This window comes from Chrysochloris asiatica, unplaced genomic scaffold, assembly GCF_000296735.1.
Source record: "Chrysochloris asiatica unplaced genomic scaffold, ChrAsi1.0 scaffold00257, whole genome shotgun sequence".
Taxonomy (NCBI): Eukaryota; Metazoa; Chordata; class Mammalia; order Afrosoricida; family Chrysochloridae; genus Chrysochloris; species Chrysochloris asiatica.
Genome location: NW_006408775.1, coordinates 2508375 through 2570753, shown reverse-complemented (window position 1 = coordinate 2570753; position 62379 = coordinate 2508375). Strand labels below are relative to the sequence as shown.

General features: G+C 53.6%; 7 protein-coding genes across 9 annotated transcripts; 3 read left to right on the top strand and 4 right to left on the bottom strand.

The window, feature by feature from the left end:
- Positions 1 to 2274: 2274 nt before the first annotated feature.
- On the bottom strand, positions 2275 to 17329 carry MMP25 (matrix metallopeptidase 25). Its single transcript, XM_006873977.1, has 12 exons — positions 17216 to 17329; positions 16642 to 16774; positions 14202 to 14346; positions 13803 to 14092; positions 5165 to 5341; positions 4988 to 5072; positions 4793 to 4875; positions 3783 to 3935; positions 3441 to 3698; positions 3086 to 3318; positions 2637 to 2921; positions 2275 to 2310 (listed from the first exon to the last, which is right to left on the bottom strand). The coding sequence occupies exons 1-12, from the start codon at positions 17327 to 17329 to the stop codon at positions 2275 to 2277; spliced, it is 1992 nt and encodes a 663-aa protein (XP_006874039.1).
- Positions 17330 to 26092: 8763 nt separating this feature from the next.
- CCDC64B (coiled-coil domain containing 64B) lies at positions 26093 to 31967 on the top strand. The gene is made up of 9 exons (XM_006873897.1): positions 26093 to 26377; positions 29131 to 29346; positions 29434 to 29550; positions 29651 to 29797; positions 30517 to 30708; positions 30807 to 30956; positions 31311 to 31438; positions 31607 to 31727; positions 31806 to 31967. The coding sequence occupies exons 1-9, from the start codon at positions 26093 to 26095 to the stop codon at positions 31965 to 31967; spliced, it is 1518 nt and encodes a 505-aa protein (XP_006873959.1).
- Positions 31968 to 32310: 343 nt separating this feature from the next.
- Positions 32311 to 35149, bottom strand: THOC6 (THO complex 6 homolog (Drosophila)). 2 transcript variants are annotated; one of them, XM_006873895.1, is made up of 13 exons: positions 35111 to 35149; positions 34211 to 34326; positions 34066 to 34130; positions 33873 to 33976; positions 33750 to 33787; positions 33617 to 33665; positions 33441 to 33512; positions 33259 to 33361; positions 33121 to 33170; positions 32984 to 33046; positions 32774 to 32884; positions 32547 to 32681; positions 32311 to 32468 (listed from the first exon to the last, which is right to left on the bottom strand). In XM_006873895.1, the coding sequence occupies exons 1-13, from the start codon at positions 35147 to 35149 to the stop codon at positions 32388 to 32390; spliced, it is 1026 nt and encodes a 341-aa protein (XP_006873957.1). In that variant the 3' UTR covers positions 32311 to 32387. The 2 variants fall into 2 exon arrangements, with proteins under 2 accessions (XP_006873957.1, XP_006873958.1); XM_006873896.1 differs by lacking the exon at positions 32547 to 32681 and having other exon boundaries at positions 32388 to 32468.
- Positions 35150 to 35551: 402 nt separating this feature from the next.
- Positions 35552 to 36567, top strand: HCFC1R1 (host cell factor C1 regulator 1 (XPO1 dependent)). Of its 2 annotated transcripts, XM_006873893.1 has the most exons (4): positions 35552 to 35646; positions 35919 to 35972; positions 36080 to 36208; positions 36432 to 36567. In XM_006873893.1, exons 1-4 carry the CDS (start codon positions 35552 to 35554, stop codon positions 36565 to 36567), a joined length of 414 nt encoding a protein of 137 aa, XP_006873955.1. The 2 variants fall into 2 exon arrangements, with proteins under 2 accessions (XP_006873955.1, XP_006873956.1); XM_006873894.1 differs by lacking the exon at positions 35919 to 35972.
- A 987-nt stretch (positions 36568 to 37554) lies between these two features.
- TNFRSF12A (tumor necrosis factor receptor superfamily, member 12A) lies at positions 37555 to 38836 on the bottom strand. Its single transcript, XM_006873892.1, has 4 exons — positions 38743 to 38836; positions 37987 to 38091; positions 37689 to 37823; positions 37555 to 37610 (listed from the first exon to the last, which is right to left on the bottom strand). Exons 1-4 carry the CDS (start codon positions 38834 to 38836, stop codon positions 37555 to 37557), a joined length of 390 nt encoding a protein of 129 aa, XP_006873954.1.
- Positions 38837 to 41544: 2708 nt separating this feature from the next.
- CLDN6 (claudin 6) lies at positions 41545 to 42210 on the top strand. Its single transcript, XM_006873891.1, has one exon. The coding sequence runs from the start codon at positions 41545 to 41547 to the stop codon at positions 42208 to 42210; it is 666 nt and encodes a 221-aa protein (XP_006873953.1).
- Positions 42211 to 43326: 1116 nt separating this feature from the next.
- Positions 43327 to 43994, bottom strand: CLDN9 (claudin 9). Its single transcript, XM_006873890.1, has one exon. The coding sequence runs from the start codon at positions 43981 to 43983 to the stop codon at positions 43330 to 43332; it is 654 nt and encodes a 217-aa protein (XP_006873952.1). The 5' UTR covers positions 43984 to 43994; the 3' UTR covers positions 43327 to 43329.
- Positions 43995 to 62379: the final 18385 nt, after the last annotated feature.

The following is a 62379-nucleotide window of genomic DNA, read 5'->3' as shown; positions in this document are numbered from 1 at the left end:
CAATTTCTTCCCTTTCGGAAGAACTCATTACAATACTCAGGATTATGGGGTTTATTCGGGACATGGACAGGGTACAATTCAGGATCAGGAACAACTCAGGATATAGCAGCTTTGTAGGGGGATGGCCTCTTGTCTGCCCTGCTGCAGGCACACCTTGTTTTCTGCATCTGTCTCTGCTGTGGTCATTATTTCTAGGTAGGCATCTCATGCTCCTCCTTCCTGATGAACCTGGGATCCTCTGTTCTTGCTTCTGAGATGGCGCCTTTTAAACGTAGCTGGATAGCAAAACTAACCAATCCCAATCTTAGAGACCTAGGTACCCTATTTGGAGTCCTGGTGTGGTGCCTGTGGGTTAAAGCGCTGGACTGCAATGTCTGTTTGAACTGCAAGGTCAGTGGTTCAACTCACCAGCTGCTGGCTGGAAATCCTATACAAGGTCACTATGGGTTAGAACCGACCCAATGGCACTTAACAACAACAACCCTGGTGGGAATTAAGACATTAGAAAAGTCTTATCAAGTAAACTCAAGATACCACATGGGGCCCTTTGAAGTGGGAGGGGAGAGGGAGTACAAGAGTAGGCACCCATGTAGAAGGTGTCTTGTCACCTATAGAAGTAAACAGATACTTCAAGGATGTGGTTCAAGCCCACCCCTCACCCAAATGCTCCAAGGGTGCCTCTGTCTCCCCAGCTCTTCTCATGTCCAGTGGTAGTGTGGGCCATCTTTCAGACTGACCACTTAGTTTCTGGTGGAGAAATAGAGTCCAAAGAAAACCTGCCATCCCCAGAGACGGATTACTCAATAAATGTGCCTCAGCTTCAACAAAATAGGGGCAGCATTACCCAAAGCAAAGACCCAAAAATGCCAAGCAGACAAAACTATGGAGTCAAACTGCCCTCATAGGGTTTCCAAGGCAGTAAGTTTTTACAGGATTCTCTCTTGAGGCCGCTGGTGGGTTCCAACCACCATCCCTGAAAGTAGCAGCCCAATCTTTAACCTTGGTTGACATCTGTTTCCTAGTTTCCTCCCTGTAATTGAATCTCCTTATCTCAGCAGATGTCTTGTTAATTGCTGTCAATTCGATTCCAACTCATAGGGACCCTGTATAGGGTTTCTGAGGACTACCAACCTTTTAGTTAGCAGTCCAGTACCTGTCCAACAGTGCGACCCCAGGACCCCACAGGTGTCTTGGATGTATACTATTTCTTTCTAGTAAACAGATGTGGGTCAGTTCTGACCCATAGCGACCTTGTATAGGATTTCTAAGCAGTAGCTGGTGAGTTGAACCACTGACCTTGCTGTCCACACAAACACCACACCAGGACTCCAAATAGGGTACATAAGGACTCTTAAGACTGGGATTGGTTAGTTTTGCCAAAAACCCTGTATAGGGTTTTTGAGGAGCAGTTGGTGGGTTTGAACTGCTGACCTTGTGGTTGGCAGTCCAATGCTGATCCACAGTGCCAAACCAGAAGTCCACTAATACTATAGCCGCATTTTAAAAGAATTTAAATCATGGAGAGTTACACACATACATGGCACCACACTGGGACTTGCATGTATTACTTTTGTTTATAGGACTCCCCTATAGGCCTATGTTGTTAAATGCCATCAAGTTGGTTCAGACTCAGCAACCCTGAATAGGGGTTCCAAGGAGTGGCTGATGAACTTGAACTGCTGACCTTATGGTTCAAACTGACTTTGCAGTCCAGTGCACTAACCCACAGTGCCACACCAGGAATCTTACAGAATTATGTTGTCTTGTGAAGTGCCATCGAGTTGGTTCCGACCCATAGTGACCCTATATATGGTTTCTGAGGAGCAGCTGGTGAGCTTGAACCCCTGACCTTGCAGTTCAAACAGCTTTGAATAATGCGCCACACCAGGACTCCTATAGGCCTATAGGTTGGCTGAAAGTTAAGCCATGGGTATCTTTACTTCCTCCATGGTCTCCTTTGAAACACAAAACTTAATTTGGTGTGTGAAATGATACCATTTGTAAAATAATTTGATACAGAATTTTTGAGTAGTCAACTTAACAAAAAAATTTTTTTACATTTTATTGTGAATTGAGTGAAAATTTACAGAACACATTCTCAGTCCCACATTCAGCAAATCATACACTTCATGCCAGCGACTTAGTAAATTCTTAAAGGCTGGAAAAGAAGATGACTTGTAGCAATAAAAAGAATCTCAAATTTCACATTGGACACTCGCCTCTCTGCCCCTCCCCCTATGCATCACTAGTCTCAGGACTGGTCCCAGGGCTGGCTCAGGGGTCCATCACCACCAGCATGGGGGTGGGATGCTGAAAGGCTCAGAGCAGTGAGTGAGGACAGGGGCTGAGGCTGGGAGTTTCCACATCTTGCCTTTCTTTATCTTGATCCAAACAAGTGCCAGCTGATGGTGCCCGGCAGGCAGGGGTAAAGAGGACTTGGCCAAGCCCCAGGAAAAGCTAGCTTTTCTGGGAAAAGGAAGCATCTACTGAGGTCAGTGTCCCGCCTGCCAGCGAAGGGTACTCAGATGACTAGTCCCCCAACCTACAAATTCCCCCACTTCAGCCCTGCCTTCTCCTTTGATAACTCCCTACAAAGGGGTTGGAGTCCTGAGCCTCCATCTGGTCTTCAGTGTCACCTGGCAGCTGCCCATCGCTGACACTTGCGGTGCTTTTGGGGGGCTACCACTGGAGGCGATACAGTGCAGCCATTTGGACCCCATGGGGCGGGGAGAGTCTGGGTCCGCCACGACCCTCTCCTTGGCAAAGTGCCAGTAGTAGGCAACCTTGAACCTGTGGGAGCGTTCGCTGAGCGGAGTCGCTCCTTGGCAGCGGGCTCCGGAGAAGGAGCGGCTGCAGCCAGGAAAGCCTCGGGAGGGACCGCTGGGGAGGTTATCTGTGTGTGCAGCGCGGGGCGCGCAGTCCTAGAGAGGTACACCTGCGCGGGGAGTCCGCCCAGCTTTGGGCCGGTGAAGACCCCTACTCCAAGCCCAGAAAAGACTGTGGGGAACCAGGCGACTTTCAACCCCCCACCATATCCATCGTGGGAGGTCGTTTCCCAGTCTTAGCAAGCGGTGACGCTCCCCACCAGCAGGGACAGGAGAAGCAGAAGAAGTGGCAGGGGGGGAGGTCCAGTGGCCTGATTGATCTCACACTGACAGTCGCAGGTTCCAGGCTTAGATGGCGCTTTTGGGGGGCTACCGCTGGGGGCGGGGCAGTCTAGCCATTTAGGCCCTATGGGGTGGGGCGAGTCTGGATCGGCCACGACGCTCCCCTTGGCAAAACGCCAGTAGTAGGCGCCCTTGAAGAAGTAGGTGTCACCTGTAAGGGTGAAGAGAAACTTAAGGGCTTAGTCCAGGCCCTCTCCAAGCCCCCAACGAGTGCCTCTGTCTCCCCAGCTCCAGGAAACCGCAGCCCTTCCCCCTGCGCTGCGCACGCCCCACCTGTGTTGCTGACGGTGACATCGTCGGGGGCAGAAGGCGCCCCTTCCCAGAGACTTAGGGCGCGCGGGTAGCCGGGGTCCGGGCTGGCCGCTGCTTCATCGTACCGCCAGTACTGCTGGCCCCGGACCAGGTAGGTCTTCCCGTTCAGCGGCCACGAGAACACGGCGTCCACCTGCTCACCAGGGGGCAGCCCCAGCTCCGTCAGCGGCAAGGCTGAGCCCTCTAGCTGCCGATCCTTGAACACCCAGAACTGGGGGCCTGGTGGATGGGAGGAGGCATCAGTGGGTCAGGGTGAGCTCTCCCTACACCCCCAGCCCTCCCCCCAGGGCGGATCCTGCCCACCGCTGAAAAGGAGGATGCGGCCATCTCTGTGTCGGGCGTAGGCGGCCTGGATGACCTTCACCTGGGTGGGCAGCCCCTCCCAAAAACGATGCAACCGGGCGGGCCGGGGAGATACCAGCTGGCCTGAGGGCTGGAGTCGCCAAAACCAGGAGCCTGGGGAGATGAAGTGGGCATAGGGCCTGTTACAAGTACGTCCGCATCACCGAAGTCTGCCGTCAGATGTTCCTATGTGGTGGAAACGGCTAAGAACTGTCTAAGAGACAAGATTGGAGGTGGGAATCTACCCAGAGACATCCTGGAAAGAAGTTCTGGCAATTTCTGAAAAACCAATCATTGAAAACCTTGTTGTTGTTGTTGTTAAGTGCCGTCGAGTTGCTTCCGACCCATAGCGACCCTGAACAGGGTTTCCGAGCCTGTAAATCTTTACGGGTGCAAAAGCCTCGTCTTTCTCCGGCGGAACAGCTGGTAGTTTCGAACTGCTGACCTTGCGGTTCACAGCTCAATTCGTAACCATTATGCTACCAGCACTGGAGCGTAGTGGTTACGAATCGGGCTGCGAACCTTAAGGTCAGCAGTTCGAAACTACCAGCCGCTTCGCGGGAGAAAGATGAGGCTTTCTACTCCTGAAAAGATTTACACCCTCGGAAACCCTGTACAGGGTCGCTATGGGTCGGAACCGACTCGACGGCACTTAACAACAACAACAACAATGCTACCGGCACAAATAAATCAGCTGATCTGGTTTTGGGTTCCTGTCTAATCCCATCCACTCCCCACAAGCAATGTATAACTGAAGGGTGTTAGCTGCCCTACTCCCCCCATGAGCAACGTGTGGGGGGGAAGGGCGGGAGGTAGGAAAGGGGGAAAGATGCAGCTGAAGTCAAAGCCACCTTGTCCTAGTTTGCCTGGACCCTTTACCAGTTTTGGCACCAAAAGTCCCATGGTCCCGGAAAGTTCCATAACCACCCGAAGTGGATAAGGCAACAATTGGAAACAACAAAATGACTCACCCTTAAAAAAGAAAGTTTCACCTCTGATGTTGGCGATGGCATCAAAATTGCTCTCACATCGATCAGGGATGGGGGCCGACGGGCTGTAGAGGCAAGGACAGATGAGCCTAGAGGGGCTGGGGGCTCCTCACTTTCCCTCCACCCAGAGTCCCAGGAGGTACTCTGACATCACACAGTGGGCGGAGGGGTGCTCACCTGTCAGGGGGCAGCGCTGGGGGTGGGGGAGGAGGTGCCAAAGGTTTCCTTGTGGGCTCATCCCGTGGATTTGGGGGCCCTTTCCCTGCAAGGAGAGAGTAGGGGGGCATGGGTTCCCCTGGCTCTGCTGCCAAGAGCCCTGGGTGGCTGGTTGGGGCACCCCTCCCTCACTGATACCGTAGAGCTGCTGCAAACCATCGCGGTCATCCTGAGGCAGGCGGTACTTGCTGGGGTGACCCACTGGACCCTGATAGAAAGGCCTCATGATGGAATCCCGAGCTGAGGAGTGGCCCAGGCCCAGGGCGTGGCCGAACTCATGAACAGCCACTGCAAACAGGTCCGTCCCCTCACCATCTGGGAAGGGAGGAAGAGTAGGCTGAGAAAGGGGCGGCCCCTTGGCATCTGGTAACCCTTCACCACCAGGAGACCCTCGGGAGTGGCAATAACACTAGGCCGTTCCACCGGTCCCGCATATGTTCGTTCATTTTGTCTGTAGACTTGGAGAATTGTCCAGATGGGGGCGCTGCAGGATAATGCACTGGCCCTCAAGTCGGTTTGAACCGCAAGGTCGGCAGTTCAAACCCACCAGTCGCTCCATGGAACTTTAGACAGGGTCTCTATGAGTTGGAACGGACTCTACAGTACTTAATAACATAACAGCAAGCAGCGGGGCCTGGGGTCCTGACGTAGCGCTGTAGGATAAGCACCAGACATTGAGGTTAGCGGTTTAAACCCACCAGCCACTCCACTCACACAGGGTCACTATGAATTGGAATCGACTGGAAGGCACTGAACAACAGACACCAGCCAGAACTGAAGAGACCCAGTTGCTGATCATGGGGAAGGGGACAGACAGGGAGGAAGGGCCTGGCCAGAGGAAGGGCTGACCTTCACAGATGTAGCCCCGCCCCCCAGGAAGGATGGAGGATGTAGGAACACTGTAGGAGGAAGTGGTTTGGCCAAGGGGTGCAGTAAGTCTCTGGAGGAACACACTCCTCCCTGCTCCCCTTCCTTCCCACTCGCCTTCAGCCTTAGCTCCTCAGACTTCTCCCACCCCCGTCAGTTCCCCCCTCTTCCTCTTTCTTCTTAGCCCTCCCCTAATGCAATCATTATCGGCCACCTCAGCAGCCTCTCTCAGACCACAGCCTCCTGGCCCCGGCTGGGGAGCCTCGCCAACCACAGTGGCCTCTTCCCTGAGGACCCAGCCTGGGCGCCGAAATCCGGCCCGCAGTGATCCTGCGGGCTCCTGCTGGAAGAGACCCAGACGGCAGCAGAGCCCAGAGGCCCCCGGGAGACACACGGGCTTCTCCCATATTGCGTTCCTTAATGGAAATCTCTAACCCGGGTTAGCAGAGCTGAAAGTGGAATTCAAGGAAATGAGCTGCAAGTTGCCAAGCTTGTTTCCCTCAGCTCCTCACAGCAGCTATGAGGGGACATGTCAAGAACGATTTAGTGAACTAAGTCAAGCTACCCGGGTCTTTCGTCCTAATTTTCTCTCTGCTTCATGTCCCCATTTTACAGATGAGGAAACAGAGGCAAAGAGAGGCCAAGTTGGGTGGCAGCCCTGGGAAGGAGGCCAGGACTTCACATATTCTTGGGCACATTGCGTTCGTTCGTTATCTATTGATTTTCTGGGTTTTCTTGCTACTCTGGGGCCTTTTTCTGAGAAATCAGAGGAAGTTGAATCCTCTCAGGTTGACTCCCTCTCTGTCAGCTGCACTGGCCCAGCTGGGCTTCCAGGCCATATCCAGTTGTCTTTGTACACTCTCACGCTATGCACCGGGAGGAAATGACCCAGCTGTGCAGACCAGCCTGTGAGATTGCTAAGGAAGTCTGCGGGGGGCCTTCAGTGCCTCCTCTAGTCTTTCCAGATCACCCAGCAGGTCTCAACTTTGCTCTGTCCTCTCTCTCGGCCTTGATTCCAGGCTCATACAACCCCAGCCCCCCACTTTCAGACAGCAGATGCTACCAAATGCATTTCCTATTTCATCAGTCAGAGAGATGAGATGCAATTTTTAACCTCCGGCCCATGTGCTTCTGCCTTCATGTCCTAGTCTGTGCCAACACCCTGTCTCCTGTCTCCCTCACCTCCTCTGAGACAATACCCCATCCATCCATCCACTTACCCTCTCACCTAGTCATCCAATCCATCTTCCACCCTTCCACCAATCTACTCATCCATCCATCTACACACACACACATACATCTAATCCATTCATTCATCTACCCATCAATCAATTCATCTACCATGTATCTACTCATTTGTCCTCTCGCTTTTCCATCCATCCACCAATCTACCTATCCATCTACCCATCAATCATCCACCAACCTATTTACTGTCTCATCTTTTCCATCCACTCATCCACCACCCACCCATTGAGGTATCCAGTTCACCAAGCAACCCATCCATCCATCTCTCACCCATCCACCACTCTTTCCTTCTATTGGCTCATCCAGCATTCCAGAGTGCTCAAGACTTCCTCATCCTCAGACCCTACTTGGACCTGTTTTCTCCTTCCCCTGACACTTCTATCTTTCCCTTCCCTCCACTGCCAAGTTCTTGGATCCTCTAAACTCAGTCTTCACTTCCTCAGCTTCTCTCATGCCTAACCCCATTGTGGTCTGGATTCTTTCCCACCCACCATGTCTGCAGGCACTAAGGTCACCAAGTCTCCTGATGACCAAATCCAGGCTTGTGTCACTAACTGGACTTGTTTGCTACTCTGGCCTTTGCTGACCACTTCCTCCTTCCGTCTTTGTTTTTGATCGCCTTTGAGGCGGTTCTTTCCCCATCTTCATTCCGCCACTGCCCACCCCTTAACTGTGGGGTTCTCCACGACTCTGTACTTGACCTTCTGCTCATCACATTCTACACTCTCCTCCCGGGAACCTTGGGAAACCCCAGAGACCACTGAGTTTCAAATCAGGTCCAGCTCTAATAGTCACTGCCTATAAAGACTACATTGCTTCATATTAGGCCCTGTGCTGTATGTGAATGACTCATTTTATCTGAAAACCCAGGCTGCCAACAGGTACTGTTACTATCCTATTTCTCAGTGAAGAAATTGAGGCCATTTGGGATAAGTAACTTACACATAGCAAGTTGGGGGACTCTGCCTTGGAGGAGAGCTTCCAAGCTCACATTCTCACTGCTGTGGATGACTGTTGGTACCTTGTCCAAATGTTTCAACAGAGTCTGGGCACCCATGCCATGATGATCCCTTCACCAAAAAGTTTTCCCCCTTCTTACCTAGGCTGTCCCCTTCACACAACACCACCCCCAACACACACACAGCCCACAGCCAATGACGGATTAACATGGGGCTGGCCCACTTGTCTCCAACCAAATGAATCCAATCCCACTGCCATTGACTTGGCTTTGACTCCTGGTGATTCCAGAGGTTACAGAGTAGAAGTGTGCTCTGTAGGGTTTAATTGGCTGTCATCTTTATGAAAGCAGATCACCAAGTCTTTCTTCCAAAGTGATGTTTTCGAATCGCCAGCCTTTATGTCAGTAACCCTTGCACCATGTAAGGTCCAGGCCCCCTTGCCTCTGACGAGATTAACTCCAGTTCCCCCCTCTGCTGAGACCACAGTTTTATTGGTTTCCCTCTCCCCTCTGCTTCCTTGGCTCTGAGAACATGCTTCTAAGAAATCACGTGCATGAGGATTTCCAGTCTGAGCTCTGCTTTTGGAGAACCTGACCTAAGACAGAGAGTCTGAGTTCTAGACCCAGATCCTCACTGCCTACATACCACCTACAGTGACCACCCCACAAAGCAAACCTGAACTCATCACTCTGCCTAACCCAGTGAATCTACCATGCACTACCGCCACACCATCCTCTAGGGACGGAGCTGGAAACCAGGACATCAGCACCTCCCCCCATCTCTCTTGGCACCAGAATCGAGACAAATTCCAGTCTGTGCTCATCCTAACTTCCCTCAGCTTCATAGTCGGTTCCTCCCTAGACCACTAACAGCATCTCTTATCTGGATCCTGCAGTAGCTGCCCTGCCTCGCTGCCTCTGCCTGGTCCCTACTACAGCCAGGGATATTTCTAGAATGCAGGACCCTGTGAGGGCTCACCATTGCCCTCAGAACCTCATGGTGCAGACTCCTCTACACAGTCTCCAGAGGCCTTCGTGATACGGAACCTGCTGTGATCTAGAGGTGTCCTTAGGTGGTGCCAGCAGTTAAATGCTTGACTACGAACTGAAAGCAGAGATGCTTCAGAAGACTAGCCTGGCAATTTACTTCCAAAAGATCACAGCCTTGAAAGCTCTGTGGAGCACAGCTGTACTCTGACACACATGAGAGGCCATCAGCTCAACAAGTAGTAACAATAACATTCTCTGTGGTCTCCCTCTCAACACCAGCTAAATATTAAATTCATTTCATTTGCTGTTGAGACTACACACAGCAGAACATACATCAGTTCAACAGTTTGTCCAAGTACAATCCAGTGACATGGATGACATTCTTTGAGTTCATTTACTCACTCTCCTTTTATGAATTTTCCTCCCCCATTAACAAAAACTCACTGCCCCCTAAGGTTCCTATCTAACCCGTTCCAACTCCCAGTGACCCTGTAGGGCCCCAGGGCACCCTGGGACAGCACTGGCGCTCAGTCCAGATTTGCTGAGCAAATGGAGTGGCCCCTCCAGGAAGCTGCTTCTCACCTGGGAGCCTTGAACACCCACAAGCTTAACCACTTCCTCTGTCATGATTCCTGTGGCCCGGTGTGGTTACTGAAATCACTCATCTGACTCAGCCGCTGACAGTTGTCAAAGGGTGTGTACCTTTGTAAGTCCTTAGCCCCCAGCTCAGAGCCAGGCACAGGATAACCAAGAAACACGAGCAAAACACATGAACTAGATGCATCCTGCTGCCGACCGCTCTGAAAAGGATCACAATGGGAGGTCCTGGACAGAGTGGGACAAAACTCAAAGTCATCAAAAAGACCAAGCTTACTGACCAAAGAGAGACCAGTGGGACCCCCAAGAGTCTAGGCTTTACCACTCTTGAGGTCTGGAAATGAACCCAACCCCAACCATAGCTCAATTTTCAACCAAACAATAGACACAGGTCTATAAGGAGTCCTGGTGTGGAGCTGTAGATAAGCACTGAACTGCTAACTGCAAGGTCACAGTTTCAAACTCACCAGCCGCACCTTGGAAACCCTACACCAGTCGCTATGAGTCGGAACCAACTGGACACCATTTAACAAAAACAAGGTAAGGAAAATAGGTAACACGAGGGAAGTATGCAATGCACACCTTAGAACCATCAACCCCCTGAGAGCAAAAGGGTAGCATTGCGCCAAGGCCAACGTTGTTCAGAAGGGTTAGGGAAGACAGAGGACCGGAAGCCAGAAGCCCAGGAAGGAAATGGGATGAGTGAGGTTACATTGTGAGGACTGAAATCAATTAGATGACTTGTTGGATGGAAAGTTGATCTGCGCTGTAAACCTTCACTCAACTCATAATAAAAAGTTTAAAAAATAAAGAAAATTTAAAAACAAAACCCAAACCCATCGTGGTCAAGTTGAATAGGACGCGTGGTGATCCCGCGTGTTGCTGAGCAGGACTGTGCTCTGTGGGTTTCCTCGGCGGTCACCTTGACAAAATTAGATGGCCAGACCTTCTCTCTGAGGCACTGGTGGACAGGTTTGAACCATCAACCTTTAGGTTAATTGTTGATGCTGTTGTTAAGTGCCAACAAGTAGGTTCCAACCCATAGCGGCCCTGTATGGGGTTTCCGATGAGCAGCTGGTGGGTTTAAACCATTGACCTTGTGGCTCAAACTGACCTTGCAGTCCAGCACATTATCCTGCAGTGTGCCACACCAGGCCTTCTCTAAGTTAATGTTGTTGTTAAATGCTGTCGAGTCGGTTCTGATTCACAGTGACCCTGTATAGAGTTTCTGAGGAGCAGATGGTGAGCTTGAACTGCCAGCCTTGTGGTTCAAACTGACTTTGCAGTCCAGCGTCATCACCCACAGCGCCACACCAGGACTCCCGTTTAATAACCAAGCACAAACGATTCACAGCACCCAGGGACATTAATCAGATGATATCAGCAAAGCTCACACCATCGCACCAATTCTGACTCAGAACAATCCTGTACGGGATTTCTGAGACTGGAAATCTCATCTTTCTCTTGCAAAATGGTTGCAAGTTTTGAACTACCAACCATATGCGTAGCAGTTCAATCTTACCCTACAGTCCCACCAAGTTTCCTTAGGCACATGCTCCTGTTGTTTAGTGTTTTCAAGTCTGTTCCGACTCATTTGTTGTTGTTAAGTGCTGTCGAGTCAATTCCGACCCACAGTGACCCTGTATAGGGTTTCTGAGGAGCAGCTGGTGAGCTTGAACCACCAACCTAGCAGTTCAAACAGCTTTGCAGTCTGGCGCATTAACCCACAGCGCCACACCAGGACTCCACGTTCTGGCTCATAGTGACCCTGTAAAGGGTTTCCAAGGAGCGGCAGCTGATGGGTTTATACCACTGACCTTGTGGTTAGCAGTCCAGTGCTTATCCTACAGTGCCACACCGGACACATGATAGGCCTCTATTAAGAACTGCGTGATTGAATTCTTTCCCAAAGACATGTTGAAATCTCAAACCCTTACCCCACCTGTGAATGTGACCTTGTTTGGAAAGAGGGTCTTTGAAGATGTCATCAGTCACGCTAACATGAAGTCATACTGGAGCATACTGGAGTCAGGTGGGCCCTAAGCCTATTCTGAGTGTTCTTATGAAAGAGAAGAGACACCAGAGACGAGTGATATGTGTCCACAGCACGAAGGCTGCAGCTAAAAGCCATGGAATGCCGGGGCCTGCCACAAGCTCTGGTGGCATAGTGGTTATGAATTGGGCTGCTAATCACGCCAGCAGTTCAAAACGACCAGTAGTTCCATGGGAGAAAGATGAGGCTTTCTGTTCCCATAAAGGTTTTACTATGCAGGGTTGCTATGAGTCGCAAGAGACTCCGTGGCACACAACCACCACTCCCACAAACTTATTCCTTCAGCTGTGCATAAGGTCGCTAAGGGTCTGTACCGACCCACTCAATGGTACCTCACAACAAACAACCACAAGCTGGGAGAGAAGCAAGGAAGGAAAAAGTCCTAAAGTCCTAGAGCCTTTGGGAATAGCGTGGCCCTGCTGGCAATCTGAATGCAGACTTCTAGCCTCCAGAGACAAGACATTTCTCTTCCATCTTGTTCAAAGATTCTATAGAAGAAATGTAGAACAGAATTTCAAATTCTCATAGAATCCAGACTTCTGGAGTTATGAAATCTGAGGGAGCCCTTGAAACTATTGTCCTGAAACCATTTTAAAACCTTGAACTAAAAATCTTTCTTGAGACTGGCTTATGCGTTTTTAAGAGGGAGTTTAGTTTAAGAGTGTGGAGGGAAAGATAGAGTTCCCATTGAATAGTTTTTGTCTTGTCTAGATGGGTCTGGTGAAAAAAGATGGGGATAAGATTCTTATGTTTCAATAGTGAGTAATTGTTATCATGACTAATTGTGATTGTCACAACTATAAAGGTAGAAGTTTTATAACAAAAACAGGAGAGTAGTAAATCTTACAGTCCAGAAACAGAGTATCCTAGGACCATCAAGGGAGAAGAGCACGTGCGGAACATGGGACCCTATCCAGAGAAGCAGGGACACCAGAGATGAAGGCAGAGATGGGGACATGGAGAGAGGGAGCAGCTGAGGACTCTAGATTCACGGAAAGAGAGGGACTGAGAGCTGGTGGCCAGGAGGCAGGCTTGGTGGTTTAAATTATTAAATATTCCTGAGTGGTTGGTTTTTTTTTTTAAACAAAAGAGATAAAATGAATAGAGAGAAATACTGTTAACTGATGGTACATGGAGGGGATTATAACCATTGTAATGAAACAAAGTATATGATTTGTTGAATGTAAAACTGCTGATTTGTCCTGTAAATGTTCACAGACTTCACAACAAAAACTTTTAAAACAAAAAAAAAATCTCTCTTGAAGTCTTAAAATCTAACTTCTGTTGTTGCTAAGCGCCATTGAGTTGGTTCTGACTCATAGCAACCGTGCACAGTGTTTCCGAGGAGCGACTGATGTGTTTGAACCACTGACCGTTTTGGTTAGCAGTCCAGTGCTTACCCTACAGCACCACACCAGGATGTCAAAACCTGACATAGTTTAGTTTCACTAGTAAGCAATGTTTGCCTTGAGCATTACGCTTCTTGAAACTGAAATGGAATCCAGATCGTGCAATTGGTTAAGTGTTGGGCTGCTGATGGTTGGAAAGCCTGCTCCCATAAATACTGACAGTCTCAGAAACCCCGTGGAGCAGCTCTGTTCTGTCCCATACAGTCACTATGAACTGGAATCAACTCCGGGGCAGTAGGTTTGTTTTTTGGTATAAGGGATCAAATTGACAACATCGATTCAAAGGATTAGCTAGGAGGCTTAGGGAGCTGTGAACCTTCTCTGAATGAGGCCGGAGCGACTCAGAAGAGGAGGGTGAGAATGGCTGTACAATTTGAAGAACGTAACCAAGGTCACCGTACTCACTGTCCATGTAGAAGCTGTTGGGTCAGTGATGCCTTTCTGTGCAGATTCTCAATGGTGACAACAACAAATCATACACATTTAAAAAAAAGAAAAAGAAGTGTCTGTTCCTATTAGCCACAAGGTGGAACAGTTATGATAGCGCTATCCCGCTATCCCCAGGAAGCAAACATAATTACATGAATGAGAGTCTTTGAAATTTACCTCTTCAGGACACACACACCTGGGAACAGAATCTCTGAGTGGAGCTTGTACCTTTTGAGTCAAAAGTCCAGGCCTCCTCGTCATCAAAGTGGGTGTCCCCGGAGATAGGATGCTCCCCAGGGAAGAAAGCATGGGCCAGGGTGCCTCCCAGTCCATCAAAGGGGTAACTATCCTGGTGGTAGGCTCGGGCAAAGTCGATGAGAATGTCTGGGTCAGCGTCCTGAGACCCCAGCTCCTGGAAACTGAGGCCGGACTCGATGCCCCAGGCGTCCAGGGCATACTGCATGAGGACTCGAACAGTGTCCTGGCTCAGCTGGGCCCTCTGGGGGAAGGAACGAACTCTGAAGAGAGAGGAAGGGTCTTGGAGCAAAGAGACTAGAAAAAGGCAACCCTTCCAAGCCAGGGACCCCCACAGGCAGGCCCACGTGGGTCACAGGCACCAGGACCTACCTCCACGTCAGAGTCCGCTTCTTCCACATGCTGCCACTCAGAGCATAGCGCCGGCGTCTCCGGCGTCGCCTGACCAGCCCTGCCACTCCCAGCAAGTCAGGCAAGGAGCAGCGGGGCTTGCGCATGGTGGCCATTGTCTTTGCATCTATGAGAGGGGTTGGGGGAGCAGGGTCAGCAGTGTGACAGCCTGCTCAAATAATGGGCCCAGCTAACTCCCCACAGGAGTCCTGGTGTGGTGCTATGAGCTAACGCACCAGACTGCAAAGTCGTTTGAACTGCAAGGTCAGTGGTTCAAGCTCACCAGCTGCTCCTTGGAAATCCTATACAGGGTCAATATGAGTCGATATCGACTCGATGGCACTTTACAGCAACAACTTCCCACATGGGGAAACTGAGGCTCAGAGAGAATTAGAATCTTGCCCAGGAAGGTCATACAACCAGGATTTGAACCCAGGCAGTGTTAGTTTAGGGAGACCTGGTGGCACACTGGTTAAGTGCTCAGCTGTTAAACAAAGGGTTGGTGGTTCGAAGGAAGGAAGACCTGGAGATCTGTTCCCATAAAGACAGCCCAGAAAACCCTATGGGGTACTTCTACTTTGTCACATGGGATCCTGAGGAGTCAGAATTGACTTTTGAATCTGGAACCATCTCATACAATCAAGCTGCAGTCTCAGGCCAGGATCTTGGGGTCTCACTCTCCTGGACCACACAGGTGGACTCAGTAAAGATCTGGGGGTTCAGTCAGTAACCCAGGACCCCTCTCTTAGTTGCTAGAAGCTTCTGAGAGGTGGCTGGTACCTCACACCCTAGCTTCCAAGTCCTCATCACATCCAGATAAAGTCCCCAGGTCTCCTGTGGCAAATCACCTCCTCCCATAAAGACTTGTAATTCAGAAACCCTAAGGAGCAGTTCCTATAGGGTCCATACAACAGTACGGTTGTGGCTTTGGCCCTATATACCACTGGTGTTTTATTTTCTTTAAAACTTGATGTTGTTGTTGTTAGGTGCTGTGGAGTCGATGTTCCGTTCATAACAACCCCGTGTTTCTCTTGAGAGAAAGATGAGGCTTTCAGCTGCCACACAGATTTATAGCCTTGGAAACCCTATTCAGGGGTCTATGAGTCAAAATCAACTCCATGGCAGTGGTTTTAATTTTTATAGCATTAAATTGCCAGGTCTTTCCCCATGAAAACACTGGGCGATGGGGAGAGTCCAACTGCCAACCATGACACCACCAGCATTTCTTTGAAACACTCCCTACTACCTGGAAATGGTATTGCATTTTTAAGTTCTTGATTTCTGGTTTCCTCTTCTGCTTTAGTGGAGTACTGGTGTGGGGCTGAGGACTAATGCGTCAGACTGCAAAGTCATTTGAACTGCAAGGTAGGTGCTTCTAGCTCACCAGCTGCCTGTACAGGGTTGGAAGCCCTATACAGGGTTGCTATGTGTCGGAACTGACTGGACATGACTTCACAACAACAATTTCTGCTTTAGTAGCAGAGTTGTTAAAGCTGTTAGTTACTAAGCCATTGATTCTTGCAGGAGAAAGGTGAGGCAGTCAACTTCTTTACAGAAATCCTACAGGCAGTTCTATGCTGTCATGTAGGGTCATTGTGAGTGGGAATCAAACGGGCTTGGGCTGTTTTGGGGTTTTGCCTTCCTCTCCCAAGCTGAATTTCAGGAAAACTGGTTTCTAGTTCTCTTTGAGCCCCTCCCCATCTTTTACAAGGACTAACCTTCTCCTTCTTCTCAAGGATGAGAGTCACAAAAGCATTTCAAAATGCCAAAAAGTGCCATAGTGATATTCTTTGATCAGCATCCATGGTGTCAGCATTCACCAGACAAAGAACATTTGAATTATTATAGGGAAGGGTGGAAGAGGCAAGCAGGGCTGGAAATTAAGAACTCTAGGAATTCCAGTGTGGCGCTGTAGGATGAAAACTGGACCACGGGGTCGGTGGTTCAAACTCACCAGCCGTTCTTTGGAAATCCTAATCAGGGTCGCTATGCACCGGAACTAACTCAAAGGCACTTATCAACAACAAGCTAACCAAAAGGTCCCCAGTTCAAACCCACCAACCATTCCTTGTTAACTGTATTGCTATGAGTCAGAATCAGCTCAAGGACAACACTTAAGAACACAACTAGAAGGTTAACTCCACTAGGACTTGGTCCTGATCTATTCATCACTTATCAGGCCGGTCTCTCAAGAATTACCCCAGCTCTCACAGGTTTTCCTCCTTTGACAAGGTGCAGTCTCATGGTTTTTCTATGGCTCGTTTTCCTTCTGACAGGATTCCAGCCTTCGCAGGGTTTACTGATGCCTAGGAATCTCCAGAGTTCGAGCCTATACCATCATTTTCATAACTTCCTGGATTCATGGTCCTAGCTGGGAAAGGGTTGGGGAAGAGGGTGTGGGGGCAGGGGGCTGGTTACCTACCCAGGAGGCCCGTCTCAGGCAGCCCAGCAAAGCGCTGCATGACCTTGATCGCATCCCGTAACTGCGTGGGGCTCTGAAGTTGGGCCTGGGCGGGGTGGGGCGGCGGCAGGTAGCCATAGCGGGTCAGCCAGTCCTAGATGGCAGACGGGTTGAGTAAGGCAGGACCACAGGAAGGATGGGATTCACTCCACCCAACCACCCACCCACACACACACACACACTCCCTACCCCCGCAATGCTTGCCCATCGCCTGGCCCCAGGAGCTCAGGATGGCTAGCCCTAGCTTCCTCCTTCTCTCCTGCCCAAGCTACCCTCATCCAGCCCTGAGTCTCCCAGCCTCTAACTGTATCCAAGAGTCCTGGTCCCCAGATCCCCTCACAGTTCCTCCTCCAATTTTTGGATCCAAGAAACCAGGTCTCCGGATTTCTTCCCCAGAATCCAGTTCCCCGGACTCAATAGTCCTGGACCCCAGCCTCTCTGTGGTCACCCAAGAACTCAGACCTCCTATCCCCGAACTCTTGACTCCCCTTCCCAGCCGCCCTCGAACCCCGGAGGCCAGCGACCCTTTACTCACCACACCTAGGCTCACGTCCTGCGCCGCGGGCTCCGGAGCGCGCGCGAACCGCGGTAGCAGGGATAGCAGCAGCGCCTGGAGACTGAGCCCGGGCCCGAGCACGCCTGGCCACATGATCTACTGCAGTCTGGGCAGCCGCCCTGGGCAGCTGGGGAAGGACGCGGCCAGAAGGCCCAGCACAAGGCTACGGGGGTGGACGCGAGGAGAGATCTTGGGGATCCCGATGAGTGGAGAGGGCGCAAGGCGGCGTCGGTGGAGCGTTCAAGGGGCTGGGATACACGGCGAAGTGGGGTCCTGGCGGTGGTTAGGAGTCCCTGGAGGATCAAGAACATGAGAAAGCGACGGAGGTTCGGATTCCGGGCGGCTGTGGCGGTTTGTCGGGTCTCGGGCTGGGTCCTATCGTGGCCAGGGCGCGTCCGGGAGGTCCCTCTCCTCCCAGTGGGGCGTGGCGGGCGCACCCCGAAAACCCGCCGCTGTGCTTCAAGAGAAAATGAATGAATCTTCCAGGTCCTTCTCACGTCAGGAACCTTCGTGGTCCCCGCTTCTCCTCCCGCGCCCGCCCCTGGTTTCTCTTCCCCGCTTCCAGCTCCGAGGTCTCACCCCTCAGGGTGCGCTTCTGTTTTCCGACGACCGAGACGGCGAGGGCTCGGCTCTCCCGGCGCCTCCTCCTCGGTACTCCAGGACCTCAGGAGTCTGGGAAGCGGGCGCAGCAGGGCAGGGGCGCGGAAGCCGGATCCTTGGCCCGGCTTCCCTTCACGGTGGGGGTCTCCGGGCGCCTCGCCTGCGCCCCCTGCGGCCTCGTGAACTGCTCCGCCTCGTACCTGAGCCTCTCAGCATCTCCAGGGCCCGCTGCGGACCGCGCAGTCTTCTTGTCAATTCCTAGATATTTAAAGTCCAATAAAATGCTCACAGAAGCCGAGCGTCAGCCGCCCGAGGGTAAACGAGGGCGAGAGAGGCGGGGAAGGAGGGCGTCACACCTAGCTGGTCTCCGAGGGCTCAGGGGGTGGGGGGAGATCCGGGAGGCAGAGATCTGCGGACCTGGGCGCTGTCAGGGGGCTGGTCTGTCGGAGAAGGATGCGAGGGAGGAGTCGGAGGAGAGGCCCTTCCTGGCGGCGTGGTGAACCCTCACTAAGTACAAGTAAAACAGCTGACTTTAAAAACAAAACAAACAAAAACTTTTCATTGTAAATTGAAGTTTAACAGACAGAATCATCAGTTTTACAGTCAACAAATCCTAGGCTTTGTTTCATCTCAGTGATTACAATCCCCTCCTTGCAACAACAGTTAGCCTGCTTCCACCTTGTGGCTTCCCTTTCACATCTTCTATTTGGCAAATGAACAAAACAAGAATGTCCAATGTACACGTGGTTGTTTTTGTTGTCAAGTGCCCTGTGTAAGGCTTCTGAGGAGCAGCCAGTGGGGTTTGACCTATGGACCTTGGGTTCACAGTCCAGTGTTGATTCCACAGCGGCACACCAGTAATTTTATGTATACAAAACAAAAAATATATAGGTCGTTACTGTTAGGTGCCATCGAGTTGGTACCAACTGGCTAGCGACCCTATGTGCAGCAAAACTAAACACTGCCCAGTCCTGTGCCAACCTCACAATCATTGCTACACTTGAGCCCATTGCTGCTGTCACTGTGCCAATCCATCTCATTGGGGGTCTTCCTCTTTTTCTCTGACCCTCCACTTTAGCAAACATAATAGCCTCCTCCAGGCACTAGTCCCTCCTGATAATATGTCTGAAATACGAGAGACAAAGTCTGGCCATCCTGTCTTCCAAGAAGCATTCTGGCTGTATTTTTTCCAACACAAATTGGTGAGTTCTTTTGACAGTCCACGGTATTTAAATATTCTCCTTCAATACCATAATTCAAGTACATCAATTCTTCTATTGCCTTCCTTATTCATTGTCTAACTTTCACATGCATCTGAGGCTACTGAAAATACTGGGGCTAGGGTCAAGTGCACCTTAGTCCTCAAACTGACATTTTTACTCTTGAGCACTTTAAAGAGGTCTTGTGCAGCAGTAATATTTGTCATTTGATTCCTTGACAGCTGCTTCTATGAGTGTTGATGGTTGATCCAAGCAAAATGAAGTCTTTGACAACTTCAGTCTTGGAGAAATTGATATGGATGTCGTTAATTGGTCCAGTGGTGAGGATTTTTGTTTTATTTTTTTACATTGAAGAGCAACCCATACTGAAGGCTACCTCTTGAAACAATTGAACATTAACCATTTCCTTTTGGTACAGTGACTCTGTGTATTCCTTCCATCTTCTTTTGATGCTTTCTGCATCATTCAATAATTTGCCCAGTGAATCCTTCAATAACAGAAGTCGAGGCTTGAATTTTTTCTTTAGTTCCCCCAGCTTGAGAAATGCTGACCATGTTCTTCCTTTTGGGTTTCTGACTCCAGATCTTTGTACATTTTGTTGTAATATTTGGCTTTATCTTCTTGAGCTGACCTTTGAAATTTTCCATGCTGCTCTTGGACCTCCTCATATCTTCCATTTGCTTTAGCGTCTCTACGCTGGAGAGCAAGTTTCAGTGTCTCTTCTGACATCCATTTTGACCTTTCCCTTCTTTCTTGTCTTCTCAATGACTTTTTGCTTTCTTCATATATGATGTTCTTGATGTCATCTCACAACTCTTCTGGTCTTCAGTCTTTAGTGTTTAATGTATCAGATCTGTAATTCAGATGACCCTAAATTCAGGTGGGATATAGTCAAGGTCATATTTTGTTCTTGTGGACTTGTTTTCATTTTCTTCAGCTACAGTTTGAATTTGCATATCAGTAATTGATGGTCTGTTCCACAGTCTGCTCCTGGCCTTGTTTTCACTGATGATATGGAGTGTTTCCATCATCTCTTTCTGCAGATGTAGTCAATTTGATTTCTATGTAGTCCATCTGGTGAGGTTCATGTGTATAGTCGTCTCTTATGCTGTCTAAAGAAGGTATTTGAAATGGACAACAGACCATTGGTTTTGCAGTTCTATTATGTGTTCATCATTTATATCACCAAGGCCATATTTTCCAACTATTGACCCTTCCTCTTTATTCCCAACCTTTGCATTCCAATCAGCAGAGTTGACTATGATAACGCGAATGGAGTAATGTCCATGGTAGAAAAACAGGCAGGACCTTCATTTGCTGATGGGGCACAACTCAAAATGAAGAGAAACAGCTGTAAACATCCATTGAAAATTGGAACATGGAATGTATGAAGTATGAATCTGGAAAATCAGAAGTTGTGAAAAATGAAGTGCAATGCATAAACATTGATATCTTAGGCATTAATGAGCTGAAATGGACCGGTATTGGCCATTTTGAATCTGATGATCACATGGTTTACTATGCAGGAAATCACGTATTGAAGAAGAATGGTGTTGCATTCATTCTCAAAAAGAACATATCCAGATCAGTCATGAGGTACATCCAGGCGCCTACAGGGAAGCCCAGTTAATATCACTATTATTCAAATTTACGCACCAACCACTAAAGCTAGTGAGGGTGAAATAGAAGAATTCTACCAACTTCTTCAATCTGAAATCAATCAAACATGCAATCAAGATGTATTGCTCATTACTGGTGATTGGAATGCAATCACTCTATATGGGGTTGTTTATAAGTCAGCACCAACTCCATTGTAACTCTTTCTTTCTGTCTACTTTTTGTTTTGTTTTTGTTAACAGAAGGTGTACTGTAATAAAGAGTGTTTTATTACCTTTAGCCATAAATATATCTGATGACAAATTGTTGCCTAAGTTATTTTTAATATTTATTCTATCCTAATTTTATTGTGTTTTAATGTAAGAATATGTTTTTAGAGGTAAAAAGTGAATATAATAGAATATGCCAAGGCTATCATTTTCACATAAAGTTTATTAATTAAAAAAAAGAAGAAGAAATGAGAAAAGAATGGGGGGAAAAACCACCTATTGCAGAACAAACCTTTTATAGGAGAACTGTAAATATTCCAAACAATACTGCTAGTTGTCCAGAGCTTTTACGTCGTCATCGTAAAGGCCTCCAGGCATCTTGGTCTTGGAATCTTGCCCTTTCCAACAGGGCTGCCTCTGTCTGGGGAGCCGGGAGGGGACGGCAGCCAGGGGGTCAGCAACTGTCATGTTATTAAGATCACTGTCAAATCAGATAACACATTCGCCTTTGCTAATTCTTGCTGTCAAGAACTTGGGTGTTTCTTCTGTTAGTCTCTGTACTTTGCTGGCTGAATTTTCAGATGAAAATCATAGGTCTCTGAGACCAGGTGAGGAAGAGGGATAAGAAGGGGCAGAATGGCCTCAGGGAGGCCCAGAGAAGGTTAGGGACAAGTACAGACAAGAAAGGGTCACCTGCCTTCCACCCCATTCTGGACAGGAGCCATCTTCCTGGAAGTTCCTAACCTGAGAGCACTCTTCCTTTACACAACTACCTTGTATACCTTCCCATCTTCCTGGGGAAGCTCTGGGGTTCCAGGTCCTGGCTCAGGTGTCTTTTGCCCAGAAAGCCCACTTGGTCTCGAGATGTTTTGTGCAGATCATGCTGAAACATCTGGAGAGAAGCCAAACACAGCTGTGTCCACAGGCAAATCATGTCACATACACACAGAGCTGGTTTCCTGGTCCCTGAACCGGAAAAGGGACGACTCATAGGTTGCTGTGAGCATGAAATTCGATGTAGCAAGTACAGGTGAGTCACTACTTGTGCTCACCACACTGAGTGAGGATCACAACCTAGAACTGTGTGCTAGCCCCTCATGTTTATTACCTCATTTAATCTTCAACTCTTTAAACTGGAACTCTCGTTGTCCCGTTCTACAGACAGAACTGAAGCCTGCAGAGCTTAATAGCTGAGCCACCCAAACAAACATGGCTGGTAAGCAGCCAAGCTGGGATCTGTAACTGACGCTGTGTAATGCCAGCACCCATGGCCAAGCTCCTTTGCCCAATTGTTTTATTGGTTCATTTCTTCTTTATGGGTCACAGTGGACTGTGACCCTCCTGGGAGCAGGCAGGAAGAAACGCAGGGGACCTGTGTTAAATGTGGATGCGACCTGAGTGAGGCACAGTGTGACCCTGAGCTCAAGTCTGCCACTTCCAGGTGCGTTGGGAGAAAAACGTGGGCTTGCTAGGCAATGCGGTATCAACATAAGTCTTCAGCATCCCCTTGCAAAGGAACACCGAAGAATTGATGCCTTTGAATGATGGTGTTGGTGAAGAATGCTGGATATACTAAAGACTGCCGGAAGAATAAACAAGTCTGTCTTGGAAGACGCACAATCAGAATGCTTCTTAGAAGGAAGGGAGGCGAGACTTGGTCTTACGTACTTTAGCTATGTTATCAGCAAGGACTAGACCCTTGATAGGTAGGAAGACCATCATGCTTGGAAGAGTAGAGGGCTAGTGAAAAAGAGAAAGACCTTCAACCAGATGGACTAACACAGTGAACTCAACTGTAACCGTGATTGTGTAGGTGACGAAGACCAGGAAGTGTTATGTTCTATGGTACAAGGGGTCACTATGAGTCAGAATGGACTGAACAGCGGACTGAACAGCACCTCACAGCACTGTCCTGGTGGGCTGCTAACTGCAAGATTAGTGACTGGAAGCCACCCAGCACTTCTACAGAAGAAAAGACCTGGCGATCCTGGTAAAGATTGTTGTTGTTGTTGTCAAGTGCCGTCAAGTCGATTCCAACCCATAGCGACCCTGTATAGGATTTCCAAGGAACAGCTGGTGAGCTTGAACCGCCGACCTTGCAGTTCAAATGGCTTTGCAGTCTGACACGTTAACCCACAGTGCCACACCAGGACTCCTACAAGATGTCTTGGACCCTTCTGCTCTGTCCTGGTGTGGCACTGTGGGCTAATGCATCAGACAGCGAAGTCGCTTGAACTGCAAGGTCGGTGGTTCAAGCTCACCAGCTGCTCCTTGGAAACCCTATACAGGGTCACTATGGGTCAGAATCGACTCAATGGCACTTCACAACAACAACTCTGTTGCTAAAAGAGCTCTGGTAGCGTAGTGTTTATGAATCGGGCTGCGAACTGCAAGGTCAGCAGTTCGAAACTACCAGCTGCTCTGTGGGAGAAAGATGAGGCTTTCTGCTCCTGTAAAGATTTACAGCCTCAGGAACCCTGTTCAAGGTCACTATGGGTTGGAACCAAGTCGATGGCACTTAACAACAACAACTCTGTTGCATAGGGTCCCTATGAGTTGGAATTGACTTGATGGCGTACAACAACAATGACAACTATCTGGCGGCTGGATATTGTTCTAGCTTCAAGACTTAGGATTCCCGGTACCAACCACACTTCCAAGGAGTTGCTGCACCCAGGGATGGATTACACAATAAATAAGATAAGCATGGATTCCTTGTGCTTACTCACTCATCTGTAGTGAACAGCTTCTGATGAGAATCCCATATGAAACTGTTCACTACAGATGAGTAAGGAAGTTTGTGTTTACCTTGCTCAGTGGGAACTCCATCCCTGTCAGGGACTGCACAGTTGTAAAAAGGCTTGATTAGGTAGGAAGATGTGTGGGGTTGAGAAACAGATATTAGCCCTGCCTAGACGCAGAATCTTTGATGGAGTGAGAGGAAAAATAAAAAGTGAAATTGTTCACTACAGATTAGTAAGTAAACACACGAAATCCCATGCTTATCTTGCTTATTGGGATGTGACTCTATCTGTACCCATTTCCCCCACCGCTCAGGAGTCCCGGCTCCCACCAGGAGTCCTGACCCCCAGGCAGATGTGTGCTGCAGTCCCCTGATGCCAGCTGGCGAAAGCTGCTTACATGAATCTCCTCCCAACTTTTAATGCAGCGACTTTATGTCTGTGGCCTGAAAGACTATTTACACCATGGAAATAGGCAAAGGCTGGGATTCAGGCTGCCCCAGTCCTGAGAGCCAGGTGTTAAATGTTTACCAGCACCCCACACTCAGTGTTCTCAAGGTTCAGCTTACAGTAGGGGTAAAACTCCCAACCCCCAGCCCCCAGGCCTGGTTCCTCCCAGACTCCACCTCTAATATTCTGTGGCTCATGCTCATCCCAGGAGCCTAATCAGTGGGCCAAAGTGAACTGTGACCAACTCGTTTTAACTGTCTGAGTCTCTGGATCCAGGATCTGAGTTCACATTCAAGCTCACCGTGGTGGGCACGTTAGATGACTTCTCTGAGCCTTCATTTCCTCATCTGTGAAATGGGGATAAACATCGCACCTGCTTCATTATTAGGTTGTCCTGAGCATAAATGAACTCTGCCTATAGAAAGCTTCCTTAGCAGTGAGCTCATTTATCAAATTTGTTGCTATTATTATCATTGTTACTAATTTCCTACCCCACAGGGCAATTCTGAGGGGAAAGGCGCCAACATCTAGGTTCAACCATAGCATCTGCACACAGTAGGTGCTCACTTAATGGGCCTGGTCACTTGACCATTTCATAAGCTTTCAAGATGCTTCCTCAGGGTGGAGGTGAATTTTCTTCGACCCCTCCTGGCCATTCCGGCCACCAGGAGGCGCCCCAGCCCCGCCCTCAGCCCCACCCCCTCACCTGTGCGGACAGCGCACCTGGCGCCGCCTCCGGAAGAGGGGACCAGGGACTGTGGGCACCTTGGCGGTAGCCCGGCAGACGACGACGGGTAAGAGCCTAGTGGGCGCAGTGGGCAGGGTCTTCACGCCTTGGGCAGAATGGGAGTGGAGAGGAAGAAGAGGAGGGATGTGGGAGCTGGGCGGGCGACATGACTTCTACAGCGGAGAAGCCAAGGGCGGCCAGGGGCAAGGAAGACTAACTAGGCTTGGGACCCCGGGGTCGAGGGTCGGGGCCCTGGGAGCCCAGATGCCTTCGGCTGATCTGGGACCACCGCGACAGTGTGTGATGTCCTATGGGAAGGTGTAGGCTCCCGCACCTGGCACGGGGGGAGGGGAGAAACAGGTGTGTAAGTGTGCGCATTGGGTGAAGGGACAGGGGGCTTTCGGAGGCGGACGGGGAGCTCCCTGGGAAACCCCGTACGTCGGGCCCTCCGGAGCCCCAGAGCAGTCTGACCTGGACACCCCGGGGAACTGCGGGCTCTGGGTCCCAGGGGCGGGCCGGGAAGTAAACAGAAACCCGGAGTCGTGCCTACATGACGGCCGGCACAACCTGTTACCTCGCCCTGCCTGCACCTGACGCCCGGGCCCTGGGAAACGGGCTGGGGCCGCGCACTGCAGAAGGGAAAGCTGAGGGACAGGACGCTTGATCCCTAGGGATGGGGGCAAGAAGGCCTGGGGCCTGAAAAAATTGAGGCCTGGGGTGGAAATCCCAGGAGGGGTAGATGCTGGGACTGGAGCGGTTGAGCCCAGAACACCTGAGTCCTGAGAAACCAGGATGGGGAGGGGACTGGGCTCCTGGGGGTCAGGCTCCTTGAGTCCCTAAACAGTATAGAGTCCTGGATTCCTGGCAGCAGAGGGCTGGAGTCTGGGTTCTAGGAACTGTAGCTGACAGTCCCTGATGGTCTGGGACAGGGAGCTGGAAAGATGGGAGCAGGGACCCCTTGGTGGACAGACCTGTGGTCCCCAAACCCTGGAACAAGGTTTCCTAAGACACAGAATGTTTGGCACAGGCAAAGGCAAGTGGCACATTTCCCTCTGCTCCCTGCCTCAGTTTACCCTGGGGACATTAACGGAGCTGGGAGGCAAAGACACAGGTCATTAGCATTTCTTGGCCCAGGGAGGCCCTGGCTGTAGGGTTGGGAGGGACAGGTGGACAGGTGGGGACTTGTATGAAGGCCAGGTCTTGGTCCTAGGGGCGGGGGTGGGGACAAGCCTTGTTGGGCTGCAGGGTGGCGTGTCCTGCATCCACCTGTTTTCACAGATGCTGCAGGTACCATGAGCTCCCCGGATGGAGCTCCCCGGATGGGGCTGCTCTCAGGGGGCACCTCCCCCAGTGGCGATGAGGGATTCTTCCCTTTTGTGCTGGAGCGGCGGGACTCGTTCCTGGGAGGGGCCCCCGGACCTGGACCTGAGGAGCCCGAGGACCTGGCCGTGCAGCTGCAAAGGAAAGAGAAAGACCTACTGCTGGCCGCAGAGCTGGGCAAGATGCTTCTGGAGCGGAATGAGGAGCTGAGGCGGCAGCTGGAGACGCTGAGCAGCCAGCACTCGGAGCAGGAGGAAGTGAGTAGCCCTGTGGAGACCTGGGCCAGGGGGCAGGCAGCTCTGCAGGTGCATGGAGGAGCATTGCTGGGGAGGGGAAGACAGGCAGGCAGGGGTGGCAGGTGAACAGGTAGCAGGTGGGAAAGGGGAGGACAGCTGGAGAGGGGAAGATAACAGAAGAAGAACGGGCCGACAGAGGTGAGGAGATAGAGGGACCAGGACAGACTGGCAGGGTGGGCAGGTGGGCAGGTGCACAAAGGGATGACAGAGGAACAGCCAAGTGTGCACCAGTACCCACCTGGGCCCTGTCCCCCTGGCAGTGTGACCCAATGGTCCAGGCCTGAGTTCAAAGTCCTACCTGGCTGTGTGACCCGGGCAAACCAATGGTCCTCTGTGGATCTTGGGACCTCAGTTACTGGGCACGCACATCCTGCTGGCCCAGATTCAGTAGTGGTCAGGTCCCATCTTGGTTCATTCTCTCCCAGCTTCTGAGACAAGTGGTGTTCTTCCCCTACTAGGCCTTCCTTGGTCCTTGAAGATACTCTCTCAACCTGAGGGGCACATCTGACCCTTTAAGGATATCCCTCCCATGTCTGCCTCATGGGCCTAAGCCCCAGGCCTGGGTAGCTAGCCACATCCCTCCATATCCCCCAAATATAATCAACCCTAATCCTATCCCTGCTGCCCCCGGCTAAGTTCCCACCTCAGGGCACACATCTCCATGAATGTTCTCTCTCTGTCCCTCTCCCCTACAGCCCGGTCAGTTCCCCTTTGACACTAAATTCCAAGTCCACTCCTTGCCATCAGCTCTGGACCCTCCACAAGATGCTGCAGTCACTGCCTTCTCTCAACTCACAGCTTCCACACATGCCCCGTGAGGCGGCCACGGGAAGATTCCAAATTTACAATCAAACCCTTTCACTCCTTGCCCCACAGCTTCCAACACTGGTTCTCTACATAGAGATGCTGACAGTGCCCTGGGGCTCTAGCCCTCTGGCCTCCCTGACTTCATCTGGCTCCCACCGCCCACAGCTCTCTCTCTGGGAGCTTTCAGTTCAGTGAACAACTCAGACTTGAGCTGCAGCCTTCACAGGTGCTGTGCTCGGCTCCTTCTTGCCCCGCTGGAGCCAATTCAGACAGCACTCTCTGGAGGATGGATCTTCCACCTGGCCTGGCTCCTTCCTCACCCTTCATCCTTCCCAGGGTTGCTTTCAGCCCTGAATTCCCTCTTCCCTGGTGATGCTATAGGATAAGCACTAACTACTCACTCCACAAGAGAAAGATGAGACTTTTTTCAGCTTCCATGAAGCTGGATCACGAATGAATCTGAATCAGTTCCATGGCAGTGATATTTTGGTTTGGTGTGCCCTACTGGCAGATTGAGACAAGCATTGGGCTGTTAACCAAAAGGTTGGTGGTTCAAAGCTACCAGCTGCTCCGTGGGAGGAGGATGAGACAGTCTGCTTCCATAAAGATTTACAGTCTGGGAAGCCCTGTGGAGCAGTTCTACTGTGTCCTACAGGGCCCCTGTGACTCAGAACCGACTTGATGGCAGTGGCTTTCATCTCCCTCTATGCTCTGCATCTAAGCTGCTTGAGGGCAGTTGGACTTGGTGGTCTCATCTGAGCCTTTAAGGATGTCCCTTAAAGAACACAGATCTGACAGGTGCTCAGGAACACAGATCTCGACAGGTACTCAGGAAATACTTGCTGCACAGATACATGGATGGCTGGGGCTCAGAGAAATTGAGGGGCTTGCCTGACCAATGGTAGCAGAGTCAGGAACACAGGACAGTTGGATCCCTGAACGTGCCAGTTGAGTCCTTGGCCTGTATGTACCCCCAGTATGTGGTTAAGAGCTTGACTACCTGGATTGGAACCCTTGCTCCACTAACTCACTGTGTGTCCTTGGACAAAGCATTTAATCTCCCTGAGCCTCAACTTCCTCATCTGTAAAATGGTGAACCAACCCTTCAAGTTTGGAAGGATTCAATTAGATAGTGCGAAGCAGAGCACTAGCTGATTATAAAATTCAACCCGAGTCCACTGTCGATTCTGACTCTTAACAACTAAACAGGGTTTCCAAGGCTGCCAGGCTTTAGAGGAGCAGACTGCCTCATCTTTCTCCCTCGGAGTGGCTGGTAGGTTTGAACTACCAGCTTTGCAGTTAGCAGTCTAACAGCTGACTCACAGAGCCACCAAGGCTCCTTGGATGATAAGAAACTGGTAATTAGTATTTGTGGCCTTGCCTAGGTCCAGATCCTTCCCATTCTGAAGATTCGAGATTGTGGGGACCCAGGGCTGCCCCCCCCCACCTGCCTTCTCATTCTGGGCCTCTGGGTGTGCCCAGAGCATCCCCCTTCCGCTAGTCAGACAGGTTTGAGGGGACAGGCGGAGGTGGAGGCCAGGGCGGGGCTATGCAGGGTTAATTAGAGGGAGCTGGTGCAGAGAAGCTAGGGAACAGGGGTTGGCAGGTACTGAGCCTCCAGAGTCCACCGCACGGTGAGTGTGAGGCCATGGGTCGGGGCTTGAATTCCACCCGACTCCGGCGCCAAAAACGGCGCCTGCGACCACGGGTGCAGAAGTCCAGGCAGCAGCCAGAGGTGAGCGAACGTCCGGGAGCCTTCCCTGCAGCATGCTTCCCCACCACCTCTCCTCCTCCTCCTGGACTCCTCTCTCTCATGCACTGAGTAACCATCCCTCTGTCCAACCTTCCTGTGTCTGCCCCACTTCACTTCCCCTGGCTGACTCTGGCCTTCGTCCCTGTCCCTACAGCGACTCCAGCAGGAGAACCATGAGCTTCGCCGGGGTCTGGCAGCCCGAGGAGCCGAGTGGGAGGCCCGGGCCGTGGAGCTCGAGGGGGACGTGGAGGCCCTGCGGGCCCAGCTGGGGGAGCAGCGCTCAGAGCAGCGGGACAGTGGGCGTGAAAGGGCACAGGCCCTGGATGAGCTGGGAGAACAGAACCTCCGTCTCAGCCAACAGCTGGCTCAGGTGGGTGGTGCAGACCCAACACCTCTGGTCCCGGAGCGGGCTGCATGTACAGAGCTTTGAGTTGAGGGTTCCACCCCATCCCCCTAGGCATCCCAGACAGAACAGGAGCTTCAGAGAGAACTGGATGCCCTTCGAGAACAGTGCCAGGCACAGGCTCTGGCCGGAGCTGAAATGAGGACAAGGTTAGAGAGTCTGCAAGGGGAGGTAAGTTATGACGGCTCGGCCCCGGGCCTCTGAATAGAAGGCTGACCTGCGGCTTTGGGGGACTGGTGCTGCCCCCTCCCAGCTGAGCCTCTTCCTCCAGAACAAGATGCTGCAGGGTCGCCGACAGGACCTGGAGGCCCAGATCCGGGGCCTGCGTGATGAGGCAGAGAAGGGTCAGGGCCGGCTGCAGACCACCCATGAGGAGCTGCTGGTGCTACGGAGGGAGAGGCGGGAACACAGCCTGGAGGTGATCGTATAACTGGGGGGTGCCCAGCTCCACCCTTAACCACTGGGAGATGAGGCCACAGAGGGGTCCCTGAGAGCCCCAATATCTGGCCACCAAGCATGGGCATCAGCAGGAGGGCAAGTGGGAGCCATAGAAAAGTTTAGAGTTGGAGGGGAGGGTGCACTTTTGCATTTGAGTCTCTTCCCACCTGTCTGGAATGGGTCAGAGCTGGGAATCTGGAGGTCTGGGATCAGGCCAGTGATGGGCTGTGGAGAAAAGTGAATGAAAAGAGGTCCCAGGGACTGTCATTGGAAGTCTCCTGACCTTGAGCTGGTTTCTTATCGCAGTGGCCCTATTTACTCAGTTTCTTCATCTGTGAGATGAAATGGTAATTGTACCTACTTCACAGGGCTGTGGTTGAGCCTGGTTGAGAAAAAAGGTTCCATAAATGTGGTTTGGGAGGGGGCGGGTGGGGCTTTTGCCAGGTGATCTGACTGGGATGGGGTAGTGATGGGAGACTAGCAGCGCTGTGACGCCCAGCCGCACCCCGCTTTATTGGTAGGAAATTGACCCAAGGACGCGTAACGATGCTGCAGGGGCGGGAGTGGGCGTGTCCCGGTAGTGCGGGGACGCGGGGTTGCCCAGCACTCTGGCGCCTCCTTGCGGGCAGGATGCAGGATGCGGCGCAGCGTATGGGGCTGTTCGCCCCAGCAGCTGCCTGTCTTTTCTTGGATTCACAGCTAGAACGAGCGCGCTTCGAGGCGGAGGAGGCTCTCAGCGCGCTAAGGAGGCTGCAGCGGCGGGTGTCGGAGCTAGAGGAGGAGTCTCGCTTCCAGGACGCCGATGTGTCCGTCACTTCCCTACAGTCCGAGCTTGCACATAGCCTCGACGGAGACCAGGACCATGACACAGTCAGACACGAAGATGCCTCGGTGAGCTACAGACCCAACAACTCTTCAGATTCAGGGTCCACCCCTCCAACTACTCCCAAGAGGTCAGGATCCTCGCTGACTTTATTTTTTACCCACAGAGGACACTGTCCCTGGAGCCCCTAGAGGCTTCCAGTGCACACCCTTCACCCCTGGAGGAGAGCTTGGAGCCCCCCAAGAAGCGAGCGACGAGGAGCTCTGCGGAAATGCTGGAAGAGAGGGAGGCAGAAGTGACCAGACTACAGAATGAGGTGGGGAGGGGAGACTAGTGCTGGACTCCTAGCCCTCCCCGTTGTCACTTTCTCCCTTCCATCTCCACCGCCAGGTATTTGCGTACTCAAGCCCCTGTACCTGGATCACCTTTCCCCCAAAAACAAATCATACTTCTAGGGACAGCTCTATGCTGCCTCCTCCAGGAAGACTTCCTCAGCAGCACACACCCCTACTCCGTTAGCTCACTCCCTCCACCTCTCCCTGCGTACCTCCTATAGCTCTGCCCTCACCCTCCACCTCAGCCTGGGGGACTCCGAGGACTCCACTGAGTGTCCAGCATGGGTTGGGAGACCCAGGAGCTCACCTGCCTAACCACCTCCCCCTTCCGGCAGATGGCGCTGCAGAGGACAGAGTTGCAGTCCCTGAGGGAGGAACTGCAGAGGCAGAAGGAGCTGCAGGCGCAGGACCCTGAGGCCGCTTTGAGAGGCGCCCTCTCTGATAGGGACGAGGCTGTGAACAAGTGAGACCTCATACCACTCACTAAAACCCCTGCTCGGGTCCTCCTTCCCACCGAGGGGTGCGGTCTTGATCTCCATGTTAGCAGCCTCCCTCTGGCCTGGGTCCAGACAGCCCGCTTGCCAGGGCCCCAGCACCCCTCGGACCAGCTCCCCGTTCCTCCCATCCGCAGGGCCCTGGAACTGTCCCTGGAGTTGAGCCGTGTCTCGCTGGAGCGGGACTCTCTATCCCGGGAGCTGCTGCGCACCATCCGCCAGAAGGTGGCGCTAACACAGGAGCTGGAGGCCTGGCAGGTGAGGGGCGGTGCCCGGGATGGGCGGTGCCTGAGAGGCGAGGTCCTTCTGACTTTCCCTGATTTCGGTTCCTTTCAGGATGACATGCAGGTGGTGATTGGGCAGCAGCTGCACTCCCAGCGCCAGAAGGAGCTGAACGCCACCAGGCCCTCTCCGCGCCGTGCCTCACCCCGCTTCTCGCTGCGCCTGGGCACTGGACCCGCCGCTGGCTTCCTCAGCAACCTCTTCCGAAGGACCTGAGTGCAGATGTGGGTGCCACCCTTACCCTTTCTTGGACTCGGTTTTCTCTTTGGGCAAATGGAACCACAGAACCCGGATTGTGTTCCAGGGGACGCTGGTGCCCTCCCACTCAGGGAAAGCCGGGCAGAGGCTCATCTTTGGGAGCAGGGGCCAGCTTTGGGAGTCAGCAGCCTGAAGTGGGTGGTGGGGCAGAGCTGTATTATAAATCTATAGGTCTATCTTTTCTAAGCCCTAGGCACCCTCTAGAGTGGGTGAGAGTGGGTATTTATGTATCAAGAACAGAAAGAGTAATATATAAATCACCACACCAGCTTGGTCTCCATTTTTGGGAAAGAAGCACACGAAACAAACATTGGAAACTTTATTTGTAAAAAAAAGAAAAAGCTTTCCCAACGCCTGGGGTGCTGGGGTGTGAAGAGGTCAGAAGGACAGGGAGAAAGCGCGATAGCCCAGGTTGGTGAAGACATCTACGCGGCAGCTATTGCCTGCAGCTGTCAGGACCTAGAGACAAGAGGAGTGTGAGGGTCCTGCCACCCCACCCCCCGGCTTCCCAGGGACCCCAGGCCCTCTGGGACTCACCTTGCATTCGGGAGCTGCTGGTTGTTGGTTGAGGCTGAGGCTGAGCAGCCCCGGCGAAGAGCCTGGGACCTGGGCCTTAAGCTCCCCACTCAGCTGCCAGTGGTTGACATACGGGCCCTGGCCAGCAGACAAGATCTGGAGGACAGGAGGGGCTTGGGGATCAGAGCAGAAGCGGGTGGCAGAAGGTGGGGATCAGGCAGGGGTGGCAGAAGGTGACAGGATCTCACCAGGTCCTGGTAGAAGGTGACATGCTTCTGTGGTGCCCGCATAGGGAAGATGGTGGTCGGTGTGGAGGACCGTAAGTGCCAGAGGGTGAGGGCTGGTCCCCCTCCGCAGACCTGGCCAGAACGGCAGGTTCCCAGGTGCCATGAGCCACGGAGTCCCAAAAGCAGGACCTAGAACAGTCACTAACCCATCCCACCCTCTGCCCAACTTACCATCCAGTCGGAGTCGGTGGCTAAGCATCCGATCCAGCGCCCATTGTGGGGTCTGGAACACTCCTAGAGGGAGGATGATGAGAGAAAGGCTGCGGGAGAGGAGGAGGGGGGCAGCCCGGAGCTGGGCATGGCCTCACCTCATGCTTGTACACCTCGATCGTCTGCACCTCCTTGGCCATGCGCAGGTCTGTGGAGAGAACCCAGAGCAGTGCCATCTTGGATTCAGTCCACCAGCTGCCATCTTCCCCTTCCACCAATCCGCTGCCCACCCTTACCCCAAAGCCGCACAGCTCCATCCTCGCCACCTGACAGAACCTCGGGGCTCCGCTCCCGCAATGCCAGGCAGTGGATGTAGTCCGTGTGACCCCGGAGGGCTCGCTGTGGGAAGAGGGGCTGTGTCAGGAGCTGGGGGCCCAGGAAGAGAACCCTACCCCAACCCCACTGCACGCCCACTCACCGTGAAAGCCCCCGTTTCCAGGTCCATAGTATGTAGTTGACAGTCTCCTCCGGCAAGAATGAGAGAATTCTCCTGCGGAGGAAGGCAAGGTAGGGTGAGAAGTCAACAGTTACTCAGGAAGAGGGCAGAAGAGGGCCTAGAGCAGGCCGTAAATCAAAGTCTTAGGGGCCTCAGACCTTGGGGACAAGCAGCAAAGCATTGATTTCAGGCACTTCCAGGCTGGTCCTAGAGGAGGAAGAAGCACAAAGTCAGTTTGGGTTCCAGAGTGCCTTATGCCCAGGTGCCCCCACCCACCTGGCCCTGGCTCACCTGTATGGAGGCTGACGACGCCACAGCTCCTTGCTGCCCTTGGTTGGGGAAAAGGCCAAGTGACCTCAGAGGCCCTCCCTGGGCCTGGACCCCCGGCCCTTCCCCCAGTCCCACACTCCTTACCTTCTTGAGGATCTCAGCCCACAGCCAGGCCTTCACCTCTCCGTCCCCAGCACTGAGCAGCTGTCGGTCAGTGGACACCATGCTGTAGACAGGCCCATCATGAGCTGAAGGGAAAGGCAGAACCTGAGGGACCCCATTCTGTCCCTTCTTCCACCCTGGGGTCCCCAAGGCCAGATCCAACAGCTGAACCCACCTTGGAAGGTCACCACGGGCTTCTTACTTTCTTCTTTAGCCTCAGAGCTTAAGGCAGCAGATAAACTGAAGGAGAAAGAGGAGGGGGTTCAGGAGGCCCACTGCCAGGACAAGTGGGTGCTGGGCAGCAGGGGGGTCTCAAGTACCTGAAGATGGCAATCTGCCCATAATTGTTGCCAGCCGCCAGGAACTTCCCACAGGGGGACACGCTCTGGGAAAAGACCGTCATGTGCAGCCTCTCTAGGGCCTGAAATACCTCCACCTGCGGGAAACGCAGGGTGAGGGTGTGCAGACTCCCAGCCCAGATTTCTCAGGCCACCTGGGGACACCTGCCCAGTGCCCTAGGAGACGCCAAGGAAGAGTTCAATTGTGCAGCCTTGGGGCCCTAGAGCCACGGTGGGTTTTGTCACAATTACTGTTAAGCATGGGTGATTCTGTATAGGTTTTCCAAGGAGGGGCTGGTGAGTTTGAACCACCGACTTTGCAGTTCAAACCGACCTTAAGGTAGAGTGCCTATCATATATCACCACACCAGGGCTCCATGTTCTCATGTTGTTGTTGATATGTGCCATGGAGTCGCTTCCAACTCATAGCGCCCCTGTACAGGGTTTCCGAGGCTGTAGATCTTTAAGGGAGCAGAAAGCCTCATCTTTCTCCCGCGGAACAGCTGGTAGTTTCGAACTGCTGACCTTGCGGTTCGCAGCCCGATTCATAACCACTACCTACCAGAGCGACCCTGTATAAGGTTTCCAAGGAGCAGCTGGTGGATTTGAACTGCCGACCTTATGGTTTGTAGTCCAGGGCTGATCCCACAGCACCACACTTCGCAGAGGATCTGCCACGTAGAGTGCCTAAACCGTGGTTCTCTCGCCCCCCACACTGAAAAACGTGCTGACTTCTGGGTTACTTCGCCCCCCAGTCCGAAGTTCGATTCCCACAAACAACTCACACGCAACGGGGCTCGGAGACAAGATTCCTAATCCGTCCCGTCTAGCCGAGCCTGGAATACAAATCCCAGAAGACCCCGCGCCCCAGGTCCCCCTCACCTGACCCAGCGGCACCGCGTGCGGCACCGTTCGCTCCATAGCAAAGACTATAAGTCCCAGAGTGCTTCGCGCGACGTGGCCTCACAAGTCCGGACGTGCCAGTGAACTGCTCCTCCGCGGCGTTCCACGACCCAAACTGCCGTCGGCCCGGTGCGAAGGTGGTGGCCGTCTACCTCCCGGAGCCCTACGAACCGAGGTGAGCACCTTGAAGACTCCTAGACATTGCGTGGCTCCCACTGCAGCCCCACTACGCAGGATCCCCTCCCCCACCTCGCCTATCAGACCCGCCTTCCAGCCGTACGCCGCCCGTCTTCTGCGCCTGCGCTTAACCCCGCTGCTGCGCGCGCCCAAAACCACGCCTCCTGTCGTGTGCCACGCCTTCTGAGGCTCCGCCCCTGACTCCCGGATCCCGCCCCTGTGACCAAAGGACCCCTAGCCCTAATGATTCTGCCGCAACCCTTAGATCGTGACCCCTCGGGTCGGGCCCAGCGCGACCCCCGGGCTGCCTCCGGGGCGACCCGGAGTCTGGATGCGAGGTGCGTGTAGGGCCCTGAGATAGGCCTAACCAAGGGGCTCAGGGAAAGATGACCCGCTTTGGATGAGCCAGTATTGGCCCAAGCCGAGGCTAGGTAGGATGGGACTGGGGACTCAGGACCGCTATGACCGAAGTAGGCAGCTGAATGTCCCGGACGAGGGGAGGTGACTTGTGTGGGCTAAGATAGGACAGGGATGGGGGCTGCTGGCTGGGGTTGCATCCTTGACATCGGGCCAGTAGGGTGGGGTGCACCTGGTTCTTATCTCTTCCCAGTTCCCTTCTCCGAGCTGTGCCCATGAGCACCAAGCGGCGCCTGGAGGAGGAGCAGTGAGTCTGGGGCAGGGAGGAACTCCCAAATAGACCTCGACCACCTCTGACCCCCATCTTGCTCCCTGCCCACTCTGTATTCCAAACCAGCCTGCTCCTCTCCCCAGGGAGCCCTTGCGCAAGCAGTTCCTGTCCGAGGAGAACATGGCCACCCACTTCTCTCGACTCAGCCTGCACAACGACCACCCTTATTGCAGCCCCCCCAGGACTTTACCCCCAGCCCTGCCTCCACTCAGGTAGGCACCTTCTTTGGGCCAACCCGGGGCAGGATCACACTGGTCGGAGCCCAACCTCCAAGGCCCTGCCTCATCCTGCTAATTTTAGCCTCCAGCCGACCTCTGGTTAGTTTCCCATCTGGGCTCCTTGGAGAGTGTATGCGGGAGACGGACCTGGAGCTGGGAGGGAGGGCTCAGCCTGTCCAGCCTTGCCCCCTGCCCTGACTGTGGATTCTTCTTCTAGAAGCCCTTGCTCTGAGCTGCTTCTGTGGCGTTATCCTGGAAACCTGATCCCTGAGGCCCTCAGGCTGCTGAGGCTGGGCGACACCCCTAGCCCCTATTACCCTGTTACCCCAGCTGGGGACCTGATGGAGCTCTGAGTGTTTGGGGTGATGCCACGCCCACCTGCCTAAATCCACCCCCCTGCACAGTGGGGGACTGGCATCCTACAAAGGGACCAGCTACCGGCTTCTCCACTTTCAGACCAGGCCTCTGGCACCAGGACCTTCCACCTAGGAGGCCACCGAGGGAGGACAGAGTCTTGGACCAGAGAATTGGAGGTTGGGGAGGGAGCTTTGAATAAACACTGCTAACAAATGAAGGCTTAATTAAGTTGGACCTTTTCAGGGGGCCCATGAGATGTGGGTTGCCGGATGTAGGGCTTCTCTCTCTAGATCTGTGGAAAAACGGTCAGGACCAGGCCAGGCCCTGGCAAGCTGGGCTCAGGCATTGAGAATGTGTGAGTCAGAGCCCCGCCCCCGCCCCCGCGGCTGGCTGACTCATTCCCTCCCCGCCGGCCCGGGAAAGTCTGGGCTGGGACAGTGTATGCTCCAAGCCATTTAAAGAGGGTTTTTTTTTATTATTATTATTAATAAATTCTCACTCCCTTTCAAACCTTTTCCCCAAAATAAATATCTCCCCAACTTTGGGGGCTAGTGGAGGCAGTGTTCCAGAGCTGTCCCCTCCCCTAGAGGACCAGCCCCTAGTGTTCAGACCAGGTCCCCACCCCCTAGGTCAGACCCCCTGTGGCAGTCTCAGTACATCTGAGTGGGTGGGGCCTAGTAGTGTGTTTGCTCCTCAAGTCGGTCGGCACCCCAGGACATGGTGGGGGGAGACCCCCTTGTGCAAATACTGCAGTTCCTCAGTGTCTACGGACATGTGTAAGCCGGATAGAGATCCTTTTCTGTCCAGAAGCCTGAGACCAGGCAATCAGAGGTGTCTTGGAAAGCTCCTCAAAACCTCAGGCCTCAGAGGTGATTCACCATACCACCCCTTCCAGAGGGTGGCACAGGCTTCCTCTGGTAAGCAGGCGCTGGCTCCAGAATGAATGAATGACAAATGGCATTGCAGGCTGGTAGGAGGCATTGTCACTGGATCAGCGCCACCCCTGGGCAGCCCTCCCCACCTGTCTCCTCGATGGGGGCTGCAAGAAAAGCAGGATCATTGTCAGATGGGGAAACTGAGGAGGAGGGTGTGGGCAGGGGCACTGGGGCACACTTACTGGTAAATTTCTCTCTCCTGCGGCATCGTCTCCAGACCAGGAAGCTGAAGACCAGCACCAGCAGGAGGGCCAGGGTCAGAGCGCCCCCCAGGATGGGCCAGAGCAGCGGGAAGGGGGCTGGGGGAGCCGTAGCACCTGGGGGTGGGATGTGAAGTCAGTTGACGCCGCTGATCAGAGCCCCTTCTCCCCATTCCAGCTTCCTCGGGATTAGTTTTACCACCCTCCACTGTCCCCTCTCCACTCCAGACCCCTTGTTCGAGATCCAGAGTCTACCAACTCGGACACTGCCCCCACTCACAGCTCAGGCAGAAGTCGCTTTGCGGCCTTGCTAAGCACGTCGCGCAGTCCATACACTTGTCGAGGTCCGAGCTCCAGGAGGTGCCATGGGAGCAGGGGGTGGAGCCTGGGGAGGGGGCTGAGGGTCAAAGGCTGGGGCGGGGCACGGCTATTCTGGGGGCTGAGGTCAGGGTCGGCCGGATCAAATGACGTGAGTCACCGGCACCCTCCCCCACATTCCTCACAGGTGACAGCACGGCCAGACGGGGACACGGCAGCGGGAATGGGGGGGAGCAGCGCGGGGCCGTTGGGGGGGACTCAGGTCCCCACAACCTACCTCCCCCCGCCGATAGCGGGTGACTCACTCCTGGGCACCGGGCCCGACCCCAGCCCCTCCCCCCGCATAGCTGGGCACTGAAGTCACCAGACGGAAAGGCACCCCACATGGCACGGGGGTCTTTGCCCCCGTGCCTCTCCACATGCCCAATCTTCGGTCACTGAGGCTAGACAGACCAGACACCGTACGGAACAGGGTGGGGGCGTGACCCCTTAGAGTACAGGAAAGGAAACCTGAGGCTTGAACTTGGATCTCCCCAGTCAAGGAACGCGATGTCTGGAAACAATCTGGCCCCAGAACCCCCACGTCCGCTCGGTCCTATCGATTCAGCCTGGTTTCCCCAAGTCGCTAGACTCGGCGTTCCCCTCCGAACCCCGGGTTCTCCCGGTCGACTGGCCCCGACTGGCCCACACCTTCCCGCCGCGTTCTGTCCCCGCGTACCTGGCGCGCGCTCCCCGGCCGCCGCGCGCAGCAGCACCAGTCCCAGTCCCAACACGAGGAGCCGCAGAAGCTGGCGCAGCGAGCCCAGAGCCATGCTGCTTGCGTCTCGCGGCCACTGCCGTCTGCTCCTGTCGCCCGCGAGCCGCTCAGGGCAGCTAGTCCTCTCCTCGCCCCCGCCTTCCGGGGCGGAGCCGCCTCCGGACCCGACCCGCGCGGCTGCCGGCGCCACGCCCCGCCGGCCAGCGACGGTTGATCATTTGCTCAACAAACTCCGGCTCCTCACCCAGGACCCTACCGGGACACAGATCTGAGCATGCCCCTCACTGTGTCTCTGTCCGAGGTCTCGGGGGGAGGGGCTCAGAGACTCGGAACAGCTCGTGGAAGAGACGGTGGCAACTTTCTTGAGGGTCCCTGGGGAGTTAACATAACAAAAGTAATTCCTAATTCCCCTGGAGGGCTTAACTGAACCTTAACGCCGTGAAGATTAAAGCGCAGGCTTGTTTTCTGCACTTTGTAGGGTAGGAAACCGAGGCTAAGGATGGCTAGGTATATTTCCGAGGTCACAGCGTTGGGAAGCGGCGGTGCCAAGACTTCATTTGGCGCCACGTCCTGCATCCTCATCCACCGAGTGCCGGACGTCACCAGTCGGGGGAAGAGGGCCGGCCGCAAGCAACGCCCCATCTGCTGAGATTCTAAGTCTTTTTTTTTTTTTTTTCAGGGTTTCCTTTCACTTAAAAGGTCATTTCTTTTCAGTAACAAGAATTTAATAAATATACACGGGAATGAGATTGAATTTTAATACTTAGCGAGTCATTTCATAGATGTAAATTCATAAAATACAATAGTAATCTTTCTTAGGTTTCTTGGTGTGGAGCTGTAGGATTAGCACTGGATTTGCTAATCACAAGGTCGGCGGTTCAAACCCACCAGCCGCTCCTAGGAAACTGAAGGGCACTTAACACCACAATCTTCCTTACACAGCTCGGCCCAGCTCTGATTCAGAAAATATGAGAGCCTCTCCTACTCCCTTGCACATACATAGATGAGATTGAATACATACTTTCCATACAATCTAGCATTTTCTTTTGGGGGCGTGAAGGAATAAGGAGTTAGGATTCGGGCTAAGCCCTAGTATGGCGCTGTGAGTTGATGCTCAAGGTCGTCGGTTCAAGCTCACCATCGGCTCCTTGGAAACCCTATGAACCGGAACCGACACGACGGCACTAACAAGTCTAGGTTAGCCGAGCGCCCCCTTCTGACCAGGCAGGGATTCGCGCGCCCGGCGCCATCCGGGCCGGGGTCTCTGCCCCTCCCCAGGGGCGGGGGGCAAGTGACGTCATGACGGCTTTAAGATACCCCCCCCTTCCGTCCTATCGGACATTCTGCCGCCTCCCACGAATCTCTCAGTCAGTCTCTGCAGGTGAGCCGGGGTAACCTGCGAGGGGCGAGGAGAGGAGGAAGGGTGGGAGACGTACAAAGCGGCCCGTGTGCCGGGGTCGCGGCGGCGTGGGTGGGAGAGCTTGTGGACAAATTGGGCCGCGCTCCTTGCGGCAAAACGCTGGGTGGGGAAGCTGCGCTGAAGCCGCTGAGCAGGTTGGGTCTTTTGGCCGCTCCGGAAGGGTTAAACACCCCTCCCCCTCCCCCAGGACAAAGGCTACGATACCCCGGGAGCCCTTCCCCCACCTGCATTGCCTCTCGGGGACGGGGTCCTGCCTTTGGGACGCTCATCCCCCTCTTGGGGCACCCTCCTTCGAGGCCGAACCTGGAGGGTGTAGGAAGAGCACAGAACATTCATGGGTGGCTGGGCCGGCCCTAACCTGGGGCTGAGATGGCGCGGCCCCACCCGACCACCTTCCCCTAAGCCTGAGCGCGGTCTGGGGTGGGGCAGCTTTGGAGAGGCGAGTCCAGAGCCTGCCTTCCCGCCGTCCGGCCCAAGTTTAGGTCCTAGCGGTGGGGGAAGACCATTGGACCCTTGAGCTGAAAACCAAGCTGATCCTTTAGGATATATGGAGGAGACAGGTGCTACGTGCTTAGATAGTTGGGAGCCAGGTGCGGCAGAGAGGGAGACTGACTTCTTTCAGGAAAGTTGTCCCCAGACAACCGTCGTCTGACATTTTCAGGAAGGGATGCACAAGAAAATGACCGATTCCTTGGGGCTGCTCTCTGAGAAGGGCAGGGCTAAGGGATCAAGATGGCCCCAGGAAAGGGCTCGTGATTTTGCAGGGTTGGAGAGGAGGGGTTGTTTTTTGCTTTAACCTCTCTGGAATGATGGGACTGGGCAGGCTGACCACCTTATTGAGGAGGGTGGGTCAGGCTCAGGGAAGACAAGTCACTGATAACCAGGGGTTTGAATCTTAGAAGTTGAAACTGACAGGTGTTGAGTCAGAAGCTCATGGCTCTCTGTACCCCCATAAAGCACCTGGTGGTGCTGCTCTTGACACCCCCTTTTGTCACCCACTCACCTGCTTGATAACCGTAGTTGAGATGGACCAGCCTATTTTTGTTAATTTGCTCGGTTTCTTTCATTTGTGTTCAGAGGCAGGCAGAACAGGATCGCTTGTTTCATGACTATTGTAAGCCCGTGCCTGTCACTAAACTAGGGAGAAAAAAGAATGCTCAGTAGCCAGTTGCTGATGATAAATTAAAGCATGATCAACGTTTTGCCCGTGTGACCCGAAGTTCTCGATGTCTGGGCTCTTGTACTTCCTACCTGGTGGCCAAGGCTCACGGCATGGTGTTAGTGAGAATAAGGTGGGCTCACTTTTGCTTTTGGGCTCACTCCTGCAGCTTCTGGACCTCACCATGGCTTCTGCTGGTCTTCAGATCCTGGGAATCATCCTGACAACCCTTGGCTGGATCAATGCCCTGGTCTCCTGTGCCCTGCCCATGTGGAAGGTGACCGCCTTCATCGGCAGCACCATCATGGTGGCCCAGGTGATGTGGGAGGGGCTGTGGATGTCCTGTGTGGTGCAGAGCACGGGACAGATGCAGTGCAAGGTGTACGACTCGCTGCTGGCCCTGCCCCAGGACCTGCAGGCCGCCCGTGCCCTCTGCGTTGTCGCGCTGCTGCTGGCCCTAATTGGCCTGCTGGTGTACCTCGCGGGGGCCAAGTGTACTACCTGTGTGGAAGACAAGGACTTCAAGGCTCGCCTGGTACTCACCTCCGGCATCATCTTCATCATCTCTGGGGTCCTGACCCTGATCCCTATCTGCTGGACAGCCAACACCATCATCCGTGACTTCTACAACCCCCTGGTACTCGAGGCTCAAAAGAGGGAGTTGGGGGCCTCCCTCTACCTGGGCTGGGCTGCCTCAGGTCTTTTGTTCTTGGGCGGGGGGCTGCTGTGCTGCACATGCCCCTCTGGGAGGTCACGGGCCTCCAACCATTACATGGCCCGTTATTCAGCATCTGCCCCACAGAGCACCTCTCGGGGGCCCTCTGAGTACCCCACCAAGAATTATGTCTGATGGGAGTAGGGGAGTAGCAACTCCTTACCCACAGAGCCTCCCCCTGCCTCCCCCTCTTCCCACTTGGAACTGGAACCAACCCACAGGCAATGATACTTGGCCGCTCTGGGGGTAGGTTTGATCTTGTGTTTTATGTTTTGGGGGCATTTTTGTGATCCACTTGGATACCAATCACAGCTGCCTCGCCCACCCTGGTCTCTGCTGCTGGTCTGTCTTTCTCACCTTTGGATGAAACAGCCAGAGATGGTGGTGTCCTGTGCCATGCTGTACTCGCAAACCAGGAGCTGGGGACCCAGTGTGGAGAGCTGCCAATGCTGTGAAGGAACCTCTTGAGCTTGCAAGGACACCCCATCTCTTCATGCCTCTGGACCTGCCCCCCACAGGCTTTTAAGTCCACTTCTAGAAGAGCAACAGAAGTTACCAAAGATACCCACCCCATTTCCAAGGTTTCTGACCTGTGTCTGCTACCACGTCCCTTCCCAAGTCCTAGCTGTGCTGTAGACCCCAACTCACACTTCCTACCCTCCACACACTTCTGCCTATGCCTGCCCTGTGTTCACATTTTTACTAAGTAAAGTGTGTTTTGTTAATGTGTCTTTGGTGTGGCTGGAGGGTGGTGGGGAGGGAAAGGAGAGGGGGGCATTCATTCTTTGTTGCACCATGCAGCCCCTTAGCCCAGACTCCCCAGAGTCTGCATGGGCCAGCCACAGCTTCCAGGGGCAACCATTTGACTGTCCCTGCCCAGAGCTCAGTACAGAGATCAGAAGGGGCCAGGCTGGTAACAAATGCTTTCTTTATTCCTGACTCAGGTGGGGGTGGAGGGTGGGGTGATCTTGGCTGGGTCTCTGGTGACACCAGGGCCCAGCTCTTCAGAGCAGAGAGATCAAGGGAGCTCGAAGAGCTAAGGAAGGGAAAGGTCTGTCTCTTCACACAAAGGTCACCCCATCAGCTCTGGCCCAACCCGATGAGTCTGGACTCAGCCAGTCTTCAGGAAGATGAAGGGGTGAATGCTGGAGTCCAGAAGGCTGGAGTGATGTGTCCAGACAGGGCTGAAAGCTCCAGGTGGGCAAATAGGCAGACAATGGCCAGAAGCTGGCAGGCCTAGTGATGCCCATGGCCTCACACATAGTCCCTCTTGTCCAGTCCAGATGCGCCTGAACGGGAGGGGATGGAATAGCCCAGCCTGGGTCCACGGGGCCGGTCGACCTGGGGTGGAGGGCATGTACAGCAGAGAAGCCCCCCACCCAGCATCAGCAGGGCGGCCGCAGCCCAGCCCAGGTAGAGGGAGGCGCCCAGCTCCCGCTTGAGAGCCTCAGCAACCAGAGGGTTGTAGAAGTCCTGGATGATGGCGTGTGCTGTCCAGCAGACTGGGATGAGCACCAGGACCCCAGACAGGAGGAGAATGGCACCTGCCGTAAGCACGATGCGGGCTTTGGCACCCTCGTCGTCCACACACGTGGTACACTGGGCGCCCATAATGGCTACCAGCAGGCCAAGCAGGGCCAGTAGGAGTGCGACAATGCAGAGGGCACGGGCGGCCTGCAGGTCCTGGGGCAGGGCCAGCAGCGAGTCATACACCTTGCACTGCATCTGTCCCGTGCTCTGCACCACACAGGACATCCACAGCCCCTCCCATACTACCTGGGCCACCACGATGCTGTTGCCGATGAAGGCGGTCACTTTCCACAGGGGTAGGGCACACGACACTAGTGTGCCTAGCCAGCCCAGCACAGCCAGGGTCATGCCCAGTAGTTCAAGACCAGTGGAAGCCATCTGCCCCAGCAGTTGTCCAGTGGTCTGGTTAATTCAGACAATTGATGAGTGAGGTGCCCTCTGGACTGAACAGTCCTCACAGCCGTGGATCTCTCCTCTCACCAGTACTTCAGACCCTTCAATGAACACCAACCAAGCTCCTGTTCTCCTCAATCCTGTGGCTTGTTTCCCCACGAAGAACTGTCAGTATCAGATGCAGATGCACATCTGCCGATGATAATGTGATGATGTCCCAGCGGTTGTCTATCCCACCCGGCTTGCACAGGCCCTGACCCACCTGGGTTACTTCCACACTGAGCGCTGTACCTGGAGACTCTGCCTCTCTTGCTGGCAGGCGGGGTTTTAAGGCTGAGATAGGGGAGGAGCAGGGACAAGGAGAAGACCTGGGAGGAGGTGGAGCCCAGGTGCCACGGATGGAGGGGGTGGTGGTGCCTGGGGACCAATTGTGGGGAGCACAGTGACTGGGACAGAGCAGGACAGAACTTCTGTGTGCAGTAACAAAGGCATAAGAAAGCCAACCCCCAGACAATGGGCACCGTGATGGGGAGGGGCAGAAATAATTGGGGAGGACCGGTTTCTCTTCCCCAGCTGCCCCTCCCTGCCATGTTTGCTCTCCCCTCATTTCATGATGCACATGCCTGCAGCCCCCCAGTATCACACACACCTCCACGTCCCCACCGGGACTCTCTGGAATCTGATCTGTCTCCTGTGTCAGCCCAGTGGCTCTGGCGGCTCCCAAGGGAGGGGCCCCGCCCGCCCCGTTCCCCCGGCAACAGGTGCTTGGCGCCCAGCTCATGTGGCATTGCCCAGGCAACAGCCTAGAAACTACCCCCCCAACACACACACACACACACACACACAGTACCTCAGCTCAGGTGTGCCCTCCCCTCCCCCATTGCTGAAACTGGAGGTGGGGGGGCTGAGCTGACTGAAAGTCCCCACTGGCCAGGGATAAAAGAGCCTGTTGTGAATATGGGGGTGGGGAGTGTGGCAGCTGGGACATGGGGGGAAGGAGGCAGGAGCCCAGTTGGAGGTGCAGCCCCAGTGCCCAGCTGGGGAGTGAGTGGTCAGAAGCCTTTGTTGTCTGAGTCACCATAGAGCTGAGCAAGTGGGGGTGAGGACCAGGTCCCCCCATCCCCAGTCTGCAGGAAAAACTTCTCCTCCTGAAGACCCCGGAGGAGCTCATGACTCACCCCCTCTCAGACCATGGGGCTGTAGGCTAAGTCACCCATATCTTGACTCAAACTGGGTCCCTCCTGGGTCAGATCATGAAAGGTCAAGGTTCTTAACCTCCTCGGGTCAAAGATCCTTTTAAGAAATCTCATGGGAACTCAGAGCCTAACCCCACAAATATGAGCCCTTCCATTTTGGTGTAAAGGGGGTGCTTTATGAACTCTCTCCAGCCCCTTCCTGAGTGAGAAGAACCCTTGCATAGGAGAGCCTTCAAAACGTTCGTGGAAAAATTCTGCTCATTGTCTTTTCATTCCATTTTCCAGGAACTTTTTGACCCACCCTGATATTATTATCTGAAAAGGGAGAGCACAGTGAGAATCCCTTCCACTCACTTTCCAAGGGGGTGATTTGGGGCATCCCAAAGGGGGCCCTCAGCTGAAAGAGACACTCATAGGCCTCTTCATTTCTGCCCCTTTGCCCCAAGTCCTCTCCTACTAGACCGGGAAGATATCTCTAGTTCAACAGGAATAGCAACATTGAGAGGACAGACTGAAGACAGAAGGAAATCCCCGTAGAGAAAAGCAACTGGTCGCAAAGAGGAAGAACTTGGCAGACAGCCCATAAAGTTGCACCTAGAGTTGGTGTGGAGTCCTGGTGTGGCACTGTGGGTTGTGGGTTAATGTGCTGGACTGCAGAGTCGGCGGTTCAAACTCACCTGCCACTCCTTGGTAACCCTATACAGGGTCACTATAGGTTGGAACCAGCTTCATGGCATCTAACAACAACAGAGCTTACAACTGCAAAAGCCACTCCATTTCCCAAAAGCCTACACCCCTTTACTAAGAAAATTAATGGTCAGCCTCCCACTCCTCCTAATCAATATGTACTAGCCCACTCTTGGTAGAGGAGACCCCAAACCCTCAATTCCACTGGGTCTTCTCTGCTCACAGAGAAAGACCCACTTCTCTCTCTGAAGTGTACTTTTGCTTTGACAATCCAGGCTCCCCAATTCCACCAGGTCTGCGCTACTCTCCATCCTCGGAGAAAGACCCACTTCTCACCTTTGAAGTGTACTTTCACTTTGCAGTAAAGCTTCCGGAGTGAAAGCTTACTCTTCTATTGTTCCTGTGTGACTGGTTGAGAGGCTAAGTTGGTCCTGAGCACCAGGCAGGACTGGGAGTCCTAGAACACACCCCTTCCTATGGATGCTGGGTCCAGTCCCCCTGTTCACTAAAGTCAGAAAAGATTCTGACTTCAGGGACCAGTTCAGGGTGCAAACCAGGTGTGGGGTTTTAGCAGTGTTTGGAAGTGAAGTTTATGGTTTCCATCAAATTTCCAAAGGGGTCTAGGATCCCAGAAAGGTTGGGAGTCCTCCGCCTCTAAAAAGGGGAAAGTGAGGCCTGTTTCAAGCCAAACAATTGGTCATCTGGCGCCATCCTTCCTCAGCCCCTCCTCTGGTCATCTGCTCCTTTCCTTCAGGAGGGGGCGGGGGACAGCCAGAGCCCCAGGTAGTTGCTCCTGAGCGTGTTTGTCCAGCTCCTTAGCCCCCAGAGCCTCAAATTTCAGGGTTTAGGGGTGGGGAGATTGAGAAGGGCAAATAGAGGCAAGCCTGTCTTTGGGCTCCCTGCACAGCCTTCCCCAGGGACTCCAGGAATCCAGCCACACAGGTTTGGGCAGGTGTCAGGCAGCCTGGGTCTCTGAGGGGCCCACAGACCTGCCCTCAGCCTCCCCAGGGCCTTCTCCACCCCTAGTCTAGAGGAGCCCCCCTCTTGCCTAGTGCCCAAAGTGACCAACTCTAACTCGTCCTAGTTTTACTGGGGCCGATCCCACTCTTGGCCCTGAAGGTTCTGAGCCCTGAGTCCAGGGCAGCTGGTCATCAATGTCTGGCTGTGCCGAAGTGGCAGACCAGTTCTGCAATGCAGCACTAAACCCTTGGATAGGGGCCAGGGTGGGTGATACACAAATGGGTCCTCCTCCCCCACCGGATTTCAGACCCCAACACCCATACAACACTCCAGCCAAGAGCCCTCACCCTGTCACGGACTGGTCATGTGGAGGTCAGTGCTCAGAGCGAGGTCACCCTCCTATCACCAGCCCTTTTGGATTTGCCCCCAAGCTCCTACCTTTCCTAAATCTCTCCTCCTCTTCCCAGTCTTATAAGACAAAGCTCCTCCTCCCCAAAAGGCCCAGAGCTGGGTAAGGGGAGAGTAAATATCAGAGTTCGGGTGGAGGGACCGGAAAAAGGTGGTTGGAAGAGGGACTCTGGTGGAACAACCCCATCCTCCGTTAGCTCCCCAGGGGGCAGACTTAAGACTTCAAGTAGGAGGTCTCCAAGGCCCAACTGTACCCTGGGATCCAAAGGGTTAAAGTTGGGGTGGCAGTAGGGACTGGGAGGGGGTTGGAATGCCATTGATTTGGAGGGGTGGCCCCCTCGGTTTAGTTACCATCTCAATGGCACTTTATTAGTAGACTAGAATCTCCACCCCCATCAGCCTCACCCGGAAAGGCAGGGGGAGGGGTACCAAACTCAGGAAACTGAGGCCAGGCCGCAGACCACGCCCTCCACCAGCTCAGGGAAGGGCAAAGTTCCCCCTAGGAGACCAGAAGGGGTGGAAGGGTCAGGTGGGCTGGAAAAACTGGAGCTTAGCCAGGTGGGGATAAGGTGGAAGACTATTAGCTCCAATCCTATTGTTTATTTCATCTTGATCTTTCCAAAAGGGAAAGTGTGGCCCAAAGACCAAGAAATCAAGAGTTATCCAGAGTTCCCTCTTGCACCTGGAATGGTACCCACGGGAAGAGAAACCCAGTCAGAACCCAGGTCCCCTGGCTTCCACACTACAATGTGTAGGTAAAGCCTTGGGGATCTGGTAATAATTCTCACATGTCCCCATTTCACAGCTGAGATCCAGGCTTAGAGGGCTAAGAAAACGTCACCGTAGGCAGAAATGGAAAATAGTACAAACCTCTGTGCAAACAGACCTTGTCTCAAGGCCAGGAGGCTCCCTCAGCTTCCCAGGAGCCCCTTCTCCACCTCCACCCCCAGGGCAATGTGGCTGTCTCCCACACACTACCCCATTTCTTCTGGAGCCAGATCTTTCTCTTTCCCTTCCCCAAACCCAGAGGCTCCCAGCCCTGGAAGGTTCCGCTGAGAACCGCATCTGCATCTAATTACTCCAGGAACCACCCTACACCTGAGTTCTTTAGCCTTTTGTCTGTCCCAGGTGCAGAAAGACCGTGTGTCTGAACTCTGAGGTCAACCTCCCGGCCCTGATGTCGCCGTCCCCGCTCCCTAGGGCCTTCCTGCATGAGTCAAAACTTCCCTAAGTCTCAGGTACTTCTCCAGGGCTGCCCACCCACAGGCGCCCACCTCCAGGCATCTCCACACAGGCACTTTGGGGATCACAATAGTGCCCTGGAGTCCTGATGTGGCTCTGAAGGATAAGCACTGGACTCCAAGGTCAATTTGAACCACAAGGCCGGTGATTGAAACCCACCAGCACTTCCTCAGAAACTCAATGGCATTTGATAACAACTATAGCACCCTGGTAGCACAGTGGTTAAGCACTTGGCTGCTAACTGAAACATTGGTGGTTTGAACCCACTAGTACCTTCATGGGAGAACAAACCTATGAGGCAGTTTCCATAAAAATGTTCAATCTCAGAAACCCTCTAGGGCAGTTCGAATCTGTCCCACAGGGTTGCTCTGAGTGGGAAAGGATTCTAGCCGATCCCTATCTGTCTTGATGGGGGGCGGGGCCAAGGACATTTTTTGTCAAGAGCCTCCTGGCAGATTCTCTTGTAACCTCCAACTGCACAGACTCCACAGAGCAGGCTAACAATTAACTTTATTATCAGCCTTGACTGTCAGCTTCTAATCCCCAACACTATCTGTTTGGAGGTTTCTTGAGGGGTGGGGAGGCCCTGTGGTCAACACTATCTTCTTTATTTTAAGAACATACATCATGTTTGCCTTTCTGTTTACTGAGTCTTAGGTGGGGGGGTGGGAGGAGGAGACAACATAAGGGAAAGTGAGCAAGGGTAGGGGACAGCAAGCCAATTGAAATGGGAACTTAACTCAGCCATAATTCCACACTGGGGCCCTCAACCCCTGTTCCAGGGATCCCAGGGCATCCAGGACTCAACCACTGAGGAGGTCCTGGGAAGCCAGCCCCACAGGTGAGAGGACACTGCGTAGAGTGGGGTAACCAGTTGTCCCCCAAAAGACATATCCCATAACCTATGATTGTGACCTTATTTGAAAGAAGGGTGTTTGCAAATATAACAAAGATAAGGATCTTGTTTAGGTATAAGGATACCTAAATCCAAAGACAGGTATCCTTATACAACAAAGACAGGGAGATCAGTTTGGGACAGATACACCTGGAAGAACACCACGCAGAGATAGAGATTACAGATATTACAGCCACAAGTCATGGAGCGGCTGGGGCCACCGGAAGCTGGAAGAGGCAAAGCGGACCGTCCAGTAGACCCTTCAGAGGGAGGAGAGCCTACTGGCACTTTGATTTCAGATTTCTGGCCTCCAGGACTGGGAGAGAATGGATTTCTGTGGTTTTAAGTCACCTGGTTGTGCCATGGGTTAAGCACTGGGCTGCTAACCAACAGGTCAGCAGTTCAAACCCACTAGCTGATCTGAGGGAGAAAGATGAGACCATCTGCTTCTGTAAAGATTTACAGTCTCTGGGGCAGTTCTGTGCTGTTGTATAGGGTCTATGAGTCAGAATCAAGATGGCAGTGGGATTTGGGTTGGTTTGTGGGATTTTCTCTTCACAGTCCCAGAGCATTAATACATTGCTATCCAAGGTTTCCCAAGGTCAAAGCTGGTACCAAGAGGGGTTGGGCCTGGCTTCCTGACAGCTCTCCTGGGCTGCTGCAGAGCTACCACGGTGATAGGAAGGCCACCTGGGGAACAAAGAGAACTTTATTCTGAGTTGGACATCCTGCTGTGGAGAAACTGGTGGGGGTGGGAAGCAGGTCACAATGGGGAGGGGCAGAAGTTTCCTCGGGACTCACAGTGGGAGTGCTCCTGTCCCGTGTGACTGAGTCACAGAGTCCGATGTAGGTAACTCTCAGTTCAGTCAGTATCCACCGACCCTTCATCATCATCATCGCTGGCGCTTTCCTGGTAGCCGGGTTCTCTTTCACGTAAAGGGCTCGCTCAAGATGTGAAAGATTCCAGAAAGCCACATGAATGGAAATGGAGGAGGGTATCCAACCCCTTTATTTCATAAGGGGAAATGGGGCATTCAAGGATTCTAAATGTTTATCTCCATTCCCTCGATGCCCCGGGGTTGGTGCCCTGACGCTCACCCAGTTCCTTATCAACACTCGGGATAAATTACCTTCTCAAATAGTCCAGCAGGAGGCCTGTGTGTGTGTGCGGCAGTAGGGGCAAATGGAATTAAAAAACAGACTTAAAATTAATCTCCCCAAGCCTGACAGCTCCTCTCTGACGCCCCCTCCTCAGTCTGGAAACTCACGCCTCTGGGTGTGCGGGGCAGCGTGGCTGGGGACTCAAGACCCGAGTCCCGGCAAATGAGTTGCAGCTACTCACCCGTCCGAAACCAGAGTCAGGCGGTCAGCAGGGCGGTGACACGAAGAAGTGGGGCGGCGGGGGCGGCTGGAAGGCGGGCAGTGGCCAGGGGGCGCGGGGCGCGGGGGGCGCCAACAGGCCGAAGGGCGAGGGTCGTGCAGGTAGTGCAGGCAGCGGCGGCAGCGGCGGTTCGGTGAGTAGGGGTGGGCGGCCGCGCGGGTCCACTGGCCCGGGAGTGGCGGCAACAGCGGTCTCGGGCAGCGGCGGCAGTGGCAAGTGCGCAGGCGGCGCGGGTGCGGGCAGACGGGGCAGGCCTTGCAGGGCGAGCGTGGCGGCGGATGGCGCGGGCACGCACGCCTCGGGCGGCAGCTCGGGCAACGCTAGGTGCCGGCCTGGAGCCCAGGGCGCCAGTGGCTCGGGTCGCAGCGGTAATGCGGGTAGTGGCGGCAGCGCGGCCAGGTCAAGCACGGAAGAGGGTGGTGGCGTGGGACTCAGACCCCCTGGCAGGCCAGGCAGCGGCGGGTGCGGCAGCAACGGCGCAGGCGGAGGGGTCCGCGGGGGGCGCGGCCGGACCAGCCGCGAGGGGGCGCGGGCGCGGATCAGCCGCGGGTGAGAGCGCGACCGCGGGAGCCGCGCCTCCAGCTTGGCCACTGTCACCGCCCCAGGGCCTAGCATTGCCGCCAGCAGCTGCTGACCAGCGGGTGATGCCGGACCACCGAGCCAATCGTGGCTGCGCGCAGCCGCCAGCCAGCCAATCAGGGGCCAATGCGCTTGCTGCCCGTGGGTTGCTGTCGTGGGCTGGTGCAAGTTGCCCTGGGCAGCCAATTAGGGGCAGCGTCTAGCTCCATCTAGGTTTTCTACCCGCCAATCAAGGTGTCCTGCGAACCGCAGAACGACGCACGTGTGGGCACACACACATACACACACACATCCTGGCAATCGAAAGCTACACACGCGCAATGGGCGCCCCCAGCTGGCCTGATCGTCCACTATGCTGCAGCGCCAGTGGCCGCCCCGCCCACCTCCACAGTAAGGAGTATGTGACTCTCCTCTATTTGGCTAGTTTTTAACCTGGTGACTCCGAAATGATGGTCGTGGGTGATGGACCAAGATCTAAACGGACATATATTCAGTTATCATAGAACCCAATGCCACTGAGTGAATTCCAAAGAACTGCCCCAGAGGGTTTCCCAGACTTCAAGTCGTTATGCAAGCCAATTTACACATCTTCCTGCCACTGAGTGACTGGTGGGTTCGAACCACAGACCTTTCAGTTACAAGCTGTATGCTGAACCATTGTGCCACCAGAGCTCCTTAACACAGGACTGTTGCTGTTCAGTGCTTACTGGTGGGTTTGAAACGCCGACATTACCCTACAGGTCACATCAGGACTCCAATACAAGACTGTTGTTGTAAGTGCCGTCAAGCCAGTTCCCACCCATAGCGACCCTGTATAGGGTTTCCAAGGAGCGGATAGTGAACTTGAACCATCGACCGTGCATTACAAATCGACTTTGCGGTCCAGTGCATTAACCCACAGCGCCACACCAGAACTCCAATACAAGACTAATAACTGGCTTTTAAAGATATTGAGAGCCCTGATACATTTGTACCTGGTTGATTCATCTTTGCAATTCCATACATGCTCAGGAAGATGTTGCTTGGTCCATAGACCTTTTCCATCAAGACAATCACACCCACTAACTTTGCAATTGTTATCTGAGTTATCTAATGGGAAGTCCAGAGTCCTAGTGTGGCGCTGCAGGTTACTGAGCTGCACTGCAAAGACGGTTTGAACCAAAAGGTAGGTAGGCGGTTCAAGATCACCAGCCACTCCTTGGAAACCCTTTACAGGGTCACTATGAGTTGGAACCAACTCCACAGTCGACCTGTCAAATGTATTTAATTGTCTAAATGGAACTGGGTATCCCTTCAAGCATGTGAAAGTGAGTTCCCAGCCACGTGATTAAATTAGTTCAAACAGTGATACCTGGAAGGTACGAGAAAAGGCTTCAGAAAAATTAGATAGTTGTTTCATCATTTTAATAGTTGGATTTTAAATTACCAACCATTGCCATGCACAAGTCCCTTACACCAGGCAGGCTTGTCCTCACTCCTCTGGCCTGCTTCCCTCCCTGAGAGTGAACATGCAGTTGATTTTATTCCCACAGTCTCCCCCATCCCCAACATGGGACCTGGCATGTGGCCACATTAATGTTTGTTGAATGAACAAGGTTGGAGGGTGCAAATCCAGGTTGTCCTACTTCCACCCCCTCCAGCTGATTCCTCCACCCACAGACAAACTCAAATTATGGTGATCTTATATAAAGACAAACAAGAAAACGCAGTGCCTTTATTAATACTTCTGGCTCAAAGTGACCCCAGGCCAGGCAGCACCAAGGCCAAGCCAGAGTCTGGCTTCCCTCCCAGGCAGGTGGCTCCAAGGTGGCAGTGCACATTCCATGGTCAGCACTTCCCTAAAGGACAGTGGCCTGGGACAAGGGGGTGGGAGGTCAAGGACCTGGAGAAGTTTTGTCCTGTCCTGTTCTCCTCTCCCAGGGCCTTCTCCCTTCTCTGGTCTCCTACAGGGGGCCCAAGAGCCTGGCACCCCTCCCAATGGCAGGGCCTCCCCCACTTGGAATTGGAAGGGCGACATGGTGGGCCTCCCCCTCACCTCCATAGCCATTTCCCAGCATGCCATTGCTGCCTCTCTTCCCCTCAGGTCCCCCTAAGACAAAGACAGAGAAATGGAGGACACCAATATCATTAGGGAGCCTCCAAAGCTTCTCACAGCTACCCCAGCTTCACTCTGAGCTCTGGTAGACCCCCCACTCACCAAAAGGCTTGGGGCCCAGCTCTGGTCTCAGTTGTCCATAAGGCCCTGCAGGGAAAGGACAGAATGGGGGTCCTGAGTCCCCAGTGGCCCTTGTCCCAGGTCCCCTCACCTTCCCAGGTCTGTCAGCATCCTCCTTCTCAGGCCCCCAGCTCAGTTGGCCACTTCCCTAGCCCCATCTGGCCCTGTATGTCACTGAGACCTCCCAACCTACCCTGTCACTCCATCGCCACAGAGCTCCCCGCAGCCACCCCTTCTCCCCCACAGTGCTCTTTCATACACCCCATTACCTGGTTGGCTCCTCAGCCCTGCATACGTAACAGCGACTCTGGCTGCGTATCCAGGTTTGGAGGCAGTTCCCCAGGACTGGAGGGAGGGCCAGGGAGAGCCCCGTAGGGCCGTGGTCTGACCTGCAGCAGGAGAGCCAGCACGGGCCACCTTGCCCCACTGGAGCTGGGCTGGACATCGGTGATGCCCTTTCCCTAGTCCTCCTCAACCTTCCCCAGCATCCACCTACTCCCTGAACACTCAATTCTTACTGTTTCCTTCAGGGAATGGGGCTCTCTTTGGGGGGTACATGTGCACTTCCTCCTCATATCCTTCAAGAGAGCCCAGTTATCCCTGCTCAGCCCCTGGGAATGTCTCGTCCACCCCTCCCTGTACCTTGAACCCCTAGATCCAACTCACCATTACCAAAGTCAATGCCTCCAGGAGGAGGAAAATGGATGTCAATGACAGAGGCTGGCCCCTGAACCAGGGTCCCCACCACTAGGCCAGCCCATCTGGTACCTGGTTGTGGGCGGGCCTTGGGGAAGACTCCAGCTCCCAGAGCACCATTCCTATGATCAAAACCTGCAGGAGAGAAATTAGAGAGAGACACGGAAAGGGGGGCGGAATGGGGAGGACCAGAGGACGAGCTCAGAGAGAATATAGGACAGACAGATTGACCCATAGGCCACCAGGGGAGGACCTCACATTGACTGCCTCCTTGTGGTCACTCACTCACCTGGCTTCTGAGGTTTCACATCCCGGCCTGTGGGACAGACAAAATTCAAAACAAAAACAAATTGACCTGAGTTGACTTGGTCTAGAACTCATAAGACAGAGTCGGAGTACCCCATAAAGTTTCAAAGACTATAATCTTTATGGTGTGCTGGTAAGACAGTGGTTAAGCTAACCCAAAAGACCGAAGATCAAACCCAGCAGCCACTCTGAGGGTACGAAGAGGCAGTCTGTTCCCGTAAAGACTTCCAGCCTTAGAAACCCTACAGGCTGTTCACAGTCAGCTGTTTCAGTGGCAATGGGCTTGGTTTGTGTTTTAAAATCTTTACAGAAACAAGTCACCTGCAGACGGGCTGATGGATTTGAACCTCTAACCTTCTGATTAGCAGTAGGGCTTTTAATCATTGCATCACACCGCATCCCCATCTTCCTACCTCTCCCCACTGACACCCCAACCACTGCACACACCTGGGAGGACTCCCAGTCCATCCCCTGGCATGTGTCCTGGGTGGAAGAGCAGGGCACGAGGTGAGGAGGCCTTGGGGTTGGGGGGGTCAGGAAGATGGGGAGATCATAATGGACTCACCCGACTTCTGAGGTTTCACAGCCCCTCCCAGGCCTGGGGAGAGACAAACCCTGCTCTACCCCTTCCTCTCATGGCTCCCTGATGCCCCACTTTTCCAGAACTGCAGATTCCTCAGCCAGCTCCCCGCCCATTTCTGTATCCTGGGGAGATAGTGGGAACAGTGAGGGTTCGGGTAGGGTAGGGTAGGGTTGAGGTGGACATCTTTGTGGGGGGACAAAAGGAGTCACCTGGCTTCTGAGCTTTCACACTTTCTTTGATGCCTGGAGACAATATGAGAGCAGGTGAGGAGCCCAGGAGTTTCCTACTTCTGGTCCTTTGCTACCAAATCTGGCATCTGGCCCCCAGAGCCCAAGATCCCTACCTGGTCCATAGCCCACAGGGATCACAGGACCTGTGAGGAAGGAGGGGCAGAAAGAAGCTGGCTGGGGGGTGAGGCTGAGAGCTAGATCTCCCTTTCCCTGCCAGCTAAGCACCCAGAAATCCTAGGAGTCTCCCCTACCTCCTCTACCTCCACCCAACCCCAATTCCATTCTCTCTGAGATAGGCAGGGGGTCCACAGAAGACCCTCAGAATCAGGGTCTGGGCTGAGCACCCACCTCCATCTCTCCCAGCCCCTCACCCAATCCTTCAGTACCTGCCCCATAGCCACTCTGAGTTGGGGGACCTGTGGGGAGAAAAATGTAAGCAAGGGGGTTGGGACTCTGGATGAAGGAGGGATGAGGGCCCCTCTTCTTGGTCCAAGCCCAAACCAGGAATCTTGGGGGTCTCCTACTAACCCCCAACCATTCACCAATCCCACCCCTATCCCATCTCCACCCAGACCCCAGCTCTAACCCTGCCCCTGTCACCTGGCTGGGCTCTCAGCCCATACTCACTCCAGAGTCCTAGGGGACAAATTGGGGTAGGGATATGAGTGAGGGGAAGGGGATCAGGGTTTCATGGGACAGAGGCAGGGACATGGCTGGGCTCACCTGGCTTTTGGGTTTTCATGCCCACTCCAAGTCCTAGGGAAGAGACAGAGCAGGTAAGAGACCCCCAGGCCCCTATTTTGGGACCTCCCCAAACTCCAGTCCCCACCCCTACCTGGTCCATAACCATTCCGAGCTGCAGGACCTGTGGGGAGAATGTGGGGACAGAGGTGAGACCAGAGTAGGAAGAGGCAGAGGGGATGAGGCCAGGTTCCTAGGTCTCTCTTCCCCCCGGGGCCCCAGACATCCTGCATTCAGGGAGTGGACATGGACCCTCCCACCTAGACCCGGTCCAGTGTACTAGAGATGGCACCTGAGAGGTGGAAACAGAGAGGGGGGTCCAAGAGGGGCCCAGAAAAAAGGGATCAGGGAAAGGAGCTCAGATGCTGGGGCAGACCCTCTTCTCACCTGGTTCCTGAGTTTTCATGCCCCCTCCAAGACCTGGAGAGATACAGAGACTGACTCTGAGCCCAGCCAGCCCCCTACCACCCCCACAGACCTCAACTCTCCCCCTGGTGCCTTAGTGCCTTGATTCTGTCCCTCCCTGTCAACACCTCTGGACTTGACCCAGCAGCCTCACCTGGCCAGTGAGGTCCCAGCGCTTGTCCATCACTATATCCTGTGGACGGAAGTGGGTGTAAGGGGCAGTGTGTGGAAGGGGACCAGGAGGAGGCCCTGCAGAGATGGCAGCCTAAGAGACCAGGTAAGAGGAAGTGGGAGCTCTCCCCTCACCTGATTTCTCAGGTTTTGCAACCATAGAGACTGAACCACAGTGCCATACCCTCCCTTCCCTCCCCCACCTCAGGACTCAACTACCTGCCTTGGCCCCTCCTCCAAGAAGTCCAGGCTCTTGCCCCAGGTATCCTCACCTGGCTGGGCTCCTGCCCCAGGGAAGGCCCTGCCTCCAAGTCCAGTCCCATATCCTAAGGAGAGAGGGAGGCATAAATGGGGGTGCTCAGGGCTTTAGGAAGTGGATATAGAGACAAAGTCTCACCTAGTTTCTGGGACTTCATGACCCCTCCTAAGTGGGAAAGACAAAGAGAAGGTGAGAGACCCCCCCGGCTCCATCTCCAGGTGTCCCCTAGCTCCTCCTACCTGCTCTATAGCCATACTGGGTAGCCGAGCCTGTAGGCAGAAGAGGAGTGAGGAGGGGGCATTTGGGGTCCCACTGAGGTGGAAGTGAAGGTCTGTCCTCTTGGACCCAGTCAGAAACCAGGCTCCTGGAGTCTGCCCCCTAAATCATGCCCCTCCCAGGCCTGGGACCCCTCCCCAGGTCCCACCACTCTCACCTGGCTGGGTTTCCAGTGTGTGCCCATTCCGAAATCTTGGGGAGCACAGAGAGTGGGGTGAGTAGAAGGGAATTTGGATTTCAGAAGAAGCAGAGAGGTCAGGGAGGGGCTCACCTGGCTTCTGAGGCAGAACACCCACTCCAGAGCCTGGAGGAAGTGGAAGCAAGTGAAAGACCCAGGATCTGCCATCTCTGAGCTACCCCAGAACCCCATTATTCTGACCCCAGTCTTTCCTAATCCCTCAGCACCTATTCCATAGCCACTCTGAGCTGGGGAGCCTATGGGGAGAGGAAGGGTAAGCGGGGGTGGGGGGCTGGGATTCTGGATTAAGCAGGGATGAGGGTCCCTCCTATAGGTCTAAACCAAAAACCAGGGATCTTGGGGACACCTTACTAACCCCCAATCATTCACCAATCCCACCCCTAGCCCGTTCCCACCCAGACTCCAGCCCTGGCTCTGCCCCTCTCACCTGGCTGGACTCCCAGTCTATGCCCATTCCAGAGTCCTGGGGTACACATTAGGGTGGGATAATGCGTAAGGGGAGGGTGCGTTCACATCTTTGGGGTTGATAGAGAGAGGCAGGGATGGCAAGGTTAGAGCAGACAGGAAAAGGGCAGGGTCTGTGACTCACCTGATTTTTGGGGTTTCATATGTACTCCAAGGCCTAGAGGAGAAACAGAGCAGGTGAGGAACCCCAGCATCCCCATTTTGGGGTTTCCTGGAAACCTGACCTCTATCCCTACCTGGTCCATAGCCACTCTGAGCTGTGGGGCCTGATGGAAGGAGAGAAAGGGGCCCTGGGGACCAACCTGCTGAGCCCGAACTCACCAGGCCCCCATCTAGTTCCTGGGGACAGTGTGTGACAGAATACCCTGTCAGTGCATGCTTGCTGAAAACCAGGGACTTGGGAAGCGTGGTCTGGGCTACCTCCTACTTCTCTCTCTTTAGCAGCTCTGATCCTGCAAACCCTCCCCTGAAGATGTCATCCATCTTTCCTATCAGGTCCTTGAAGACACCCCATGACCAGCTCCAACACGCATTGGAGGTCCTTCTAGGACCTCTGCACCCTTCACCCCACCTGACTCTGATGACCTCTCATTTTCTGCATGTCCTCCTTCTCATCTCTACCGCTTCCCAGGCCCCTTGCTGGGTTGCGTCCTCTGTCCAACCCTTGGAGGATGCCACCCCCAGCCTTCACCTTGTGTCTACTCCTCTCTGTCTTCCCGCACCCCAGCCTTCCATGAGGAGTCCCCAGACTCCCTCTTGGAACCAGGTTGCTCTCAGATACTCCGGGTGCCACATCCAGATACTGACCCCATCTCATTTTGATCACTATCTCTTCAACATGTCAACCAACCAGAAAGGTAGACAGATTCCTGAGTGCCCCTTTCTCTCAGAAACCCACCCATTCCAGTTCCAACTCACAGTGATCCTTTCTATAAGTGTTGCCAGGCTAGAAATCTTTATGGGCGCAGAATACCTCCTCTACTTCCCTTGGAGCAGGTGGTGAGTTCAAACCTTTTGTTTAACAGTACAATGCTTAACACACTGTGCCACTAGGACTCTTCGTTCTGTCATAGCCTCACCCAAACAGGAGGCGCTCCCACCAGCCTGGCCTCCCAGTTGTTTCTGGGACCTGTGCACCCACTTTGGTCCTGTCCACTCTCCAGGGAGCTGTGGTCAGCAGTCTCCTACCCAGCCTACACTAACTGCCTCCTCTGATGCCAGGAACCATTGGCCACCATAATGGATCTCTTGCTTTTATTCTCCAGTTGGTCTCTCCAGCAAGCTTCAGGCCTTGGAAGCCTGTGTCCAGCACAGAGCAGGCCTGGAAGGTGTGGTCCTCTCGATGCTTGTGGAATGAATGAGCCAGCAGAGATGAGGTAGGGAAAGTAAGAGCATGGGAACTCACCTGGCTAGTGCATCTTCATTACTCCTCCAAAGCCTGGGGAAGAGGAGAGGAGATGGTCCAGGAGCCCACCTGACCCCTCCTTGACCCTCAGAACTAGCATCTTCGTGCTCAGAACCCCAGAGCCTCACCTGGCTGAACTCCCAGCCCATTCCCACTCTCAAATCCCAGAAAGAGAGCAGAAAGGAATCAGTGGGTGGGGCAGGGAAGATCTTGGGGAGCAGTGGTTGAAAGCTTAGAAGTTAACCAAAAGTTTGAACCCACCAGCTGCTCCCAGGGAAAAAGATGTAACAGTCTGCTTTCGTAAAGATTTCCAGCCTAGGAAATCCTATGGGAGCTTGTTCTGTTCTGTCTTGGAGGGTCACTAAGACTAAGATAAGGAACTCTGGTAGGGTAGTGGTTACGAATTGGGCTGCGAACCTCAGGGTCAGCAGTTCGAAAGTACCAGCTGTTCTGTGGGAAAAAGATGAGGCTTTCTGCTCCCGTAAAGATTTACAGCCTCAGACCCCTGTACAGGGTCGCTATGAGTTGGAACCGACTCCACAGCACCTAACAACAACAACAACAAGACTAAGGTGTGCCTGACCCAAGTCATGGTATGTTCAATAACCTCATATGCATGTGAAAGCTGGACAGTGAATAAGGAAGACCGTAGAAGAATTGATGCTTTTGAGTTATGGTGTTGGAGGAGAATATTGAAAGTGCCATGGGCTGCCAAAAGAACCAATAGATCTGTGTTGGAAGAAGTACAGCCAGAGTGCTCCTTGGAGGCCAGGATGGCCAGACTTTGTCTCTCATACTTCGGACATATTGTCAGGAGGGACTAGTTGCTGGAGAAGGATATCATGTTTGTTAAGGTGGAGGATCAGAGAAAAAGAGAAAGACCTCCAATGAGATGGATTGGCCAAGTGGCAGCATCAATGGGCTCAAGCGTGGCAAGAACTGTGGGGTTGGCCCAGGACCGGGCAGTGTTTCGTTCTGTTGTGTATAGGGTCACTATGAGTCAGTACCAACCAACTCGATGGCACCTAACAACAACAATGGACTCCTTGGCAACAAGTTTTTGCTGTTTGTTTTTTTTTAAGCTAGGACTTTGGCAGCAACAGACAGAAAGATAAAGGGCCGAGAGGAACAATAAGATGAGTGTGCTACCCAGACCTTAGAATCATCAACCATTGGAGATCCAAAGGGCAGCATTTACCCAAGGACAAAGTTTAGAAGGGTGAGGAAAGGTGCAATGGAGAGGGAACCTCAAGGAGGAAGCTGGATACCATACACTGTGAGGACTGCTGTCAATGAGGAGAAACAAAATGTGCATGGATTGCTCAATGTAAACCTTCACCCAATTCACAACAAAAAGTTAAAAAACTTAAAGAAAGAAGAAGAAGAGATAATGGACAGAGATGAGGGTAGGCGAGCTCACCTAGTTTCTGGGGTTTACCACCCGTCCAACGTCTAGAGGAGAGATGAGGAGCAGGTGAGGGACCAGAAACTCCCCCAGAACTTTGGCCCCAGGACTTCCAGCCTCCACCTTCATCCTGCACCTACCTGACTCAAAGCCTGAAGCTTCAGGGCCTGTTTTAGGAGAGACAGTGGGTGGGCAATGAGGCCAAGGGCTGGTCACTCCCTGCTGACCTTAGTGCTCCCAAAACCCTCCCTGACATTTGAGCAAGCTGTCTCAAAAGTGATCGGGAGAAAGTAACCCCAAAAGGGTTGGGGAGTCTGAGCCAATAGAGGGAGGATTATGAGGCGGAGGCAGTCTCCCCTGCTTCTGGGCTGTACACCTTCCCACCCCCAGCTCTCCCCTCCATCAACATGTCTGACCCGTCAGATTTCCTGTGTGCTGTGCAGTAGATTCTGCCTCAGGGCCACCCTTTGGGACAGAGTAGAACGGCCCCATAGGGGATTCTTGACGGTAATTTTAAAAGGAGCAGATTGCTGGGGACTTTTATCCCGAAGAGCCATTGATGAGTTGGAACCGCCCAGCTCAGTTAGCAGCCCAGCCCAGCGCTTAACCATTGTGTTCCCTAGGCTTCTCCCAGCTTGCAGCTCAGAAAACGCCTCAGCGGCCTCTCACCCAGTGTCCCGAAGCTAGGAGAAGCTTTTCACTTGCAAACCAGGCCTTTTTCTCTACACTGAAAAGCCCCAACCCCAAGGGTGTGTCCCTCAACCCTTAGAGTACCCTAGGCTCCGCCCCTAACCATAGACCCCGCCCCTCGTGTTCATCCCGTGCGTATTTCCTGGGGCCCTGATTGTCGGTGAGGACAGCTGGTTCTCAGCTTCCGAACTAAGCTCTGTAATGGCGCAGCGCTTAAAGCATGACTAGCTCAGTGTCCAGTGCCCAGCACGGCCTGGCTCAGGGCAGGTGCTCAAGGGACAATGCTTAAGTGAATGAACCCCAAAGAGCCCCCTGTGCTAGGAACTAGGGTGGGGGCCCTAACCTTGCTCCTCAGCAGCCTGCATCTGGTGCCCCCGCTACTATCCCTTGGAGATAACTTGGGGTGAGACCAAGGAGCCCTGGTGTTGCAGTGGGTTAAGTTAGGCTGCTGACCACAAGGTCAAAGGTTCAAACCCATCTGCTGTTCCACAGAAGAAAGATGAACAGTCTGTTCCCATAAAGATGACAGCCTAGGAAACCCTACAGGGCAGTTCTCTGTGACACACCAGGTTGTTATGAGTCGGAATCAACTAGACAGAGCTCAACAACAGTTAACGTGTTATATATAATAAATGAAAATCACTAAAAAAAAAAAAAAAGTACAGTCTTGGAAACCCCGTGAAGCAGTTCTACTCTGTCCTATAGAATTGCTATAACTAGGAATTGACTCAATGGTTTTGAGGGTGAGACCAAGGCAGGGGTAGCAAGGCTAAAGCAGATAAGAAAAGGACAAGGTCTCTGACTCACCTGGCTTCCAGGGTTTCAAGCCTAGATAGAGACCAGAGAGGCTGAACCCCATGTGGACTCCCACCCACTGAGGGCATGGTCCCTTATAAGGCACCCCTTTCCTAGAAATTAATACTGTAGCTTCCAACCTCTAACACACCCTGCCTCATCCCCCTAGGATCCCATCTGGCCTGGCCGGTA

What these genes read in the sequence shown, in the direction of transcription:
- MMP25 (XM_006873977.1), bottom strand. Translation starts at nt 17,329, where the DNA reads ATGTGGCCAGGCGTGCTCGGGCCCGGGCTCAGTCTCCAGGCGCTGCTG. An exon ending in CTGGACTTTTGACTCAAAAG is followed by an intron (nt 5,342 to 13,802) that starts GTACAAGCTCCA and finishes CTCCCTTCCCAG; the next exon opens with ATGGTGAGGGGACGGACCTG. An exon ending in CCAGCGCTGCCCCCTGACAG is followed by an intron (nt 4,876 to 4,987) that starts GTGAGCACCCCT and finishes TTGCCTCTACAG; the next exon opens with CCCGTCGGCCCCCATCCCTG.
- CCDC64B (XM_006873897.1), top strand. Translation starts at nt 26,093, where the DNA reads ATGAGCTCCCCGGATGGAGCTCCCCGGATGGGGCTGCTCTCAGGGGGC. An exon ending in GGCGGGAACACAGCCTGGAG is followed by an intron (nt 29,798 to 30,516) that starts GTGATCGTATAA and finishes TTGGATTCACAG; the next exon opens with CTAGAACGAGCGCGCTTCGA. An exon ending in AGGGACGAGGCTGTGAACAA is followed by an intron (nt 31,439 to 31,606) that starts GTGAGACCTCAT and finishes TCCCATCCGCAG; the next exon opens with GGCCCTGGAACTGTCCCTGG.
- THOC6 (XM_006873895.1), bottom strand. Translation starts at nt 35,149, where the DNA reads ATGGAGCGAACGGTGCCGCACGCGGTGCCGCTGGGTCAG. An exon ending in ACGCGGTGCCGCTGGGTCAG is followed by an intron (nt 34,327 to 35,110) that starts GTGAGGGGGACC and finishes CGTTTCCCGCAG; the next exon opens with GTGGAGGTATTTCAGGCCCT. An exon ending in GGGCTGAGATCCTCAAGAAG is followed by an intron (nt 33,788 to 33,872) that starts GTAAGGAGTGTG and finishes TCCCCAACCAAG; the next exon opens with GGCAGCAAGGAGCTGTGGCG.
- HCFC1R1 (XM_006873893.1), top strand. Translation starts at nt 35,552, where the DNA reads ATGATTCTGCCGCAACCCTTAGATCGTGACCCCTCGGGTCGGGCCCAG. An exon ending in CGGCGCCTGGAGGAGGAGCA is followed by an intron (nt 35,973 to 36,079) that starts GTGAGTCTGGGG and finishes TCCTCTCCCCAG; the next exon opens with GGAGCCCTTGCGCAAGCAGT. An exon ending in CCAGCCCTGCCTCCACTCAG is followed by an intron (nt 36,209 to 36,431) that starts GTAGGCACCTTC and finishes TTCTTCTTCTAG; the next exon opens with AAGCCCTTGCTCTGAGCTGC.
- TNFRSF12A (XM_006873892.1), bottom strand. Translation starts at nt 38,836, where the DNA reads ATGGCTCTGGGCTCGCTGCGCCAGCTTCTGCGGCTCCTCGTGTTGGGA. An exon ending in AAGCGACTTCTGCCTGAGCT is followed by an intron (nt 37,824 to 37,986) that starts GTGAGTGGGGGC and finishes TCCCACCCCCAG; the next exon opens with GTGCTACGGCTCCCCCAGCC. An exon ending in CAGGAGAGAGAAATTTACCA is followed by an intron (nt 37,611 to 37,688) that starts GTAAGTGTGCCC and finishes CTTTTCTTGCAG; the next exon opens with CCCCCATCGAGGAGACAGGT.
- CLDN6 (XM_006873891.1), top strand. Translation starts at nt 41,545, where the DNA reads ATGGCTTCTGCTGGTCTTCAGATCCTGGGAATCATCCTGACAACCCTT.
- CLDN9 (XM_006873890.1), bottom strand. Translation starts at nt 43,983, where the DNA reads ATGGCTTCCACTGGTCTTGAACTACTGGGCATGACCCTGGCTGTGCTG.